This window comes from Crocodylus siamensis, chromosome 1, assembly GCF_052110815.1.
Source record: "Crocodylus siamensis isolate JL-2025a chromosome 1, ASM5211081v1, whole genome shotgun sequence".
Taxonomy (NCBI): Eukaryota; Metazoa; Chordata; order Crocodylia; family Crocodylidae; genus Crocodylus; species Crocodylus siamensis.
The window spans coordinates 287006555-287078643 of NC_143395.1; positions in this window are offsets into that span (position 1 = coordinate 287006555).

Sequence of the window (72089 nt, forward strand, 5' to 3'; positions counted from 1 at the left end):
AAAAATAATTATTCCCCTCTATTCAGGACCAGTAAGGTCACATCTGGAGTACTGTGTGCATTCCCCCCACCCCACCTTACAGAAAGCATGTGGGGAGATAAAAAAGAGTCCAGTGAAGAGCAATGAAGATGGTTAGGGGGCTAAGGCACATGACTTATGAGGAGAGGGTGATGGAACTGGACTTCTTTAGTCGGAAGAAGATAACATTGAAGGGGAATTTAATATCATCCTTCCATTATCTGAAATGTGGTTCCAAAGAGGATTGAGTAGACTATTTTCAGTGGTGGTAGGTAACAGAACAAGGAGCAATGGTCTCAAGTTGCAAAAAGAGTTGTTTAGGTTAGATATTAGGAAGAACTTTCTCACTAGGAAAGTAGTAAAGAACTAGAATGAGTTACTCAGAGAGGTGGTGGAAACTCCAACTCTAGACATTTTTAATACCCGAGTTGACAAAGGCTGGGATGATCTAGTTGGGGGTGGTCCTACTATAAGCAGGGGGTTGACTAGATGTTCTCCTGAAGTCCCTTCCAACCCTAATTTTCTATGATTCTGTGATTCTAAATCTCTATCTGTTTAAATATGCAATTTGTGCTTCTCCAACTTACATTGGTAGTAGTCTATGGATGTCATAAACATTGCTGTAGTAAGACTGAGCCACAGAGTGGAGCAGAACAGAGGGCTAGGCAGAAAGAGGAGGAAGCTAATAGATTAAAGCCTTAGAAATTCTTTGTCCAGTACTTCCTATGGAAAAGAATGCATTAGCCTGATGATTGCTGTAGCTCTGATTTAGCTTCAGATACTGCATTGTGAATGATGTTGGAGGATCCTGCTGTCTATGAACATTCCTAATATGCATCCTGGATGCTTGCTGGACTATGAGAGGTATACTCAGGAGTTTAGCCTCATATTATCAAAGACATGCACATTTTTATCTATATTTATTTACAAGGAAGTTTAAAGATCATGCATATCAGTTTACTTCTGAAAGCTAGATAACTAAGGAAGAAACTATTTATGAATATTTCTACAAATATATATAACCAGCCATTCACACTAAAAAAAAATCAACTGGGAAGATCTGTATGTTGGAATGGAAGTTGGGGTCTATCATTAGACAATTATAATTTTATGTGTCTACATTCAGGTATAAGTATTCCATTCCTTGCTTCTTCCCTTCCCCCCTCCCCCACATGCACATCTTTCCTTGCTCCACATTTGAATTAAAATAAGTGAATATATGTTGACTGCAAATGCTAGGCTATCTTCTTTGCTATAACCTCTATCATTCAAGTGTTACTGCCAAATGCTGAAATTAGTACTTTTCCAGACATACCTTTCACATCTAGTACTGCATACAGAGGCAACAGAGAACATGGGGGGGCATGTGGCCCCCCTGAGATTGACCCCCAAAAGTACTAGGGGGTCCATAGATGCATCCCATCTCAGCATCACTCAAGTTGGGGCCAGGCACGGAACAAATCCCTGCCAGCCTGACCCTCCCTGATAGAGTTTTGGAGCCCAGACCATCCGAGAGCACTCTGGCCAACCAGAGCACTGCCCTACCTCACTCCCCCACATGGCCCCTCCCTCCCCCTTCCTACCTATAAAGAGAGAAAGGTAAGCCTGGGGCTTTTGTAGGGGGTGGCCCAGGGAGGGGCAGCCTATGGAGTGGCAGGCAGGTAGTGGTGTTCTGTGACCCATTTCCCCCACCCCACCTCCACCCCAGCCCTGAAGCAGTTTTTTGGCTGCATGGGCCTGCAGCATGTTGGGGCCTGGTACAGAAATATACCAGTGGATATGGGACACAATCCCTGTTAGGAACTCTGGCCCAGAAGACAATAAATTAAGTAGATAAGAATCTAACTATAAACTTTGCAATGTAAAAATAATACTCTAATGTTACTCCAGTACCTACACTTTCAGTATTAAATAGACACGATTCATGTTTCAAGTTAAAAATTATGCATTAAAAAAATATGAATAATTGTCTTTCTATAAGAAATACTGAGTAACCTATAAGAAGCATCTGTTGTCCAGTTCAGATACAATTATCATTATTTCTATGCTTACTTATGAAAAATACAACAATATTCTTACTTGTTATTGTGTAAAGCAACTGGTCACAGTCTGACTGGCAGTATTTTAATCATGAGTCCACTAACTATTTATATTTTATTTATGCTTAGTTTGCTATGACTTCTATTTAATATCCTTCAGGTATGGCTTCTTAGCCTAGCTTTGCTTTATTTGAAACTTTGTTATAGAAGAAAAATTAAGATGTTATATGAAACATGTAATAGATCACCATGTTGGCCAACATTTATCTACTTCCAAGGACCTTAACAGCTGAAAAGCATGAACTTACACAGTTCGCAGTAAAGTAGTAGATGCAACATGCTTAAACCACTGAGTTCAATTTACATTGACAATTATTTTCTTTTGTGGAAACTTGAGCAAAAAGCTGGTTCCGTTTTCAGGTTAAAAACTTTCAAAATTCTCTCTTTAGGTATTTGCCATGTAATAGCCAACAACATTGATTAGAAAGGGGTGAAGCATTGTTTCCTCTCCTGTAAATGTGTTGGCTCTCAGGATTTGCTGTCCATTTGTAATTTGTCCTACAGTCTAACTAACAGATTTCCAAAAATATTTCAAGAAATCAGGATTCTCATATTGCTTTTAGAATATTCTTTGAAGTTTAGACAAATCTTTCACTATACTTTCTGTATGACTGACTCTACAAAATGCATTCCACAGCTAGACAGCAACTGATACAGAATTTTAATCACTTCTGTAGTTTACAATTAGCAAAGCTTTCCCTGGAGATCCAAAACTTTCCTGGTTAATGGCACAGACTGAACATCCTCTGAGCTGATTACATTCTGGTTTACAGTTACCAATTAAAGAAACCAATTATAGCTCCAAACTATGTCAACACAGATTGACCTAATTTGATCCTGGTTAATCACTTACACAAACAAATTCTATTTCCAGAACAAATTGAAAATGAGTTAAAGAATATAGAATGTGAAGTCCTGACTTTTGTTTTAGCTATAAAAACTTAGGAAAGAAAGATACTTAAAATTATCCTATTACAACGTAAAATGAGTTTTCAGCAAATAAAACATTCTTAGAGAAGCACACATTTTAAAACACTATTTTTTTGGTTATCTATCAAGAGTCATATAGTGATGGTTTTGTAAGTACCTAATTATAACTTCAGCTTTACCATTATCTTATTTACTGGGACACTTGCATGCAAAACTTTGTGTTTAAATGTTGATAATGTTTTTTGTAAGTTTGGCAACTATTTTCTCTATATTGAGGCCTCATGTTCTCATCCAACTGAGTAATTTCTTCAAAATGTTATGTAAGTATCCAAAAGCAATATATTCCCTCAATCCCTACCTACAAAGATGTTCACAAAGGTAAAGGATACGGGCTTTATATATGAAAGGTAAAAGCCACAAAAGTTGGTTTTTCATGGATACTAAAAGTTAGATATCAGTATCCAATATCAAATAAGTTCATAAATATCAGGTAAAGTAAGAAATCATAGGAAATGGTCATCTGTGAAATCATAAAACAGAAATGTTAAGTAACAAAGTAGTTGTTAATGTAGATTTAATATCCTTATTTCTAACCATATTAGGTATCAGTTCAAAAAGGAAATTAATTGAAGATACTTTCTGAAGAAAACAGCAAAGACCATAAATTATTTTCATTTTTAAAAATGACCAATAGGTAAAGTAAATATTTTTTTGAAAAATAGATAATTAAGTTGAACTTAAAAACATTTCCCCCTGTAAGGTCTGTGCTTTCTTAAAGACTGCAGAAATAACATTAACAAATATTAATACACATCAAGTTATAATAATTCTAAAATAATAAAAAAAGCCTTGGTCAGGATATATACATTCTTGCCTCTTCACTTCAGGTAAATGCATAAACTCCATGCAAATTTATTTCTTGCCAAATGATATGTGCACTGTGATCTTGCTTTGTATTGACATATTTAAAAAAGTTGGAATATTAATTAAGTGACGGGTAATTCCACAACATGAAACAAATATTCTTCAGAGAAATGAACAGCAACGTAAAATTCACCACAGACTTTGAAAGACTGACTGCAGCCTGCAAATTAGTTCTTTATTGATGGACCTATTAATTGGCAAGCTATGCTGACTCTGTGTAGCCTGGGTTTTACATTGTGGCCTGAAGCTTAAAGGCTTGATACATTTTTCAGAGCATGGATATAGAATCTGATATGAAATGTAGTTTAAACTTCAATTACGTCATTGTAATTTTTGTCTGCTTCTTGTTGACTGTGCGTGCATGTTTTTAAGTAAAATGAATGAATAACTGCAGCAACCGAAGAAAGATTTTTTAGCCTTCCTCCCAGGCCTAAGCCAAAACCCACTAAAGTTAATGGGAAGACTCCTATTGATTTTAATGGCTTTGGCTCAGGCCCCAAGTGGGATATTCATTGCAAGACTGATTGAAGCAGTCACTGCCCATCCTAATAGTGCTTTCTCACCCTGTTTCCTCAATCAGAGAGGGGAACCATTGATTGCATCCCCATGGAGTGATAAAAATATATTTCCGAATCAACTCTGAAGAGTGGGAAGCCATGATATTTGGAGCTTAATTCTTCAGCAAAACAAGGCCTAAGCCAGAGCTATCTTAAGACTTCTACAAATGAAGAATTCATACCCTTTATCCCTTTGCTGATTACAAATTAATTGCTTCTGATTTTAATTCTCCCCTTGTACTCGGCCTTGGTGAGGCCGCAGCTGGAGTACTGCGTCCAGTTTTGGGCTCCACAATTCAAAAAGGATGTGGAGAAGCTTGAGAGAGTCCAGAGGAGAGCCACACGCATGATCAGAGGTCAGGAAAACAGACCTTATGATGACAGGCTGAGAGCCATGGGGCTCTTTAGCCTGGAAAAGCGTAGGCTCAGGGGTGATCTGATGGCCACCTAGAAGTTTATCGGGGTGACCACCAGGATCTGGGGGAACGTTTGTTCACCAGAGCACCCCAAGGGATGATGAGGTCAAACGGTCACAAACTCCTGCAAGACCGTTTCAGGCTGGACATAAGGAAGAATTTCTTTACTGTCCGAGCTCCCAAGGTCTGGAACCGTCTGCCAGCGGAGGTGGTTCAAGCACCTACATTGAACACCTTCAAGAGTAAATTGGATGCTTATCTTGCTGGGATCCTATGACCCCAGCTGACTTCCTGCCCTTTGGGCAGGGGGCTGGACTCGATGATCTCCCGAGGTCCCTTCCAGCCCTAATGTCTATGAAATCTATGAAATCTATGAAAATCAATGAAAGAATCAAGGACTTAATGGTCACAATTATAGCAGATTGTTAACAGTGGTGTGCTGGAAAAGAACGTGTTTGGATATGTTCACTTCTTATCTGATCAAGTCCGCTGGAGCATAGTAACTACTGCACTTGAGCAAACTCCAACATCATGTGTATCAGCATCCCCGTGCTGAAAAATGGCAGTGAGGTGCTTTAAATTAAAGCTTGTTTAATGAGCTTTAGTTCAAAGCATCGCACTGCTGTTTTTCAGTGTGGGGAGGCTGATACATGGGACGCTCTGGGCACTTTTAATTAGCATGAATCTCAGACCTGCTTTAATTAAAGCCCTCCATCCACCTCAGAGTTATAAAAATATTTAAACAAAAGAAAATGGTAGAACAATAATCTGGTTTTACCCTGAATCTTAATTCTAATAACTCAGCTTTTATTCAGCTCACCAGGTTAGACAGTACACCCTGCTTCTGACCTTTCTGATAGGACTTCTTGCCACTTCTCCTGTCAGTCAGGAGAATCAGCCATAGGATTTTTTGGGAGTCCATCCCATGCATATAACTTCCCACTCCCCTCAAAACAACAGTTTTTCCTGATCTGATTAAGACGAGAATATTTGTACTTTCTCAGATATGAAATACAATAGATTATTTGAATCATTTGAGATATTAAATTTACTAATCTAATATCCTAAAGATATTGTCTCTCACTTAATTTCCTCACTGTAAGGAATATCCTTCCCCCAGATAGCATGAATAGGTAGGTAACATTCTTTAAAATATAAAGTTATTATTGTCTGCATGGCCTTTCTAATTAATATATCCAGGAAAAAAAACTCTCACACTAGGAGGATAGTAAAGCACTGGAAAAGGCTTCCCAGCAAGGTTGTGGAAGGTCTAGAGGTTTTTAAGCCCCAGGTAGACAAAATCTTGACTGGGATGATATAGTTGGGTAAAGTCATGTTTGAGCAGGGGATTAAACTAGATGACTTCCTGAGGAGACTTCCAGCCCTAGTTTTCTGTGATTTGTCCAGGAGTGGCCTGGACTGGGAGATCCCAGGAAGCCCCTTTACCCCAGAACCAGGGGGCAGAACAAACACTCACCTGCCATAGGTCCCCGGACAGGGCGGGCCATTTAAAGGATGGTCCAGAGTCAAACCCGGGGAGAAGAGCGGTGGGACCGACACCGGCTGCCAGCAGGAGAGCTGCACACCACCCGACACGGAACCCGGATGTTCTGGGGCAGCGGTAAGACACCCCTTGGCCGATCCACGGGGGAGCTGGGGTGCAGCGGAGAGTCAGCTGGTGAGGGGGTACAAGGGCATCTGGTTCCGGTGGAGGAAGAGCAAAGGAGAGCCGTGGAACCCACCGGAGTGCAAGAACCCCAGGCGGCGACCCAGCTAAAGGAAGACAAAGGAGGGGCACGAGGCCCTTCCCTTGGAGAGGGAGCAGTGGTGGGATCAGACTTGGAGGAGGAGACGAGTGGAATTCCTTACACAAAACCAGAAACCTATGGGATGGCGTTTCCCAACACTTCTGGTAAGATTGGATTGACATTTGACTTACAGAGTGAACAGGACGTTCACCAGAGGCACGGGCAAGGGTGTAGGGGTGGAGGAGCCCTCAAGTAACTCAGGGACCACCAGTCCCAATTTTGGACAATCTTGTATGCGCCTTACAAAATTCCACTGAGCCGTGGAAAACATCAAAGTCGTGGCAGGTGAGCTCGGCACGTGCAGACTGAGAAGGAGAGGGGAGTGGCTATGAAAAGAATGGACCTTAGAGTAACACGGCCAGACAATTAATTGACACATTCACATGATTGTATGTCAGATGACCATTCAGTGAGTAGGGTGTATAGGCTTTGAACCTCTCCCAGGCGTAAAACTATTATGCAATATGGGCTCTATTATAAATGACAAGGAATACACTTAGATCAAATATCACAACTCATCTAAACATAATGATGAGGCTGAACATAGCTTGATGTGCTTTATCTGTTGACACTGTACCTACTATCAGTAAAACACATTTAAAAAATGCAAGACACCCTACAATCACCTTATTTTATAGTAGATTTCATGACTGTATATGCCCATCTTCCTGGGAGCAGAATCACTATCCCAAGGTGATTTTGAGAAAATGGGAGTCCTAAGCACCTTTGAGGTAGAACAGAATCACTCTCCCAAAAGGAATTGCATTTTTTTTTGAGAAATCTTTAGCACCTACTAGTCTTGGTATCTACATATGTAGAATGGATTTTGAAAAGTGTTTCTCATCAGCTGAAGTCTCAATGTTCTTGCTTGAGGTAAATTATTGCTGTAGACCTTCAAATTTTATGATATATCCAGAATCAGGATTGTATCTGTTAAGTGCCAAAGTATTTCATTTTTTAGAATAAAAATTTCCAGAAAGTGTCTAAAGTTTATGTAACATTTTTTCAGCCTAATTTTCTATTGGGAACTTCTTATACTCAGATACCAGGAGGTTTCACAACAGAAAATTTCCCATGATCATAAGTAGGTCTTCCAGTTTAAGCTCTAAGAGTAAGATTTTTAATAAAGTGTGTTTCTGTATCAATTATTTTTTGACAAGGCAATATCTGTCTTAAGTACATATTACAAAAAATATCACAGAAAATGGGATTACTTGTATGTGCTTAAATGCCATTCTGAGTAGGGCCTATATCTGCACCAGGAAATAGAAAAAAACAAATGAACAAAGAAACAATTCTTGAATGGTTTGTCAATGTTTTTAATATTAGATTACTGTAACCTTTTTAGTGTACACTCAGAAAATTTTCTTGTAAAAGATGGTAAGAATTATTATTTTCTAGTAAAAAAAATATTAAAAGAGAAAGATCTTTTTTCAACAAGTTTTGTTTAAAACTTTAAATCTTGGAGTGCTGTAAATATCCTGTGACACTAATGGTCCAACATTGCCATGTATACAGTTTTTTTTCTCATTCCTCAACAGCTTTTTGTCTACTTTTGGGACGCCTTCATGTTAGGCCAGATCTTAAACTTGCATCAAACAGATGAAAGGATGAAAGTAATGATGGAGATGCCATACTACATTAAGATCAATATACTGACAATACCATTCTTTGGAAAGAAGAGCTTCTGGGGATAATAACCAGTATAAACTTCCCATTAGATTAAATGTCTTAAATAATTTTAAAAATGATCCCTGGATTGACATAAACATGAGTCATTGATACCCTAATTGAAAGCTACCTTGATTCTAGTGTTTCTGCAAGGTTTTGGAGGAACAAACAATGAAAACAAACAAAATGCAATACATTCATTCTGATAAAATGTAATTTAGAAAATCTGATCTTAATTCTAGATTATTGATTAAATACCAAATGTTGCTTTAGCATACGAATGCTGAAAATAACGTTGCACAGATATGCAATTGTGTCTTGAATATGGCCTGTGATATTCTTGTCATAATATAAAGACAATCTTAAAAGCCTAATGCAAGTTAATTGATATCAATGGAAATATTCTTCCTGAACAATCATACTGAACAAAACCTGTGGTCTCTCTTAGTGGTCTATCTAGTAGTCACAGTTAGACATTTTAGTGGATGAAGTAAGAAACTTCTTAAATTCTCATCTTTAGAAACTGTCTTTCACTTGAAAACACAAGATTTAATATCTCATTTTAAATATAGGTTAACATATATAGTGTCAGCTACAGCCCACTGTTTACTGTTCTCTTCATCACCATGATACAAGGATATGTGCGTGTTGTGTTTCTATAGCAACAATGGTAGTTTGAATTTAATAGCTTGGTGTTATGGAATGACATGTCTATATTTGCTGTCTCTAAGGCTCCCCTGCACTACAATAGGCAGTTCAACACTGAGTAAGAGCACAGTGAAAGTAAACCCATGTGGAATGTTACTTGAGCTATATAATGATTGGATTAACAATAGGTCAACTATACTACATCCCTAATTATTACTAGCTCCACCATTTGAGAATCTTAAAATTTCAACCTTTCTATAGCATCTGAGCTAGCTGATATTTTAAGAACTGCTTTAACATGCAAATTCTCACGTTCTAGATGCCCTTACCATGGTCTACATGTAATATGAGATTTCACTAGGTCACTACATATCAGTGATTTGAACATGTGAAAAGGCCTAAAGAAGCCAATAAAATTATGCTTAGAATTATAGTTCCCCAGTCTTATTTAGTTTAGTTTCCAAGAATCATCTCTAGTCAGTGAGACCTCATTTTCAGAGACAGAGGAAGTTATGAGTAACAGCTTGTCACTATCAAAGGTTTTGTATTGCTTACTGTTTACTAGAAGGAACATTGAGCTGAGACTCTGTCAGTGCATGACTCAATTGCATACAGAATGCCAAATGATTTATCAGATGATGTTCTTTAGTGACAGATGGGTTGTGTAAATTTGTGTTTCCACTGTACCTGGCAGGGTAAGGATTTATCTAGCACAACCCTTTCCTGCAGCCTTAAGCTGTGGAGACTGGCTATATTTTTATGAACTGTATTACATTTTAAGATAAAGTTCTTTTATATTTAGGAAAATTGCACTATAATACAAATTTAAGAAGCTGCAGTGTTACACCAGGTACATAATTTATATTCTTGTCTACGATATCATTGAAGTGTGGGGTTTAAAATCAACTTGATTATATCTGTGAAGCTTGCAAAACAAAAATTAAAACACAGTTCAAACTGACCATTGTGTGATACTAAAATTAAGATGTTAACTCTCAGCTGCAATAAGTGGAGCTTGTTAAGGTTTAGTACTTACTGGCTGAATAAGCTCCTTGACTAAAATATGTTCATTGCTTCAGGATAAAGTTGAAATGCAGAATGATGGACATTTGGTATTGAACAAAGAGCCTTCAGAGAGAGGGTCAGGTGAAACTTCAGGGATTTATAGCGCAATAAAATTACTGTGTAAATGAAAAATGTTTTGGTGCTAGTAACAAAATATAGTGAACAGCTGACCAGTTTTTAAAATGTTGTGTTTTTTCTTAAGGAAAAAAAAGAGAGAACAGGTGTTTGGCTTAGATATTTACTTTTGAGAATATAAAGCAAAATGATAGCTAACAGGGAATAAACTAGTTGTAAAATACAGGTTTTTACAAACTGAAATACTGAGACAGACCCTCAGCCCTTCGAAAAAGGCATATTGGCACTGAAGGTAATTAAAAATAAACACCCTAACAACATATATTTGCTAATTCAGACCACTTGAGAATTACAGAGGTAATTAAAGTCAGATTTTCTAGAAGAAGACTATGAAGGAAAGGATAACTTTAACTTTCATTTTAAATTCTTACTTTTCCAAAGAAAATAAAGAATGTTCAAGTATTGATGATTTGATACCATATTGTTGAGTACACAGTTAAAATTATACTAAAAGATTAGGTAGGGTATAGTGCATACTTATATTTTTACAGGAACACTTCAAGGTGCACATTATAGAGAAAAAAGCCTGAAAATCATTATAATCATCCTCTGCTAGTAAAGCACTCAAAATAACGGTGATGTTTCTAGTGAATGTGAAGAGCAGATACAAAAGAGAGAAAAAAAAATTATATCAGATCATCCGGTGTGTTTCATAGATTTTGGGATAGTTTCAGAGTTAAGATGGTCAAATGAAAGCTTTACAACAAAGCTATAAAGCTATTAACACAGCATTAAGTTTTGGGTAGTAAAGATATCACAAATAAGCCTTACCTTACTGGAAATATATTTGTAATTTATTTCTTGGCATTCTCTCATTCCTCTCTACAACATGACCAACTACATCATAGCCATGCAAAATTTAAACACTATGTACAGCTCAGAATAGATCTTCTAACAATTTAATAACTAACTGGTTTCCTTCCTGAAAAATAGACAACAGCAAGTATTTGCCAAGGGCTATAGATTAAACCACAATAACGTTGTTCAGGGCAAGCCATTCTTGAGTTATGGAAGGAGGATGATATCAGAAGACTGAGAACATTTTTATATGCTCATATTTACCAAATATATTGTCCAACTTGATGTAAGACATTCTAAATATTGTTTATACAGTAAAAAACAGCATAAGGATTTTCAAGTAGACCAGTTTTACTGAAATTGGATATGAAAAAGAAAGTATGAAGGTTTGTTTTTCCCTCCTTTTCTTGTTTATGATGTCACACGCCTGTGTTATATGATTCCTCTATGCAATATAATTATAATCAGCCTTTTTACAAACTTTAATTACAGAGTGATTAGTAGTTGTACACAGTGAAAGCAAGGCATAGATTTATGGCTCAGATAGTTAACTTTCATTAGTAATGAATTGGATTTAAAGTAACTGGAATGGTTTTGTTTGTTCATTTCCTTTTTGGGGGGAAGGCTGGTTGCTTGTTGTTGTTTTAGAAAACATCTTTTAAAAATAGTAAAAGGAAAACAAGTGTGCGACCAAACAGAAAACAGTCATCTAAACTAGTAATAGCACTAATTACTTTAAAAAATTAAGATAAATAGCAGAAATGTGAAGTGATGCCACTAGAGACAGTAGAGGGAATCGGACAGGATTAAAAATGATGAGGGTAACTGTAACTTTGAAAGTTCAAATGATCGGATTTCCAAACATTCTTAGGACCTCAATTCTTCTGATACATGCTGGTATGTCTGAAAATTAACTTTACTTTGTGGTTCATTATAATTGAAGAAAAATAATATTTAGGTCCTGGCCAAAACTAATACGTAATTCTCCCAATTCTTTTACTTTTCAGTTACCTTATCTGGGACTTGGGTAATGTAGTTCCCTATTCCTTTCTTATTTCTTTGTTCTGGTTGAGACAAGTGGTTATAAAGAAAAATATACTTCCTTTGTAGTGTAACAGGGGGCCTACCAGGGCAGATCTCCGTGTGGCCTGCCCACCTGTTCTTGGGTTAACCACCCGCCTTCTCACCCACCATGCCTAGGTCTTAATTAATAGATGTAATTAACTGGGAAGCTGTCCATTTTCTTCCCCACTGCTAGGGGGCACTATCTGCAGCTCCATTCCTCCCCTACACTGCAGCCCAAGCCTTGCTGATGACATCATGATGTTCTTATACATACCAGTTCCTCATGATGTTTTTAAAGAAGGAAAATTACAATGGTATGGAAATAAGAAGCTAATGCACAAATTGATTTTTTTTTTAAGTTTGCTGACCTGGTTAAAGCAGACCATAACTTTAAAGAGCCTTCTGAAACAAAGTCCTCTTGACACATGCAAAGAAAATCTAGACCAAACATGTTTTTTGAGGTATTTTCTGTAAATAGTTCAGCAACATAGTGGTCATGTCTACACATACATTTTTGTGGGCTTAAATTTACTGTGTAGTAAATTACTGTCCAGTAAGTGGGAATAGGCCAGCATCTACATGTGAAGGCATTAAAGTGTATTGACTCCGTGTGGACTGACCTGGGACTAAAGTTCTTTGAATCAGCCTCACAGCACTGAATCTTCAGATTTGAATTCAGCTGATTTCCCCAATTCAGGCCAAATCCCCAATTCGGGCCAAATCCAAATCTAATATGGCCCATTTCGCACACCCCTAGTTAGTCCCAAGTCAGTCCATACACACGGTGTTACTGCACAGTATGGTATCCACACGTGCATTACTGAGCAGTAACTAATCATGTATACTGCAGGTATCAAATTTACGCTTAAGTCAGTGTATGTCACCAGATCTGCTGCACAGTACAGTCATGCAAATGTAGACACATGCCCATACTGTGCAGTAATTTTGGTTACCGCACAGTAAATGCGCGTGTGTAGATATACCCAGTGTAATTCAATGTCTTCTGTTTCATGCTCTGGTGTTTCGTTCCACCTGTACAAAAGTGTTTCCAAATTTTGTTTTAAAAGCTAAATGAAGAAACTGATTTTTTAAACGTATTCCTCCAAAAAGAACTTCCCTTGTTTTCCTAGGTAGTATTCCAAACACAAGTTCAGGGATATTCTCTATCACTCTTCCCATCTGCATGCTCACCAACAGAAACCAAACATTTAACACTTTGTATTACTTAAGTTAAAATTTGTAATGCAAATTATACTTTATGTTAAAGACTCATACAAAAGTACTTATGTGTACTATACTGTAGATGATTTTGTTTAAACTGGTTTTAAATGAGCTAATAAAGCTCAGGAATATTCATTTTATATTGATTGTTTTCACTGATTATAGCTAAAGATTATAATTTCCCAGCTCATTACTGAGTCTTTCCTTAAGTTCTGGGAGCAAAGGTTTTCTTTAGGATAATAAAATATACTTGGGGGGAGACATGGTAAATATACAGGAATTTAAGGAAGAATGGTAACTTATCATTTAGTAAATTATCATGAAGTAAATTATCCTTTTATATTTACAATTTATTTCCAATATTCCCTTAAAGATCTAATTCTGTACTCCCATCTCACCACTCAGACTGATGTATAAAGTTCTAATATGGCCATTGTGAATAAGGGTTCAAACCAAATGGGTTAATAAGTATACAACTATTTTTATTGTCAATGAATTTTGTAATGTCAGTTTTCACTATAATAGGTAATATGTTATCACTTATCATTCTGCTTGTGAGGGTGTAAACTGTAAGCAGACTCTATATGAAATTAAATCATTAGAAAGGAAGAAAGGAAGCAAGCAAAGCAAGGCAAATTTGAATTAACAAAAAGTAAGTCACAACTGAATAAAATGCTTTCTTCAAAGGCTACCTGCTAAAGCAAAACAAAATTTAGCACACTCTCTTTTCTAACTTTCAATATAATTACAGAAAGGTAAATAAATATACTGGTACCTGTATTTTTTTCATGGATGAGGCACTAATTCTGTGCTACTTATCCAGAAAAGCCTCCTATTTATTATTTTAGCCCTGGGAACAGTCCAGTTAAATGACTCTCATGTGGCCAAACATCAACAGAAAAAGTGACGGTATTAGATTGAGAAATAAGAAGTTCCTGGTTCACAGTTTTCCAGACAAATTGCCTTCCTAGAAGAGTCCTACTACAATAGCATGAACTAAAACTTTTTAAAGGTGATTTACCTTAATTTTACATATGTTATTTTAAGGCAACAAACAGGGATTTTTTTTAAAAAGACAATATTTGTCAGAACCACTTATCAGCCCAACCCTGTATCTTACTCAAGATGAGTAGCAGTAAGAATAATTATTTGTACTTCAATAAGACTATTTGCATACATTAGTGGTAATCAACTTGAGAAGAGATTGCAGATATTGAGCTCAACATTTCACCACAGGCATGCAGAGGTGTAGCTTAGGTAAAGAAGTTGCACAGCTGAAAGCAGTTGTGAGTTATGTTTGCACCCTCCTGTTTCTGGGCTAATAGGGGACTGTAGCACAAACCTAAGGGAAGCTGCTCTCAGTTAAGGTAGCCTCTCTAGTACTGCCTATGGGGAACCCTCCAACTTGAAGTGGTAATAATCTCCATAGCATCCTACATGCAGCTCCAATATCAAGATGCCTCTTACACTGAGACCACAAATGAAGTCTAAATTCTTTGCTCATCAGATTTATCATCAGCATATGCTTACAGGAATCTAAGGTTACTATTTCAGTATCCTATAATTAAAGTAGGTGAAAAAGAACAAAAACATGCCATATGAAGTTTATGGAAGCCTGTTAATAAGACTTCAGTGGGAGCCATGGCACAGATCCTACTTGGATCAGAGCAGTTTTGCATATCACACTGGTAGCAAAAATCATCTTGCTAGCCATTAAAATGTTACCCTAAGTATCTGTCAGAGGAAAGTTTTGATTAAATGCTGCCAACACAGAAGATTGAGACTGACATGCATATTGGACTCTGTGAGTGTAAAGTTCCAAGGCTCACCCAGTCCTTGCCCCCTGGGTGACCTGCGGACCTGTCAATCATTGTTGACCTACTTTCCCCACAGACCCATGCTCAGATTGTGTCAGAAGTGACTGAGAGCATGCTCAGTCAGAACCTGACATGAGGTAATCTTACTAGAAATTGATCTGCGGAAAGCGTTCTGATTGGCCACTAAATTCAGATAAAAGTTCAGTGAGCCCCTCCCTCGGGGGGAGATCACGTTAGCTGGAGACAGAGGCTGGTGCTCCAGGGACTATCGCCCAGTCAGGCCCTTAGGACTATTGATCTCCTCCCTCGATTTGGCACTCTGTGTCTTTAACTGATAGTGATTGCGGCTTTGATTATTTGGCTTTCTATTGACTTCTCGCCATCCTTGACTACGATTTGGATTCTCCTTATACTGACGATTCTCCGGTTACTGGACTGTTTCCGCTTTGGCTTTGACTTCACCTCCGGATCACCCTCGGTAGCTCAATGTGACTCTACTTACCTGGCTTTCAACCTCGACTTTCATCATCGACCATCCGTTTGTCCATTGGACTGGTGTCACAACCCTGGTTATTGACCTATGTGTTACAGTTCTGTTTGTCTGTTTACCCCGTTTATGAGCTGTTGACCAGCCCTGGGACTTATCCAACAGGCTTGCCCTGTCGGGGAACCTTGTGGGCCAACAGACCCCTTCATTGTTCTCTGTTGTTAATACTGTAACTGAAGACATAGCTGCCTATGCCTAAAGCATAAGTTAAATAAATTCATCTTTGTTCAAATCCACTACGGGTCCATATCTCCTGACTCCATGCCAATAATCCCACCTGTCCGGATCTGATTGCCACCCCGGCCCACCGTGACCTTCGGGCCTGATTCATTCTGTTCCGTTTACCCCGAAAGTATCCTTGGCTATTTTAAGTGCAAGAAGTAGAGCTGTGCAAAGCTTTGGTTCCTGATTGGTTTTAGCAGAGAGTTGGCCTGATTCAGTGGCCAAATCGCTGAATCTGAATCAACCAGGAAAACTTTAATCTCTCCAAATCAAGTTGGAACCCTCCAAATCAATTCAGAAAGATTCAGAAAGATTTGATGATTAGGATATAGACACAGCTTTAAATGTTTTTTCTACATACCTCAAGGTAGAAAGCAGCTCAAGAATGCTGTGATACTGGGGTGGATGGAATGTCCTACAGGAGCATTGGGGGGCGCTCTACAGCCTGCTCAGCAGCAGACTTGGAAAGTGGACCAAAAGCACTTCCAATCCACTTCTGGGTCCACCGAGGAGTGCACCCCCCCCCAGCCCCTGCACCCCCATTGGCTCAGTGACTGGCACTTCCTGGATCTGGGGGTCACTCGGGATTCCTCCCATGGCCAATTGCCAAGCCAAGGGGGAATGGGGGGGGGGGCAGCACACTCCCTGGCAGACCTAGAGGAGGACCAGAAGTACTTCCAGTCCATTTCTGGATTCATTGCCAAACACACAACCTTCCCCCCCGCCCCACCTGTGCTCCTGTGGGATGCTCCATCTGCTCCAGCATCACAGCATTCACGAGCCACACCTGGTACCTTGAGGTATGTGGAAAAAACTTTTAAAGCTTTGTCTATGGCCTAATTGCTGATTCTGTGAATCAGCATTACAGCACTGAAACTTCAGATTTGAATTCAGCTGATTTCCCCAATTCAGGCCAAATCCCCAATTCAGGACAAATCCAAATCTAATATGGCCCATTTCACACACCCCTAGTAAGAAGCGTTGTACCACCTTTTTCCTGTTCAACTTTTAAAGACAAGGGTAGGCTCATGTTCATCTTGTGGTCAATGATGACCCCCAAGTCTCTTTCTTCTGTAGTGCTAACCAACGTAGCACTGCCGAGCCTATAAGGGTGCTGCAGGTTTTTCCTCCCAAGGTGGAGAACCTTGCATTTTTTGGTGTTAAACACCATGAGGTTCTCGTCTGCCCATTTGCTGAGCTTGTCCAGGTCAGCCTGGATCACCCGCCTATCTTCTGGCGTGGATGCTTTGCCCCAAAGTTTGGTGTCATCGGCGAACTTGGCCAGTCCACTCCTGACTTCAATGTCCACATCGTTAATGAAGATGTTGAACAGTATGGGTCCCAGGACAGAGCCTTGAGGGACCCCACTGGTCACAGGGCACCACGATGAGTGACTGCCATCAATCACAACCCTCTGGGTCCGACCACAGAGCCAATTTCCCAGCCAGCGGATCGTGGTGGAGCCAAGGCCACAACTGGCCAGTTTGGCCAAGAGGTGATCGTGGGATACCAGATCAAAAGCTTTTTTGAAGTCAAGATATATGACAGCAATCTCTTCTCCCTTGTCCAGGTGATAGGTCACCTGGTCATAGAAGGAAATGAGATTGGTCAAACAAGACCTACCCGCAACAAACCCGTGCTGGCTATCCCTTGGAATGTTAGCCTGGGCCAGTCCCTCAAGGATGGCCTCCTTAATAAACTTTTCCAAGATCTTCCCCAGGATAGAAGTCAGGCTAATGGGCCTGTAGTTAGCCGGATCCACTCTCCTCCCTTTCTTGAAGTTCGGCACCACATTGGCCTTCTTCCAGTCTTCGGGCACTACACCAGAGCGCCAGGAGTTTTCAAAGATCCGTGCCAGAGGCTGGGCTATGACGCTAGCCAGCTCCTTGAGTACCCTGGGGTGCAGGTTGTCAGGGCCAGCTGACTTGAAGGTATCCAGGTTCTCAAGGTGTTCATTCACGAGGTCAGCATTGATGGAGGGTAGGGGATTCCCCTCACCCAGATTTCCCTGTCCCCTAGCAGGCATGGGCATTCCGTGTGACTGATGAAAGACTGACGCAAAGTACCTATTTAATAGGTTGGCTTTTTCCTGGGCGTCAGTTGTCAGTTGCCCCATCTGGTTTACCAGGGGTCCAACGTTGCCCTTGCTTTTCCTCCAGCTCCCCACATAGCTGAAAAAGGACTTTTTGTTGTCCTTGATGCCTGAAGCTAGTTGGAGTTCAGTTGCAGCCTTGGCTTTCCTGGTTTGCTCCCTGCAGGACCAGACCAGCGCAGAGTAATCCTCCTTGGAGGTAAATCCCGTCCTTCATCCTTTGTAGGCTTTCCCTTTTAGCCACAGTAGGTCCGCTAGGTCTCTGGAGAGCCAGGGGGGCTGCTGTGCCTTCTTGCTGCCTTTCCTCCATGTTAGAATAGATTTAGCTTGTGCATTGAGGATCGCTTCCTTGAGAAGCAACCACTCTTCTTGAACTCCCATCTCCCTGGGGTCATGGTCCCTGAGGGCCTGACCGACTAGCCTCTTGAACTTGTCAAAGTCAGCTTTTCTGAAATCAAGGACTTCTGTGTTGCTGACTGACTTGCCAGCTTTACGGCGGATGGTGAAGGTGATCAGCTCATGGTTGCTGTCACCCAACTTCCCATCAATCACTAGGTCACCGATTAGGTCGTCCCCTGTAGCCAGTACCAGGTCTAGCAGTGCTTTGCCTCTCGTTGGCCCATAGACTTCTTGAGTCAGGTACAGGTCATCCATGCACGAGAGAAAGCTTTGCGCCCGCTCAGATTTAGCTGAGTGATCTTCCCACGAGATGTCCGGGTAATTGAAGTCACCCATGACAACCAAGGTCCTGGAGCAAGCGGCCTCAGTCAGTTCCCGGGCAAACTCCTGGTCAAGCTTGGGACTTTGAGTGGGAGGTCTGTAGTAGACTCCCACCGTTGTGTCCCCTGTGCCGAATTCCCCACAAATTTTTACCCAGAGGGTCTCTAGCTGTCCATGCCGGTCGCCAACATCAGCTTGCAGGGACATGTAGCTTTCCTTGACTTAGAGAGCTACACCCCCGCCCCTTTTGTCAACACGATCCCTCCTGTATAGGGTATAGCCCTCTATACCCATGATCCAGTCATGGGTGGAGTCCCACCAGGTCTCCATTATCCCAATGACATCATATTTCTTTGCACTGAGCAGGAGGACGAGCTCGTCCTGCTTGTTGCCCAGGCTCCTGGCATTAGTGTACAGGCAGGCAAGTGTGCCCTTGGGGGCTCTTGCCTTGCCCACAGATTGTGCCAGGGCTGGGGTAGGGGTGGGCTCCCTTAAGTGCCCCCTTAACTACCTTGGTCTGCTGGCTTTGCAAGGGCCGTTCGGCGGGCCAGCAGGGGCAGTAGTCCCCCCATCCCCCAGCGAGCTTAGTTTAAAGCCCGGTGGAGCAGGTCAGCCAGCCTGGCTGAGAAGAGCCTCCTCCCCAGGGGAGGGAGGTGGAGGCCATCTCTTCCCAGCAGCTCGCTGCCTCTCTCTCCAAAGAGCGGGCTGTGGTCATGGAAGCCAAAGCCTTCCCAATAACACCAGCACCGCAGTCCTTGGTTCACCGCGTGGATCCTCCTCTCCCTCCTCAGCCCATAGCCCGAGACTGGGAGGATCGAGAAAAACACCACCTGAGCTCCCAGACCCCTAAGCCCCACTCCCAACTCCCTGTAGCACCTCATGACCTGGCTGGGGGTGCTCCGAGCCGTGTCATTGGTGCCCACATGAATAAGGAGCATGGGGTAGTGGTCTGTGGGCCGGAGGAGCTGCGGGATCCTCTCCACAATGTCTCGGATGCCGGCCCTCGGGAAGCAGCAGACTTCCTGGGCTAAGGGGTCAGGGCGGCAGATTGCCCCCTCAGTGCCCCGCAGGATGGAGTCTCCCACAACAAACACCTTACACTTTGTCTTGGGGAGAGCGGGGCCAGTAGCTGCGGTCGAGCCTGGGTTGCCTGCGGGAGCTGGCAACTGCACGGGGTCTGCTGGGGCTGCAAGAGGTGAGAACCTGTTGCTAAGCTCCGGCGGGGCAGGGACCTTGGTGCAGCGGGCCTTGGGGCCCTTGACCACCTTGGTCCATGCCCCTGACTGGGCAGAGCGGGAGGTCCCAGAGTCCTCCTTAGTCGCGGAGGGAGACGGAGCTCTCCCCTGCGGCTCCCGGGGGAGAAGGGCCTGGCAGTAGGAGTCTATCTCCTGCTCACAGTCCCTGTTGGCATGCAGTCTCTGGACTGTGGCCTGGAGCTCCTCCAGCTGGCGCGCCAGAGACCCCAGTAGTGAGCAGACCCCGCAAGGGGAGGTGGCCATGCTCCCGGGCCCCAGAGCCTGAAAAAGGGACAGGCAGCCCCCGCAGCCAAGAGCCAGGGGCTCCATCTGCGTGGAGCCCGGAACCATGGGCTCCGTCTGGGTGGCCGTCTCTGAGGTGCCCAGTGGAGGGGCCGCAGAGCCCAAGGGGACCCTCTGGGTGCGGTGCGTGCCCATCCGTGTCATGCCTCTGGTAGGCTGGCTATGGCTGGGGGGGCTTGCAGGCAGGGTCTTGTGCCCTCCCACGCCCTCTCCTGCGTGAACTCTGTGCTAACTCAAGTGCCTGTTTACACAGCCTGTTCGCGCAGCTCCGGTCACTGGGCTCCCTGTGGGGCTGGGCCAAGTAGGGTCCTGGGCGGGGGCTTGACCCGGCCTGGCACCAGGCAGCGGCCTCCTCCCAGCAAGCGAGGAGTTAACCCCTTCCCACCACGAGCCTGCTTACCTCTGGCTGTGCTGGGAGTCAGCAGGGGGCTCGGCTGCTGCTGAGGGGGTGTCTGGGGGGCTTCGGGGGAGTGGGGGGCACAGCAGGCTTCACCCGCGCATCTCTCACCACTCCAGAGCCTACCTGAGTGTGTTGTTTTGTTTTTTTTCCCCCTGGCTGGTGGGCCCTTTTAAACTACGTGCATACGCAGTGGGCCTGCCATCAGGGAACGCTGGCTTCTCAGGCCAGGGGGGCCCTGCCCGGGATTTGGGGGGCCCTGCCCTACAGGAGGGGGACTGGTGAGTTCATTTTCTTTCTGTCTTTCTCTCTTCTTCTTGTTCTAATCCAAGTAGATGCAAAGGAAGCTTTGCAAAGGAAGCTTTTTCTTTTTACTCTAGTCCAGACAAAAGCAGCAGAAAAGTGCAGTTCATTAAATATTGATGATATTGGTATTTGAGAGCTTATAAATTAATTTGCAGCTAGTGTCAAAATGAAAAAGTGTACATTACAGTAAGAACTGTCTCCTTCATTATAGGTTTCCACCTACGTGGTTTATTCTTCCATTAACTTTGTTGACATTAAAGATGTACAGAAAAGATTAGAGGATAAATGCAGGCTGGAGAAACATAATTAAATTCTTAAAACTCATTCCTAACTTAGTAATAAACTTAATGAACACCTATTATCTAAATTGTATACATGTAAGATTTTAAAATATCTATTATGTGAATATTACGAGAGCTCCTAGCATGGAGAGCAGGATTAGACAGTGGCACACTGAGGAAGGTACCTGAGTGCCCATCTTCAGTGTGTTTCCTCAATGCTTCCTGTTGGCTGGATATAGGTACTTGCATATTGAGTTGGTGAGTTTAGATGGCTGTCTTCTTAGCTTTCAGGATGTTCTGGTGACCATTTTGAGGCACTTTACTATCCCTTATCCTGTACAGGAAGTTGAGCATTCAACTCATAATTCCAAATACCACTCCATAATATCAGTAGCTAAAATCTAACCTAGCTCCTTTCTGGGGAGGGAATTTGCTGTTCACATTTCTTCAAAATGCAGCCTAGGTATTTTTGAAAATGTTAATCCAGTGGTTTTATACACACACACACACACACACACACACACACACTATTTTGGGGAAATAAAAAAAAATTACTAATACCAACTTAAAAGGCAATTACTATTAAGAGAGAGCAAACAGTTTCTTAGTTTCATAGTTTCTAGGGTTGGAAGGGACCTGAGTAAATCATCTAGTCGGACCCCCTGCCATGGCAGGAAAGAGTACTGGGGTCAAACGGCCCCAGCAAGGTGTTCATCTAACCTCCTTTTAAAAACCCGCAGGGTAGGAGCCTGCACCATTTCTCTTGGAAGTTGGTTCTAGATCCTAGCCGCCTAGACGATGAAGTAGCGCCTCCTGATATCTAGCCTACACCTACCCTCTGCCAGCTTGTGACCATTATTCCTGGTCACTCCTGGCGGTGCTCGGGGGAACAGAGACTCGCCCAATGCCTGCTGATCCCCGCCGACAAGTTTCTAAAAGGCCACTAGATTCCCCCTCAGCCTTCTCTTGTGGAGGCTGAACAGGTTCAGGTCCTGTAGCCTCTCCTCATAGGGCCTGCCTTGCTGTCCCCTGATCATGTGAGTGGCCCACCTCTGGACCCTCATGCTGTCGACATCCCTCTTGAAGTGTGGCACCCAGAACTGGATGGAACTGAGGCCTGACCAGTGGCGCATAGAGGGGGAAGATCACCTCTTTGGACCTGCTCGAGATGCGTCTGTGGATTCATGACAAGGTACGGTTGGCCTTCCTGACTGCCTCCCCACACTGCCGGCCCATGTTCATCTTGGAGTCATTGATGACTCCAAGATCCTTTTCCACCTCTGTGCTGACAAGAGGGGAGTTTCCCAACCTGTAGGTATGGTGCCGGTTGTTCCTCCCCAGGTGCATCACCTTGCACTTGTCTGTGTTGAATCCTGTCCTATTCTCATCCACCCACCCCTGTAACCTGTCTAGGTCTGATTGTAGCCTGTTCCTTCCTTCTAGTGTTCCCGCATTCCCCCACATCTTAGTGTCATCAGCAAATTTGAACAGGGTGGTTTTTACCCCCTCGTCCAAGTCAGTGATGAAGATGTTGAACAGTGCGGGCCCGAGGATCAAGCCCTGTGGATCCCCACTGCCCACATCCTTCCAGGTTGAGAAGGACCCATCCACTACCACCCTCTGGGTGCGGCCCTCCAGCCAGTTGGTGACCCATTTGACTGTGTGGGTGTTGACACCACAGCCCCCCAGTTTCTTAATGAGAACGGGGTGAGAGACAGTGTTGAAAGCCTTCCAGAAGTCCAGGAAGACTATGTCCACTACTACCCCTGCATCTAATGCTCTGCTGATTTGATCATAAAAGGCCACCAGGTTGATCTGACAGGACCTGCCACTGATGAACCCGTGTTGGTTGCCCCTAAACATGCAGTCCCCTGCAGACCCCTCATGGATGTGTGCCAGAATAATTTTCTCAAACAGCCTGCCTAGGATCGAGGTAAGACTAACTGGCCTATAGTTTCCCAGGTCCTCCTTCTTCCCTTTTTTGAAGATGGGAACCATGTTGGCCCTCTTCCTTCATTCCTGTTTTGAAGAAGGGAACCACGTTGGCCCTCTTCCAGACCCACACCACAGCACCACGAGTGCTCGTAAAGCCGTGCCAGGGATCCTGCAATGACCTCGGCCAATTCCTTTAGAACTCTAGGGTGGAGATCATCCGGACCGGCTGACTTGAATATGTCCAGTCCCTCCAGAAGCTCCCTAACTAGTTCCTCGCTAACCCTTGGCCCAAGTGTGCCTCCCCCGGGGCCTGAGGGGGGCCCAGCAGGGAGGTGGCTATTCTGGTCCCTACTTAGGAAGATGGAGGCAAAGAAATCGTTAAACATGTTAGCTTTGTCACCTGGTGTGATGACCAAATTTCCCAACGTGTCCTGCAGGGGCCCCACATTACCCGGAACCTTCTTTTTACCCCCTATGTATTTAAGGAAGGACTTCTTATTGTCCTTAATCTGGGAAGCTTGTCCTAATTCCATCTCTGCCTTGGCCTTCCTGACTGCTCCCTTATATCCCCAAGTGAGTGCAGTATAGTAATCCCTGGTGATGACCCCTTCTTTCCATTGGGTGTACGCCTCCCTTTTAGCAAGGAGACATTCCGGGATGCTTTTGGTGAGCCATGGAGGCTTGTGTGCCCTGCTGCTCCCTTTTATCCTCATTGGGATTACCTTCCTTTGGGCTTGCAGGATCGTCTCCTTAAGGAGTATCCACTCTCCTTGGACACCTGGCTCCCCTCCCCTCTGGGACCTCAGTGTTTCCCCAACTATCCTCCTTACCTCGTTGAAGTTTTCCCTCCTGAAATCTAAGGCTGCTGCCTTACTGCAGGCCTTTGCCACCTTGCACTGGATGGTAAATTCCAGGAGGTGATGATCACTGTCGCCTGCTGTTCATTGTTTGCAGGCAGCACAGCAGATATCCAACCAGTAAAGAGTTAACTGTTGCCAGGATTGTGATTCCAAAATTGAGATGATGCCATAATATACTTTTACCATGATGTAACAAACACAGATATTACAGAATTACATTCCTATACATGTGTTTAACCCTATAATACTAGCATAAGTCATTTACCTTATTTGTGGTTCAGTTTTATAACAAAACTTGTGACAAATTCTAGGGCACAGACTCCAAGATTAAAGGAAATATAAAGGTGATTCCTTTCTCTCACATTTCCACATTGGATCTCTGTATTTGAATATGTTTAACTTTGAAGAAGTTTACATTTAGTTGTAAACGCAAAATTCACAAGTCTGTCACTCTCCCATGGAAGCTACTTATGTTTATTTTGGTCTGGATCTTAAAATCATTGTTGCTGTTCATCTGTCAAATTCAAAGATGATCATGACAACATTGGTTGGGTTGGTTTCTGTGAGCACATGAGTGGCTGATCAGGCCAATTTTTGTTTTGAACTGTCTGTGGTGCACTGAGGAAGAGATGCCACTTTAGGTTGCTTGATCAACAGCTGACTTGCTGCCATTGCAAGATTTGCACTGTTTGCACTTCTGCTCTGCCTCTGCAGTTCTAATCCACTCATAGTCTATTCCTCCAGTCTATATGAGGCTTCACCAGGTGGAACAATCATGAGCAGATCTTCCCAAGACTTTGGGTGAATGGTGAAGTGTTTTGAGGATGACTTGAGGAAGTCTTTGAATGTTTCTTCTGACCTCCCTGAGTGTGCTTTCCCTCCTTTAGTTTGCTGTAGAAGATCTTTGGCAATTGCTCACCTGATATCCTGGTGACATGGCTTGCCCATCTCATCTGTTATTTCATCAACAGAGTGTGGATGCTTGGAATGCCTGCCTGTGTGAGAACCTCAGTGTCAAGGTCCCAAAGACCTTAAGAACACCAAACATAACTTGGTGGCCTGAATACCCTCAACTCCAACTGGTGTCTGCAGGACACACTCATGGTGTGTGGTACTTCAAAGGATTTGGTTTTTGGAAAAGAAAAGATGTTTTACACATAGGACATACAGTGTATTAAAAACAAGGAGGATCTTTATCAAGGGACAATGCAATACACCACATTTCTTAAAAGTATAAAAACATTAAAATATCACACACACACACACATACAAACATCTTTGCAAATGTTAAGATGTTACCAGTTTTTGGCTGCTCAAGTCAGCTTGTGGCCAGCTAAGGTGAGCAAGAAGAAGGAGCCAGGCTTCTGTTAGACACTTACCAGTCCTTCTTTATTGTTGTGCAGAACAGACTCAACTTCTTGCTGTTAAATCTCCCTTTTGGAGGGGAGGGGGCATCAAGCCTTTGTCCAGCTTGTAGAAATTTTCCATTCTGACCAGGCTGATCTGTTGTAGTCTCAGGTGCTGATTTACAAGCTTGCTTACCACATTCCTTCATTATTTCTGGAGCAGGCCATGTCCAACATAGATAGGCCTCTGTCATTGAAAGTCTTCAATCTTGTTCCTCTTGACATGTTGTTCCTGTTTTTAGGGTCAGACTTTTCTGCATCTGCAATCTTCAGCAGTGGGGTCAGGAAGTCATAAGGACAAGAGTTCTTTGGTTGTTGGGAATAAGCTTCTCTTCACATACATATCACATTCAAACAAGATAGTGTTCTATGCTAAGTTACATAGAAACAAAATAATATGGAGATACACAAAAGATATAAAAAGATGAATATAAGTGGTTTTAAGAATATAAAATTAACTTTAAATTGACCTGTCAGTTTAAATGTTTGACTTCAACTAGAGAAAAAATATGGCCAATTATGAAGTGGCTGAGAAGCAGAGTTAAATGTTCAGCTAATCTAATTAAATATAATTCTTTTACTTCAGAGGAGTTTTTCCACCTGAGAATCCAGGTGTCAGAGAAGAGTTTATAATAGGAACACTAGCAAGGTAGTAAAGTAACACTAGGAGGAGTTACATGTACAAAAATAAAATAAGCACTAGTCAAGATTCTTCCAGTACTATTCTTCCAGTTCCACTAAGTACTTTGAGAGCTGAGGGTCTTTTAAATCAGTTTTTATTCTGCATCTTTTCATAAATGGCTACTTAACTCCAATTTTCACTGAGTCAAAATACCTTGCAACAGATCTAAAATATCAGCTGAGCCTCTGTAGCTGGAGCAGAGACTGGCCCTAGCAGAGACACTGGCCAGCATGGACAGCTAAGGCAAAGTGGACAGGAATGGGGTTAATTCTTCCTTCCTTCCCCTCTTCTCCCACTGCAGTCAGGGTCAGTATATCTGCTGGGGAGCAGAAGGGAGGGGGCTGCAATGGTGGCCCCCAGAGCTGACAGACCCCAGCTGTCGGGAAGGGATGAACCCTTCTTCCTGCCTCCTTCACAGGGTGGGGAGGGGGGCTCTTTTTCATGCTGAGGGGACTCTTTCCCCCTCCTCCTTCTTCCAGGGTGTGGTGGGTGACTGTGTGGTGTGCTAGATGGGGACTCTTCCTCCTCCTCCCCTTCCCACCCTGACACTGTGGGGCTGGGAGGGGGTGGGGGCTCCATGCAAGGTTACCTGTCCAGTGCAGGGCTTCCTCATTGCAAGTGTAGAGCTGCAGGTGCATGGGGAATAAAGACTAAGACAAGCCCCTAAATTCTTCTCACTCACTGGAGCTGTGGGCCCCACACTTGGGTGAAACTGAGTATGGTACCACCAGTCAAAGTAGGACTCAGAGTCTGACTCCTCACAAGGCAACAATTGTCACAGGCTCTGGGGCAGGGGTTTTAACTGATGCATCCACTGAGGCCTTTCTCTTTGCAGTGCATCTCAAGTCAGCTGGGCCTTACTAGCTCTCCCACAGGCAATAGAAGATTGTGGTGAATGACATGACTCCAGCCCTGCCCAGTCTTGGAAGCGATCTTATATACTGGGAGATTTCCAAGCTGGCGTACTACAGTATAGGATTACAGTAATTCAAAACATTAAATTTGGTTTGACCAGTTGAGTACACCCCTGGGCTATGTGCCCAGGGTCTCCGCATCTATAACAAAACCTGGGGGATTTAGGGCAGTTGCTTGCCTGGAGCCTAGTCTGAGTATGAAAGCCCACCCTTTGTTGCACAACAGTGGGAACTCCTACCACAGCTGCAGACATTAAACAAGCTGGGGTGTCATTCCTTGAAACCTGAGGGGTCTCTCCCTGAGATGTCAGAGCTAACACTCTGCTAACAGGATCACTCTTGGGGGCGGCATCCTCTAGGACCCACATAGTCTCTCACAGGTGGAGGATCTCTTCCTCTTCCCTTATTTGTCATATCAACTGATTGAAACCTTGTGGATCATTCTTCTGACTAGCCAGATTTGGGTCCCTAATGAGGGCAAGACTGTACCAAGCCCTAATCTGAATTTGCCAAAGCCTTCCATAGTTAGCTTTGATTTGGCTAAGGCTCACTTGGGCTATCACCTGCTGAAGCACCTGCTGTATCTGCAGGACATAGGATGACACAGTTTCCCTTTTCCATTGTAAGGTGCTAGCTAACTCAAAATGGGCACCTCCACTTCTTGTGGGTCCCCCAAACATATTTTGCAGAGCTTGTAGTCATTGTTCAGTGGTGATGGCATGGTTCTGAAGGTTGGCTGCTTTTACTACCCCAAAAACAGGTTATCTCTTCACCTCAAGCAGATGGCACTCCTTTTCTTCTTTGGGAATCTGCCAAATCAATAGGGTCTCCTGTACAAGGGAGTGCCATGAGTCAAAACCCTCCTCCCCTCTGGGGACCCAGAGGTTCCCTGAAAAACACCACAGTCTCTTGTATGTAGCCCTATCATTCAAGGAGTTGGCCACCTCCATGATCACCTGCTGCAGCACTGAGACTCACTCTGGGGCAGCACCAGGAGGAGGAACGATTGCTTCCAGCCCTCCTGGCTCAGAAGACCCTTGTTTGCTACTCCTGGTGACACCAGAGGGCTAGAAGGCTCAGACATGGCTCTCCCTGTCTCTGTTTCTGTAGGAGTTAACAGCAATCCCAGAATGCTAAAAGCACCCACTAACAGAATCCTGGAGGAGCCTTAAGAATGTAACTTGGCTGGTATGTGGAGTGTACCCCCTTTCCAAGTGAAGGGTTGTCAGCAGGTGTGGGAATGCTGCAGGAGTGTGACTTTTTAGCTGCAGGCCAGCTCACCTCCTTTCCCTACAGAACCAAAACTGAGACCAGAACACCTAGGGATACTTAACTATTTACTAGTTTAATGATACAACACAACATAAAACTTACAACCATAAACAGCTGTAGTGACCTGTCAGCTCTACAGCCCTGTGTACTGATCCATGCACCAATAGCCTACCTCCTGCCTGGTGCAGGGATGGAGACCTGGACTGCCTCATGCAGCTTCCAGGGTCCTGTCCACTCCTGAAAACCTCCATGCACCTATATGTGCACAGTTATTCCTTCTTCATCCGTGGTTGGAGACCAATGCTGCCTTGTGCAGCCATGAGGGTCCCATCCACTCCTGGACCCTCCATGCACTGACCTGTGCACTGATGCTGTGGTTCCCTCCATGGAAGGGCTGGGATGCAGCCACTTGCTCCTTTCCTCATTGACAGAGGCATCTTCTGGGCTCTTTTGGGGCAACTGCTCCACTCTACTGGTCAGCTCAACCAGCCCCTTCTGCAGCTCTCTGCATTGGCCCTCATTGAAGCTGCCCTTGTGCTTGACACATGGGCTTTTATTCCCTCTGGAGGCTTCTCCCTAGATTGGGAATGGACCAGTCCCGAAGCCCAAGGGGTTAGTTCCCTTTCAGGCCCTCTTTCGCCTCTGCCGCTGGGTGAGGGCAGGGATGCTTTTTTTTACCTTCACCTGTTTGGTGGGGAAGGGAAAAATGCCTGTACCAATGGGAACCTAAGCCCTTTGGGCTCAAGATAACAATTTGGGCTGTTGGTGAGCCCACCGGCCAGCCTGCCACACACATTTTTAGAACAGTACTAGCCAGTTGCAAGTCTTTTACTAGAATTAGTATTATATTTTGCTCTACTTTACAACTGAGTAAATTTTTTCTTTGCATGGGAATCTCTGTCCAGGCCAGTTGTTAATATTGTTCCCAGCCTTAAGAATCAAATTCAAGTTATGTTTCTGCAAGGAGGATCACTCAACAGCAGGTAATAAACACAGTGCATATTTTTCATTGTTACTTTTTTGTGCACACTGGCAATTGAGACATTTATTCCCACTATTAAAAGCAAAGATTAAATTAAGGGTGTAGCCACAAAGTTTTGTTCCTGCAATGAATCTTGTGAAATGTTGTGGTCTTTCTACAAGACTTGGATGAGCTTCCATGAAGACAGCTCACTATAATAATATCATAACTATTTGCATTGTTCTCCTTGACACCTACTGTTATTATAAAATAGAGCTGGGCCAAGGAGAACAGAATACAAAACAGTGACCCCAATTGCCAGGCATTCTGAAAAGCTAGAAGTTAGAGAAACCACCACATTATTGAAATTCTCTGAAGATTTTAAAGGAATCTGAGATATGCTGTAAGCACTCCTAGGTCCACTAGTTCTAAGTTTCGGTTAATATAATTGAATATCTAAACAACAGTTGAATATTAATGTCACTTGCATATATTGTTCAATTTAAACAAAATAAGTTTATTATAAACATCACTAGCATTTTAGTTTGTTCTTATGTTCTTATTCACTGAGCCGTGGTCTGTTCTAGCAAGGCAAATAGGACAATAATACAATGTGACACAAAAATAACCACCAAGGACATAATGTAATACTTCTAGGAAATGGCAAAAGTAATTATTCATCAGAGCTTAAACAAACTATATTTATCTTGGCCCTCCTCCGCTTCCAGCAGCAACAATAGATGGTGATCACACCTTCAGAGAAACAAAAATACACTTTTTATGTTCATCACCACCCAGATGGAATTAACATTTTGAGGGTATTGAATACCATGATTATCTATACCATCAATATAAATAATGAATAGTATTCATTAGTTAAATATTAATACACGAATAGTCAATTTATACCATAATTAGCAATCATGTTAGTACCTAAGCCATTTGTAGACTTGTAGCTTTTCATTGTTTTGTGTCCTTTATGAAACAGGAAATACATTTTTTATTTATTTCTGAATCTGGATGTCCTTGAAATTGTCATTTTTATTTCCTTTCATTTTCTTTAGGTCTTTAGGTTTTGTTTTTTATTAGATTTGCACTTATAATTCAGTAAGGATTATTATAAATTTTCTGAAAAATTGCATCTTTAACTTATTTCATAATCATGTCACGGATTGTCTTTCTATCATACACTTTAGTAGAAGCTAGATACAATTAATTCTACTTTGCTATATTATATAGGCTTTTACATTAACTTCATTACAAGGGCATTTGAGTGCCTTCCAGTAGTCCATTAGGTGATGTATCTCTGTCCATTGAGTCTTCATTCTGGTTATTGTCTTTAGAAACAATGCAGATAAGAATAGCACTAATTAAAAGTAGGAGAAGATGAAGCAGCAGCAGCTATTGATAGATAATAAAAGTGAAATATTTTGAATGTCATACTATCTGGGCACGACACACATTCATTAATGCACCATAGTTTAGTACTTGTATAATCAAGTGCTAAATTATTGCGCAGTAACCAGCATTACTGCACAGTAGCACTGGCACAGACCTTTTTAGTGACACTACTGTGCAGTAGCTTAATAATATTGTGTAGTAGAGTATTACCACTGTTTGTGATGTGATGCAATACTGTGCAGTATTATCAGGCTACTGCACAGTTAGCATCTCATTTAGACACACCCTCTGTGTTTGTACTTTAAACTGCTCAGTACAGAGCTGAGTCCTTTTGATATGTTTGTTAGACTTCACACTATATGGATTCTGTACTACCCTTTGTAAACTAAGAGTTAATGCTGTGGCTGTGAAAAAAGCATGGGCCTTACAGTTACAGCCTACGCCAGTGCTTATCAGCCTTTTACACTGAAGGCATCTCTCAGATAAAGACACCTTTTTGCTTTCACTCTTTTTTGGACTACATAACAATAGTAGAGCAGTTTTTCTGTTGCAGAGAACTCAGAAAGACCACAATAGTTAGGAATCTTTTTTTATACTGTGGATTCCTGTTTGGAATATCTGGGTTTATCTTGTAAATCATGTGTGTGTGTTTACACCTAACAGTACTGATATTGTGCAACACCCTTAAAAGTATCTCACAGGATCCCAGGGTGCATTATGTATTTATAGTTTTATGGGGGTGGGGGGAGGGAGAGGAGGAGTGTGCTTTAGGCTTTATATTACATTACATTATATTATTCAGTGGTCTGTTTATTTATTTCCTTCCCAAGTTTCATTTGCCCAGGCACAGCCAGATTGGTAGCAACTTGTGAAATGGAAACTTATGAAAATGCAAATGTGCTTAAATTTTAAAGATTCAGACACACTGGTTAGCTTTAGTTTTGTTAAACAGAGTTCTCAGAAGTAGAGGCTTAGGGAGAGATGCACTGACTGGCAAAGCTAGTCAGTCAAGAAGGCCCGAGAAAGAGCAGAGATTGTCTCTGAGGCTTCAGCAGTACAACGCTCATAAAATACTAATCAAAGCCTGGAGGCAAAGAACAAAATGTGGCCCTGCTTGCCATAAGAAAGCACAGTATGGATCTTTTCCTTTAAGACCTGGAGATCTCAGTAAGAGCAAGAAATGCACTACTAAATACCTCTGGGAATACTGCAACTTCCTCAGGGATTTCATAGTTTCTAAAGATTAGCTGTCAGCAGGATAAGCCAAAAAATGTCTTAGGGGAAATAAACATGGTTTTTTTTCTACTTGGGATTGTAATACTTGATTATATAATTGTCATGGCCCTGGTTTAAGAGCACTATTTGCAGAACTCAAGGACCAACCCTGAACTGGGAAATGTTGCATAAGTAGTTATCTTATTGTGTTAATACATATGGCACCATGTTGTATTGCCTCTATCACTTAAGAATGTTTAAAATAAAAAGTGCACTTGATATTATGTGCTAGACTGTGTTGTTGTGAGCTATGATACAAAGTCTCTGCAGTGATATTTTTCAGTTGGATTCAGTTAAATCTTAGTCCACCAATACTGAACACTGGGAGATTCTGGTACCAAAAAAACTGCCACTAAAAAATACAGCATGGTGCATGCAGCAGCAATGTGCGCCACCAGAAACTGAGCCCAGGACTCCAGGTGCTGGCCCCAGCCTCCCCTTCCCCACACTGGGCAATATGACCTGTGCCAGAGTGTGCATGCATGGGCATGCTCTGGGAAAAGTAGCAGTGGCACAGATATGCCACTCATGGTAAATGTGTGCCCCCGCACATGTGTACTCATGGGGATGTGACCTTAATGTCCAGGTTCATATCGGAGTATATTTTTTCATGAACACTTAATATCAAAAAATGGCAAGAAAAATGTAAATTATGGAGATGTTAACCTACTCCACTAGCATAGTGATATTTTAGGATGGTTTTACATTAAAGACAATAGTTATAAAAGCTCAGTTTGTGTATGTATATACACTCATGGGTAAAATACTCATGGGTAAATATTTGTGCATATATTTATTAGGCCTGTGCAAATAGGGAAGTGTTCGATTCAGATTCAGATTCGGCCAATTCAGAGGACAGTGATTCAATCTGGTGGCCCAACAGCCTTCCCTGGGGTTTTTGGGACCTCTTGGGGCTCCAACAGCAGCAATACAAGCATGCAGAAACTGGTTGGCCGCCGAAGTGGCTCTAGCTAGTCAGGCTCCAGTTTTGGGTGGTGCACACTGCTGCCACATGCACTGTCTCCCTTTTTTCTGCCAGGAGATTTTTTTGACCCGGGGTTAAAAAAGCACGCTGCACTGCAAATTAGCATCATGGCAAAAGCCTGTATGTGCAGTGTGTGCAGTGCCAAAGATGGGTCTGCAGAGCTACAAGCTTCATGTGGGCACTCATCCGGATGTGCCCATGAAGTGTTTAGAAACCTACCTCTTACTTAGATGTCTAATGCAAGTTAGAAATCATTGGTAAATTAGGGGCATAAAGAACTAGGTGTTTAAAGTCCTTTGTCCATCTCTGCATGAAGCTTACTTGCTTCATGACTTAACTTCAGTGATTTGCACATACCCAGACTTTTACTACATTTCTATTTACCATGTGCTTTTTGGATTCTCAACTAAATTATTCATTCAACATTTCTTTTTTAATAGTCCATTGTTAATTTCTTTGCATAGTATGCCCTCAAATGGTACATGTGTTTCTTTTTAAAAAAATAAAAATTCTGGAAGAAAAATTATTGAACATGTTTTTCTTCTTGTACAATTGACTAATCAATCATATGATTGAACTGAGGGGGTTAAGAGCCTTGTTCTGTCTCTTGCCTTAGGAGTACAGCATAGAAGGCTGAGCATGGAAGGCCAGAGGGTTTTATGTTATTTCACCTTGGTTTACAAGACGGTCATATTACAGTTCATAATAATGAAGTGCAACATAATATAGACATTCCCCTATCTTGTCCTTTATGTTCCCATTGTTAGTGGGGTACTAGATTTTATGGACTTCTTTGTCCTTTGTATAATTGATATTGTGGCACCCAGAGAGCGTGGTGATGAAACCCCACTAAAGAGGACAATGAAGGTCACAACATAAGTCAGGAATCTGACATAAATTGCATCAAATACCTAAAAAAGATGCTGTGTTTCTTTCTGATTTGTCTGTGGAAATTTACAAAGCATAACATTTTCAGAACAATTTTGGTTTCCTTTTGTGATGTTTTAAAATTAGCCCATAAATGGACTGACTAAGAAGTCAGAACACAATGGAGTAGAAGGACAGTGCTCATGAGACAAGTAAACCCATAGAAAAAATACTTTGAATTAGTTTAACAGGACTGAGTCAATGAGAACTGTGAACCTTTTACTAATAGCTATTGTAAATTGTTTGCTTCATGATCACCATTACTTTGGAATATTAGGAAGAAAAACAAGTGCTGAAACAGGAGACATTTTTATTAATTCACTGTCATCAGGCCATAAAGTCAGATGGCCATAAATCCTGATTATTTTTTCTTTGACTAAGATGACTTGGGTACATGAAAGGAAAAGACTAGTTCAGTGGTCTGAGAAACAACATTACTTGGCAGATCTAAAGCCTATTGGAATAAATGGCGGTCTCTTCACTGACTACAATGAGGTTTGGACCACAACCTGAGTGATTTCCACTGATCATTTTGAGACAATATTAACATTCTGGAAAACAATTTAGATAATTTATATTTGTATAAAAGTAACACGTAATTACATGAACTAGCAATTGAAAATAAATATTAGGCTGTTCCCCAAGGTTGCTAACTTTACCTAAACTTAATGTTAGAAATACTCAGATTCACTGTAGTCAAAGGCCTTAATCCCAGCAGACTGAATCCAGCCTTCATCTTTTTGTGGAAAATAAACTTGAGTTCAGTAAAATTTACTTTGGTTGTATAACATTCAGATGACAGGCTTCAAAATGAGGTCCTCTGGGATTTATGTTGATTTTAAAGACTCTATGCCATTTTGAAGTAGAATAAAGTACCTTTGGCTAAATGTTCTTAATTGCTTTTGTATACCTAGTAGTAGCTGTACTTCATGAGTGAAATAATTTGAGTGTATATACATTTATCAATTGAAATAGGTCATTTCTTCACACAGTATACACTGTGTGTGTGTGTGTGTAAGGAAATGATCATTTGAATATTTATTTAATGGAATTGCATAAGTCAGAGAAGGTGGGGGAGTGACCTATTAGTTTCTACCTGCTGGAAGTCAAAGGCCTTTGAAGCCAATGAAAACTGTAAAGCTTCTTGAAAAAATAAGAAGCTTGTTATAATTGTAAAATGCAAAAGATTAAGCCAACCTATAGAGGCAGTGCCACCAGCTTTCTCAATATGCAAGACAGATTTTATCTAATTAATATTTTCTCTTTTAAGATATAAGACTATTTATAGGACTCATAATTAAGAATATTTGTATCTCCAGATTTCCAGGAAAATATACTGGTTTAGGACCAGATCTAAAATCCATTCAAGTCAATGATATTTTTAAATTGACTTTAATAAGTTTTAGAGTGGGTCCAATGTTTGTGAAGTCATTACTTTTTAATAGTCTTTTTAATAGTGATTAATTAGAGTACACACTAATGTGTGCAATTCTGAACTAAACTTGTACAGCGTAATTCTGTTGCTGATGGTCAACTGCATCTCACCACCTGTAGCTCAAGTGTGTGCCTGGCAGCTCTGAGACCCAGATGCTCCATGTATATTGTTTGTGTTTTTTTAAGTCTATATTTTTCAAAAATAACATTATGAAATGTGACTAATTTTCTTGCAGGCTCTAAAGATAGCAGCTGTGGCAGATGTGGAAAGCCTGAAGGTTGCTTTTGTATCTTAGTGCTAATTAACTGTTTCATACATTTTTTGTGTTATTCTCACTTATATTTGTGAATGAAGGCCATATAGCAACATAACATATTTTCTCACATGCATTCCCCCAAATAATACATGAACCTTGTTTTTTGGAAGGTAGAATAAACAAAAGGGATTTTTTTCTAGAATTATAGCTGCATAGAGTAAACCATAATCTTCAGCTGATTCACTCTCCCTTTCCTGCTTAACTAAAGCTGAAACTGTATTTGCTGGTGAAGACTCTTCTCCATGGGTGGATCTGTGATTCTGAAAAGATCTGAACCGTCTCTAGGGCTCTGCAATAGTAGAAAAGAGATTAGAAGCATCTAGCAGAGTGAAAAATTGCCAAAGAAAGGTTAGTTTGATTAGTGGAACAGCAAGACTGTTAAAAAGGAGAAGTGACTGTTAATGCCTATAGAGTGAAGAAAGATGAGGCAATTTTTCTGCTGAATAGAAATATCATTGCTGCTGTATTGTCGAGCAGGAATCAAAGCATGGTACTTCTATTGCCAGAAGAAAATCTGCTTCCCAGCTTAAGACACACCCCCTAATATGGGAGGGGAAGATTTTGGAGGGAAAGGTTCATGCAGTACGTGGGTAAATTGTAGCACCTCATAGTAAACATTTCTACTGCTGTCCACTGTGGATATTTCTTATGCTTCTGGGCTTGGTGGTTACCTCATGGGGCTTGTAGAGATTTTTTTTTCATATGTCAGGGGTTTTTTAAAGCCTTTTTCAGAGGTTTTGAGTGATAGCTGCAGCCAATGCTAGGGGTTTTGACTGGAGGGCTCCAGTACACCAGCTGGGACTTAAAGCTAGAGGTTCCTAGCTAAAAAGTCTTGCCCCTCCTCTGGTTAGACTGACTACTATATTTGGGGTCAGGAAGGAATTTTACCCTATGGTCAGATTAGTATGGACTCTAGGGGGGTTGTCTTCCTCTGTAGCACGTTGTTTGGCCCACTTCCTTGGATCTCTTGTGCATATTTTTAATAAACTTTTCAGCAGCAGTACATTGGTCACCATCGTCCTTCTGCTTTACTTGTGGCAAGTTACGGTATTACGCTTTGTGTTGTGTCAGGGTTGATTGTAGTTTTACTAATACATTAGACAATGGACTTGCATGGGATGGGTTGGATAGAACCGGTGGGTAAGGAACTGAGGTATACATATAGTGTATATGTATGCATATTGATGTAAACCATCTCATTTCCATCTTGTGGCATAGTCATTGCCAGTAGTATAACAGTATGCTTACAAAAAAGACAAAAGTTACTGTGGCGGAATGCCAGGCTATCGCTTCCGGCACCGCTTGGGGAGCCGCGGGCTTTGCGGAGCTGTGCGAGCACGTGGCTTGTGGGGCGGGATTGGAGGTAGCTTTATAGCTGCCCTCGAGGTTCGCCGAGCTGGCACAAGTAGATGACTTAAAGTAAGTTGCTAGTTTTCTCTGTAATCAGTCTATAGGATGTCCGTTGGTTCACGAGGTTCCAGAGCCAGCCCCTGCGTTTCAACACTGGAACCAGTCCAATGCTAGGTGTGGCTGCCGACTCCTTAAGTCCCAGAACTGGTCAACGGCTCATTGAGATGGGATGTTAGTAGTAGAAGTTATTACAGAGCAGATATAAGGTAAAACAAAAGGTTTTATTCACTCACCTGGCCTCACCCTCTTACGAATAAGAGGGGAGGCCGGCTGGAATGAAGTTGCAGTAAATACAAGTACAGGGAGCGTAGGTATGCTGTCTAAGCTATGATGAGAGGCAGTCGAGAAGTGGAGTCTCCGATGGTTCTTCAGTTATAGTATGCCGGATACAAAGGGGGTCTGTTGGTTCATGGGGTTCCAGAGCAAGCCCTTGCATTCCAGCACTGGAACTAGTCCAATGCTAGGTGCGGCTGCCTGCTCCTTAAGTCCCAGAGCTGGTCAACAGCTCATAAACGGGATGTAGAGTACAAAACTGTAACACGGTGAGTTGTTGTCGATTGTTGGGTTTTCGAGGCCTTTGTGTTCGCTAGGATACACCCAGGCGGGGAGGCTGAGAACCGGTCTGCAGGGTGATCAGGCCTACAGAGTTTTCCAGTTGTCGTCTCTACTGTTTCCTGCTTCTCTGCCTCTTTGTAATGTTGGTTGGACTGCCTCTATGACACTAACTATGATATAAGCTAAGCATACAGGGATAGGATAATTTCTTTTACATAGTAGTTACTAGGCAGATTTTCTACATAAGTTTCGTTTCTGCAGAACTGACACTTTTTAGATAAGAAGTAAAATTTACAGAGTACAGGTGCGTGGCCTACTGCCAGCAGAGAGCAGTAGCAGGCACTTGTTTTGATTAATGGTTAAGACTTCAAGGTTACATAAATGTGAGAATGCTGCATGGTAGTTATACAGCAAAGAGAAGAAGAAAAAAATATAAAACAGTTACATGCCCTCGTGCTGTGGGGCAGTAGAACATTTATGTAGTGGTTTCATTTATGAATGGGTTAATAGTGAACAACTCTTTTTCTTCATTGGGTTTGCTGGGACATTCAATGTTATTTTTTTCATTAAGTTCATAAACGACCGGCAAGCGACTATATACAAAGGTAGAAAGTGTAGTTATGTGGTTTTTGATTACGTTAAAAAGACAAGAAAAAATACATACTACTACTATTATAAAAATGAAATTGCCTAGAATAGGTACAAGTATGGGGAAAAGCCATTTAGAGATGTCAAAGCCAAACCAGTCAAATAAGCTATCTAACCAGCTCTCTTTCTTTGTGGTCATGTCTCAAAGTTGGGTGGAGAGCGTTTCAAGATTATCTAAAACTTGGGTTAAATTACCTCCATCTTGGGGAGTGAATTCAAGGCAACAATGTGAGCCGGTTTTAAACATAGCGCATAAGCCTCCATGCTCAAGTAAAAGATAATCTAAGCCTAAGTGATTATAATATACTGCTGCTTGAATTTTTTGAATGACTCATCAATATTTCGGAATCCTTTGGTAACTAGGTTGGTGAGGTTAGCAACAGTTTCAGTTAAAAGGACAATTTTGAACGTATTCATTTTTGATCCATATGTCCAGGGAAAATAGATGCCTACTTTGTCCCAAGAATCCATTAGAGTCCAGGCATAATTGACTTGTTCACGTGTGAGGGAGGCTTGCTTCATATGAAAGAGACTAGACTTTTTATGAATAGTGGTGGTGGTTTTTTTCCGACCTACTTGGAGTCCTTTTAGGCTCCACAAGGAGGTTACAGGGGTTAGGGTTTCACTAGCAGTGAGAACGGGGTATATACTGGTAGCATTGGTTTTGAGGTTAAACCAAACTCAACCGGGGGGTAAAAGTCCCTTTAGTACTGGGTAATTACAAGAGGGTGAATCTTTTTCGCTATTTGCTTTACTGAAATTGTTAGCATTTCTAAAGTTGTTCCAAAGACAGGGGACGGCTAGGTCTGTATAAAGAACTCCTGGCTGCGGGGCGGGAAACAGACAAGGTTTAGGTTTAAAGCGTTTACGTTCGCTGTCACGATGTTGGGCATACTTGAGGTAACTTGGTGTCATTAGCCAAATTGGGGTTGAGCTGTTAGTCTTACGACAATTGGGATGGTTCTTCCCTTTGGGATTTAGTGAGTTATAGGTAGGACATTGGGGCCATAATGCATGAAAATTACTACATAACATACGTATATTGTGTTGCATTCTCGGCTCTACTAGGGAAACGTTTAGGGCAGTGGTCCAGTTAGCTTGAAGACGACGAAGGCAATTTCCAATTTGGGAGAGGGAAGTATTAGTTAGAGTAACACTGAGTATCTCGAGAACTGTTATTATGGGGGTGGAACAGTTAATGGTGTTGGTAAGGCAATGTGGTCCAATGCAGATATATGGCCATTTAAGTGTGGGGGCAAAGACAGAAGCACTAATAGTAAAAGGTAACCCTGAAACATCTGCTGAAGGAAGATTATAACGAGAAAGATTGAGATAGTGAGATATATTAAAACTAGACGATGGTCGTCCAAGATGGGTGATAATGCCAGTGTCCATCATTGCCGTGAGTTTTGGAAAGCAGAGCCGGTAGTCTATTGTTGAGTTTTCGGTTTCTTCAAAGTAGTGACACTCTGTGGTAGAAAGGGCTAGTAGTGTTAAAAATTAGTTTTGTTGAGATATACTCGGGACGAAATATAGGACACAACAAATGACAAGGGTTACAGTGGGATTTAGGTAAATCATAGTGGATATTAGTTTAGAATTGTGGTTGTTATAGGTGTTCTTTAGGTGGCAGATGGGTTAGTGTAGCAGTTGCGATGGTTATACATGGGGACAGTGTTGGTAGAATGATGAATAGGCTCGCCAATGTATTGCGTTGCTAGAGAATATGGCCACTTTTTCGGATGGGTTGTTCTTGCCAAGTCAAGACATGTATACGAGGTGGGTGGTGTGGTTTTTCCGAACGGCTGTCCCATGTAATATACCTGTACAGGAAATGAGATAGTTAAAGAAAAATATAAAAGCTATGTACAATAAAATAGCTGGTCTTTTGTCTCAGAGCGATGACTCAGCCAATTGTGATGGGCTAATAATGTCTTGTTGGGTACGTTGGTTTTAACATGGTAGGTGTTCGGGTATGTTCCTGCAGACTGTATTGTTCCTTGGTATAGTAGTTGTTTCTTTTCAATAGGTCCTGGTATGGCTACCCAGATGAGTTCTTCTGGCTGGAATCGGGGCTTCCACGGTTCTGGTGTTTCTTGCTTTCTGTCAGTCCATAACGACTTGTCTTCATTTAGTTGGATTAAAATTTGTGGCAGACGGCTTGTTCAATTTAGATATGTGCTGTTTCCTGTTAGACGGAGCTTTTCCTTGAGGATGCCTATGGAGCATTCAACGACACCATTTGACTGTGGGTGATATGGGATGTGGGTATGCCAGATGATATTGTAATTATTGCAAAAGGTTGCTAGGGCTTTTGACGTGAAGGGTGGTCCTCCGTTGGATTGGATCTCATTTGGTACTTGCCAGAGGCTCATGGCCTGGAGTAGTACAGAGCAGATGGTTTTGGCAGTAGTCTTTGTAAGAGGAATGCATTATAATTGTCTGGTGCCTAGATCGACTAGGACTAACGCCTTGGCCTGACGTTTGACTTCAGGGAGTGGTCCCATGAGGTCGACTTGCCACGTCTTTCCTGGGGGAAAGTACTTTGAGTCAAATGCTTGTTTGGCTGATGCGGTTGGCGTAGCCTTGACTTTGTTACATATATAACAGGTTTGACTCCGTGCTTTCCAATCTTGAAGTGTGGTGGTAAACGGTGGTGTCTTGGCGGTTATTTGTTTCCATTTGAGATGGGCTTTGTTAGGGCTGGGGTGGCTCCAGAACTCATATAGCCATTGTACTAAGTGTTGGTTATTGACATCTGTCTTAGTGAGGATGGCTGCTGCAACTTGTTGTGTTCAGTTTGCTGTTTTCTTGATGGCTTCTGCATGCTTCTCTGGGTCTTGTAGCACGGCGTCGATATGGGCATGGACTGGGTCGGTATCTGGTCGATGAGAGCGGGTGTGTTGTAGTAGAGGTACGGTTTTAAATTGAAGCAATATAGTGAAGATTGTATTCCAAAGGGGTTGGTTTTCTGTGGCTTGTGCCTGTCCAGTTAATATTTTGTAGATGTATTGAGAGTCAATAGCTATTACAGGGACAGGTTCACGGACATTATGGGCGTCTAAGCAGTGTTGGAGGGCTCTTTTGAATGCAAGGAGTTCTTCGAGTTGTGCATTTGGAGGTGGGGCTGCAGGCCAATGTATTGGCACGGGTTACAGAAAAATCCATGTGCTCTGCCATGGGCTGTACTTCCATCTGATGCTATCCAGGCGGGTAGAATAGTGCCATACATTAGTAAAGGGTTTTGATGATGAAGGGAAGGCATTGAATTTGCTGGCACCTCTTTCGTCTTCCAATGGTGGAAGTGAAAATGAAAGACTTGTACTAATTCTTGCCGGGGGTACATAGGCCGTGAAAGGTTGGCTCCGGTCGGTCAGGAGTAAGAAGTGGAAGTAGTGTGACGCCTGATCCGATGAGAGTTCCGGTAGTTGTAGAAATGTTGGGATAGACAGTTGTGGTGAGCTGGGATGCCAGTAAAAGAGTTCCCGTGACTCCATACTGAAATTGGGATGGTTGCATAGCCTTGTAGTTTGAGAATATTAGTTTGTTGGTGTTGGTAGTGCCAGTTGCCCAGAGTATTTCACTTGTATGTCCAAGGGTAACACTTATGGACTCATTGGGGCTGATACTGTGGAGGACTGTAGTTGAGGTGGCCTTTAAGAGTTCTTGTAACTTATCATAGTTGTGGATGGGGTCCCATATGCTTCGGGTGTTAGCTTTAGTGCGTAGTTGCTGATGTAGACATGCAATGACTTCTAGATGACTTGTTGGGACATGAGCTCTATGCCAGTTTAGTTGGCCCAGAAGTTGTTGAATTTCTTTTCTCGTTGGGGTAGTAGCTTTGACCCAGGGGATGGTTGGAGTTGTGTGCATTGTCGCTTTGTGAGTTTCATGATCGAATACTTCACCAAGGAAGGAAATGTGTGGCTTTGCTGTGAGTTGAGATTTTTGCATGTTTACAGTCCATCCGTTGGCTTGTAAATGATGTATTAGTTTTTCTGTAGTTCGGGTTACTGCTTCTGGAGTCCTGCCCATGATAGCGATGTCATCTACATAACTCCAGATTTGGACATCACCAGGTGTAGTGAAGGCCTCAAGGGTGCTGTTGATGGTTGCTGTGGCTACCGCTGGTGAATTGCAGTATCCTTGGGGGCAGACGTTCCATTTGAACATTTGTCCATTTACACACATGTTGAGTATTCCGACATCATCAATGATGGAAATGGAAAAGAACATGTTTTTGAGATCTAGGGTACTCCCAAACCAGGGAGTCACTGGGTAGGCTATCATCTCACTTAGAGTCTGTGGTAGTGTCTTGGGGCTAGGCTGCGACAGAGGTTCTACTTGCTTGTTGGCGCGGCGATAGTCAACTATGAGTCGGGCTTCATTAGGGTCTCTGGGTTTCGCGATACCCCATGCGGGTGACAAAAACTTAGCATGTGAAATTTTAGAAATGCGGCCTGCTGCTTGTAATTCATCGAGAAGTTTCTGAAGCGAGTCCTGGAGATGCGGTTTTGTAGGGATAGGTGTATAACGCCACGACAGGTGATTGACGATCTTCGGCGTGTGAGTTGCGATGCTTGGTGCTTTGCAGGGGCTAACTGGAAATGCTTGTAAGAGTGTAAGTTTGAGGTTGAATTTGAAAATTTAGGGAAGACCAAGTAGATTAGCATCTCCCATGGCAGCGGTGAACAATTTTCCTTTTGAATGATGTACACAACGGGCTGTGGAGACGTTGGCGGTGGAGTTTAGGCCTTGTATGTGAATTTTGCCATTGAGTAGAATATGAGGTGTAGACGGTTGGATGACAGAAATTTGTGCACCTGTATCTAGTAAGAACTTGATTTCTTTTGCTTTAGTGGGCGAAGATGGGTCTCTGATAGATAAGATGACATAGGGACACGGATCTCGGAACTGCTGAAGGTTGCCACCGAAGCCTACCGCCTCGGCAGCTGCTATTCATTTTTTGGCTTCGGTTGGCGGTTGGGGTCCCATCCAAACTTGATGGCAAGGTTTAACTGTTCTTCTTCTGAGAGCTTTCAGAGGGTGGCCTTGTCGAGTCCAGATCGTCCTAATAAAAATCCGAATCTTGCTCATTCTAGAGGCGTTTGGGTGGGTGGCTCTTGAATTGGTAGTTGCTGCTGTGTGTTAGGTGGTGCCCATTGTTTCTGGGTTATGAGGACTTGCGAATTTATATGGTCAGGGGGTACCTCGACTGGAAACATTTGATAGGCGGTTTCTTGATCTGATGGTGATCCAAATTGTCGTTGCAGGTTTAATGCAGTGCTGCTAGGCTTTCCGGCCAAGGCAATCATGACGAGACATGCTGCTTGTCCAAATGTTGTTCCATATACTTGATATGATTCTTATACTCCTTCAAGGGTGATGGGTACCTTACCAGGGTCTACCAAGTGTTTATGTGGCCATTTTTTGTCTGGATCTTCAAGTTCGACTCTGTCGATGGGGTCTTCCCAGGGGTTCCATTGTAAGAAGGAACAACCAACCATTGCGTAGACTAACTGTAGTGCTTGTGGCTTTCTGAGATTGGTTGGATCCCCTTCGTGCGCTCTGTATACGCAATGCAAAATTCACCCCCACTGATAAAGATGCAGGGGGGAATAGGGGTAATTCCTTTTCATCATTAAGTAGACTTGTATCGACACAGATTCCTCCACTCCACGTGGATTGTCGCATGAGGTAGTGTGCCTCCGCTCTGTCTAAGGTCTATGCTCCGTGGTCCAGGACGAGTCTGCCAAGCCAAATAACGGGTGTTTCCTTCGAGTGTCTTTTGGTGTCCACATAAAGATCCCTTAACTCACTTCAATTTTGCGTTCGAAAGACTATGGTGGTCTTTTCAGTCTTTTCGACTGTCTTTTGGTTGTCTTCTCCTTCCCCTTCTTCCTCTTCCATAGTGACTTTGCGGGTAGTGACGGGTAAGACAGTTGACGGCGGAGTTACTGGCAGCAATGAAGGCTGACCCCCAAGAGACTTGGGGGTCATCATTGACCACAAGATGAACATGAGCCTGCAATGCGATGCTGCAGCTAGTAAAGCGACCAAAATGCTGGCTTACATCCATAGATGCTTCTCGAGCAAATCCCAGGATGTCATTCTCCCCTTGTACTCGGCCTTGGTGAGGCCACAGCTGGAGTACTGCATCCAGTTTTGGGCTCCACAATTCAAAAAGGATGTGGAGAAGCTTGAGAGAGTCCAGAGGAGAGCCACGCGCATGATCAGAGGTCTGGAAAACAGATCTTACGATGACAGGCTGCGAGCCATGGGACTCTTTAGCCTGGAAAAGCGCAGGCTCAGGGGTGATCTGATGGCCACCTAGAAGTTTATCGGGGTGACCACCAGGATCTGGGGGAACGTTTGTTCACCAGAGCGCCCCAAGGGATGACTAGGCCGAACGGTCACAAACTCCTGCAAGACCATTTCAAGCTGGACATAAGGAAGAATTTCTTTACCGTCTGAGCCCCCAAGGTCTGGAACAGTCTGCCAGCGGAGGTGGTTCAAGCACCTACATTGAACACCTTCAAGAGTAAATTGGATGCTTATCTTGCTGGGATCCTATGACCCCAGCTGACTTCCTGCCCTTTGGGCAGGGGGCTGGACTCGATGATCTCCCGAGGTCTCTTCCAGCCCTAATGTCTATGAAATCTATGAAATCTATTAAATAAATTGCTGACGGCGGTGCGGTGGCTGATGGCAGTGCGGTGACTGATGGCAGTGCGGTGGCGACAGCTGGGGGGTTGGGCTTCATGGTGGTGACGATAGCTGGAGGGCTGGGCTCCGAATCAGGGGGTGGTTCTTTTTCTTTGCATTCAGTGAGTGTATATTCTGGAGCAGTTGGGAGGAGGCATGGACGTGACTCCACCTCCTTCAAGTACTCGGGGCTCCCTACCGAGTTGGTTAGTATGCCCGATGCCTTCGCGGCTGCTGGTTCTGTGGCATTATGGCATGCTGTGTGGAGCTGCTACTCCAAGTCTCCCACAGCTCCTACGGCATTTATGAAGTGTCGCAACAAAACTTCTACTGCTTTCCCAGGTGCAATTTCAGTTTTACTAAAGAGTCTTTTCTTAGTTCCCCTCTCGGCTTCTAATTCACGGCAGCAGCGGGCTAGACTATCGTAGGCCTTTCCAGTTTCGGGTATTTGTTGGAGATTCATTTGGCCAGAGGGGTGTCTTCCTATGACATTATGAAGGAGCCCTAAGATAGAGGCTTGTTTGTCACTGGCTGGCAATGCGTCTCCTTTAGAAGGAAGAATGCCAGCGAGGGCTCCATTTCCCCCTGCATTTACTGGGGAAAACATAACTTTGGGGGCAGCCATTACACACCCCAGGGCAGCAGCAGCTAGCGAGCATGTCCAGATTTTACTTTCTGGCTCGTTCACCCAAATGCGACCGGAAATGTGAGTTTTGGGGTCGCTATCGCCTGCCGCATGGTAGGCAAGATGATTCCAAAGATCATCAGAGATCTGTGGGGGTGAATGGTGTCCCAGTCGCCAGGTACACATGCAGACTAGCATGGCCTGGTCATCTACTTGGGATCCTGTTCGTGACGCCATGTGGCAGAATGCCGGGCTAGTGATTCCGGCACCGCTTGGGGAGCCATGGGCTTTGTGGAGCTGTGCGAGCACGTGGCTTGTGGGGTGGGATTGGAGGTAGCTGTATAGCCATCCTCGAGGTTCACCGAGCTGGCACAAGTAGATGACTTAAAGTAAGTTGTTAGTTTTCTTTGTAATCAGTCGACAGGATGTCCGTTGGTTCACGAGGTTCCAGAGCCAGCCCTTGAGTTTCAACACTGGAACCAGTCCAATGCTAGGTGCAGCTGCCAACTCCTTAAGTCCCAGAACTGGTCAACGGCTCATTGAGATGGGATGTTAGTAGTAGAAGTTATTACAGAGCAGATATAAGGTAAAACAAAAGGTTTTATTCACTCACCTGGCCTAACCCTCTTACGAATAAGAGGGAAGGCCGGCTGGAATGAAGTTGCAGTAAATACAAGTACAGGGAGTGTAGGTATGCTGTCTAAGCTACAATGAGAGGCAGTCGAGAAGTGGAGTCTCCGATGGTTCTTCAGTTATAGTATGCCAGATACAAAGGGGGTCTGTTGGTTCACGGGGTTCCAGAGCAAGCCCTTGCATTCCAACACTGGAACTAGTCCAATGCTAGGTGCGGCTGCCTGCTCCTTAAGTCCCAGAGCTGGTCAACAGCTTATAAATGGGATGTAGAGTACAAAACTGTAACACGGTGAGTTGTTGTCGATTGTTGGGTTTTCGAGGCCTTTGTGTTCGCTGGGATACACCCAGGCGGGGAGGCTGAGAACCGGTCTGCAGGGTGATCAGGCCTACAGAGTTTTCCAGTTGTCGTCTCTACTGTTTCCTGCTTCTCTGCCTCTTTGTAATGTTGGTTGGACTGCCTCTATGACACTAACTATGATATAAGCTAAGCATACAGGGATAGGATAATTTCTTTTACATAGTAGTTACTAGGCAGATTTTCTACATAAATTTCGTTTCTGCAGAACTGACACTTTTTAGGTTAGAAGTAAAATTTACAGAGTACAGGTGCGTGGCCTACTGCCAGCAGAGAGCAGTACCAGGCATTTGTTTTGATTAACGGTTAAGACTTCAAGGTTACATAAATGTGAGAATGCCGCACAGCAGTTATACAGAAAAGAGAAGAAAAAAAATATAAAACTGTTACAGTTATATAGTAAACGAATGAAAGAACCTGGACTAGGACTTAGGTATTCTTTCTTCAGTATTCCCATCCGGTCCTTTATGCCAAAGCCTATACACTACTACTCCTGCTGCTACTACTACTCATAACATGAATAGCAGCAAACATTGTTAACTTTCAAAGGACAGCATTCTAGTGCAAATGAATGAATGAGGTGTATATAATTTTATTTAACTGATATTGTCAACACTAGGATTCAGCTAACCTGTATTAAAACAAGACAACTTCCTTTAATAAAGCTAAGGTCTAGATGTCTATATACTTTGCTTCTATGCATCTGTATTTGTTTGCACTTATCCACAAAATGCTTATTCTCTCTCATCCAATTCTTTTTCTCACTGAGAGAGAAAAGAGAAAGTAGTAAACATAATAAAGTCTTTGACTTTATAATTTGTATTTTATTTTTGTCCTGAGAAGAGTAATTGAAAGGTTTGCTTCATTAATTATAGCAATATAATAACTACTTGGTATGTTTTGTTCTGTTTGCAAACACAAAGAACTAAATCCCATTTTATTTTATTTACCTCAGTGGAACTTACAGAGTGGCATAAGTGCTATTTTAACACTTACACACAGTGTAGATTCTATTTTCCTGCTGTCCTAGGGGAAAGCATAGCTTCCTTGCTCTCCCTTGCTCTCCATTCATTGCTTTTCCTTGCTCTTCCCCCATGGCTGTCCCTGCTTTTCTTCATATTGTATTTAATACTCATTAGATAAAAACCATGGAGGAGTTGAGTATAATGCTTTTCCTCCTTCTTCTGGCTCCATCCATATCTTCCCTTCCTGGCTGCCTTGTGAATCACCAGATTCAAGAGGATGGTGAGCATGTATTTTTGTTACTCAAATTGCCAATTGCTCAAATCATGAGCAAGACTATAAAGGGGAATAAGGCAAGGTGCTGCATTTATTGATCACATGAGCTAGACATAGAGTTTTGGGCACACCATTTATACAAACACATACAAATCATCATAGACATCATAACACACAGGCATACACATACATAAAACAACCGTTTCATCCATACATACACCAGATATAGTTACCAGCAATAGTTGCTGAATATCAGCCCAGGGTGGCCAGTCCAGACTTATTGAGTAGATGATGATGATTTGAAGGTAGCATATTTGAAGATAACAGCTGGAGTGGGGTGAACTGATGCATGTGTGATCCGATGAAACAGCAGTAGAGAAAGAGACTCACCCAACTTGGCATTTTCAAAGTGTTCTTTTATAGGGATTGGCATCCTCTGTTTCACTGCTTTGAGGTTTTTCCATACCCAGCTTCTGTTTTTGTGGTTGTTCTTCTTTTGTCTTTAGCTTATCTTAGCTTTGGTTGTGCTCTTGAGCTTCAAAGGGATTCTTTAGCTGTTTGTTAGTTAGCTACTGGCTGGTAATTTACATTTGGTGCCTTGTTGCTTACATAAAAAGTTACATCTTCTTCTCCCATCTCCATGCCATTCTCTCACCATTCACCCTTTCCCACACACATACATAAAGGCTATGCAGAGTTTATTCACTTACTTCAAGCAGAAGGATACAAAATGGAGTTTTCAAGTTGCTTACAGGACAAGACTAACATGATTATATTTCACTATGATTACACTGTATGTTAACATCATCTACATTAGTTCAGTTCATGCTACATTCTTGCAAAGGCTTTGTGGTTAAAGCATTTTGCTAGGAAGTGACAATGTAGGTGAAGAGGTCCTAAAGTCAGGTCTTCTGCTTCAAAACCGCTCATATATTTGGCTAAAACAACCTCCCGACTCTGTTATTTTTCTATGATTAAAGTATCAGGGCTGTTTTGGCATTACGCACAGGCCTGGGCAATTTTATTCTACCCCAGAACCTATGTTGCCAATGTGCAGCCTACTGAACACAGATGTAGTAGAGAAGCTGAGTACCCATGACAGCAGTGATGCACAAAAGCAAAAGCAGCTTCTAGCTGCCATTGTGCCACCTGCACAGATGTGTGGCTCTGGTGGTATGGTAACTGTTGTTTTTCTGTCCCCTCCAAGTCAGTGCCCAGGCTGCTTTGGGCAACCTACCTTAGTTTTGCTACTGAACATACTCAAATGGGAAGAGCAGGTTGACCATAGCTAGCCCAGGTACAAATGAAATTCAAACCATGCATATGGTTTGAACCATATGTAAAAATTGTAGTATGGTGCTATACAAGTGTCACTTAGGCACATAAAAATGAAATAGGATTTAACCCAAAGTCTGTCACTGAGGCATGTAATATTAAAGCCATGTAGGTACCTGCATTTCATAAACAAGTATCTCAACCAATCTGCCTTGGTTAATAGAAAGCCAACAGAGTCATTTGAAAAACATACTCATCTAACCTTAGCCAGTGTTCTTTAACTGAAGAATACCACCTAGTTAATATGCTCAAGTAAAAATGTCACTAATGAGAAGCCACACAAGAATAAATTTGCATTGACATGAGTATAGTTTACCAAATATGACTACAACTCAAAGGCCACGAAGAGTTGTTGGTATGTTAGCAAACTGACAGTTTTTCCCATGAGGCCAAATGTTCTTGACTTGACTAACCAGAGTCAAAAAACTGATGTTTACAAATCATGATCATACCCTCTGGCTTTTCTCCAGATATTCCTGGTCCTGCTGAATGTGGATTTAAACTTCCTTTTCTGTATTGCAACATGTCAAAATATATTATCCGTATGGTTACTTCTGTTATCACCAGTAACTGGAAAACCTCAGAAGGATTTGAGGTTAAATGAATATGCATGCATAAAGGTTCAGATACCTCTTGAAAATGTGACATCATCCAATCATTTTTTCCTTGGAAATTTCACCAAAACATCTCCACTCACCTTCTAGGCATTTACTCCCTGCCAGAACCAGAAAGTTAGTCAATCTTTATAAGGAATGTAACTCCATATATTTAGTTAGATATTTTACCAGCTCCATCATACACATTATGAAACTTTAATAATTGTTTACAAAATTACTTGTTTTAATCTTGGTGCTTATCAAGAAGTCTGAAAGGTTATTTTTGTCTAGGCCAAAAGAGGCATAGGAAGCAAGCAGGGTGGTCAGGAAATGTGGCAGCAGCAATTTCCAGCTTCTGCTGTACTGCTGGTATGACTGTGTAGTTGTGGCAGCAGCCACACATTTTTCAATCCATCCACCTCCAAGCCAGTGCCCAGGCTTGTGACTCAGATGCCATCCCCCACTCAGTTATGCTACTGTCAGTCAATACACAACTCTGCAGTTCTCTTACAATGCTTAGTGGGTCAGTCCTTCACTACAATTTACTAGTTTGATTCCTCACTGAAGATTTAAGTGGACAGTGCAATGGAAGCATGTTTTCAGACCTTGATTCCTCCAGTGATAGGGGTTCCTCTCTGTGATGAGAGCAATTATACCCAGAAGGAAGAAAACTGTATTTGTCGCTATTCCAGCTGACAGCTCACATGCTATCGTTGAGAAGGAAACAGCAGCAAGGTAGCAATTCATTTCCCCCAGAAGGCACGGCTCTCGCTATGCCAAGGTAGTGATTCAAATTTACTCTTTTTAATGCTAATTTAATATTATCTTACTTCTGTTACTGCCATACAAAACAGTTCAGCATTAAATCCTGTCACACATATGGGTCTTTTTTGGTGTTGTGAGAGATTCCAGCAGTCATGATGTCCCTGGAGAGAAAGTTTAAGAGATGAGGGATCACTCTGAGGCTAATAAAGAGAAAGAAACTGGGGGTTGTTTTTTCATTTTTACATTTAATATTTATAATGCACATGATAAATAAAATATGTAATATACAACTGAATGTAAGAATATAAAGATAATGGCCCCAATTCTCTGCTTTTGTAAATTAGTTCAGTGGCCTGAACGAAGGCAGCTGGAAATGTACATGAGCAGGGAATTTGAAGAATTACAACTTTTTTTTTATATAGCTATGAATAAAGGGAGGTTCAGATAGAAAAAAAATACAGACACAGGAAAAATTAGTGGAAACAGTATGCCTATATGAAAAGTGAGCAGACACTTCATCCAACTTAAATGAAGATAAAATTAGAAAGTATAAAACCCTGATTCAGGTCAGGTAACATGCCAGATTTATAAGAACCATACTTGTGCTGTCTAAACTCCTTGGGTCTAATGATAATAAAATGAACTGTCCTGTACATCTGTATGCGTACCTTCCAGAAGCAAAATAATGAGGAAGCACAGTGCATAACTGCAGTAATAGATGTTCTAGTTTGGACACTTGGTCACAGGGGTTTAGAATTGGGAAACAGTCACTTAGTTAAGGAGTCAGTCAGTCAAGTCAGAGCCTGATAGAGTCTGCAGAGTTGCATATTCATGATTAAAACTTGTTCTGCTCATTCATATATGCCTGCATTTATTGAACCTAGTAATCATGACACTAACCACCAGTCCAAAAGGGGATTATCCAGGCCTTATCCTGAAGCTGAACTTCTGCATCATGCATTTAATCGTCAGTGGATAAAATAGAGGGAGAACAGAGGGGAAGTTTCTTCCCCATTGCAAGCAAGTGTCCGGACTAGAACCATAGGACTCCTCCCATCTAGAGCCTTAGTCATTTCAATGAAATGCATACTCTCTGGCTTTTCTTCCTGTCCCTATGTATCTTTCTGTGCAGATATATCTCTTCAGCATTGATTTTCATATTATCAATATTGCTTCAACATGGACATTATTAGTCATTATCCGTCTGTTATAGAAATTCAAGTGTAGAGTGTATCATGTACCTGGCTCCTCTCCTGAATTTAGCCATGAAAAAAATGTTGCAAGATAAACTTTTTGATAGCTTACTGAAAAATTAATTCTCGTTTACTATTGCCTGCAAAGCTATTTGAACATGTCAATAATTGATAGAGTCTATTCGAGTGCTGTCACTTATATCATACAACATTGAAGGAAATATCCTTTTTACCATTATTTCTCTAGTTCCACAAACAAATCACAGGTCATAGGAAAGTTCTAAAAATAAAAATAAATGACTTTTTTCTGGTGCTCAAATTATATCCAATTATTGCTAAACCAGCGCTTATTGTACTGCATTATATCTGTAGCCATTATCCATGTTTATGTATTGCTTTTATTGGTTCACTTTTCACAACTCTAAAATGTTATTACTAGTTGAAACTAAAGAAGCTTAAAGATTACATTAATTGAAAGGGGGAAAACCGTCTACTTGAGCTTGTTTCCTTTGGTTTAAAATAGGTCACCGGGGTCAAGTACAGGCATTAAGTACACTTTTACAGGTACGAGTGATCGAAAATTGGTGTATGCCCATAACGGAATAGAAGTTCAGCATACAAAACCTGTCTAGACCCGTAATAGAGCAGACATTTGGCACACATGTTTTTAAAATGGCAGAACCCAATCTAAAATTTCCCTCCCCACCCTTGCCTCCCATAAATGTATGTTCTCGTCTCTACTGAGCCAAACTATGCCACTTAAAGAAAACCACATAACTTAAATTGATTCCTTCTTGGGCTTCTTGAATGTCTGTACTTAACCCTGATGTTTTTAAGTTCTGCTTTCTATAAGCTACTACAGTATGTCCTCTTTGGTCAGACAAATTGAAATAACTGTATGTTGCTATAGAAACAGCAGGACAGGTCAGTGGAATTGTTAGGAAAAAAAGAAAAGTTGCAAAATCTTTGATGCTTGAATCACAAAAGGAGATGAAATGTGGATGAATCTCTTAAGTTTTTCAGAGAGAGAAAATATTTAAGAATTAGTCAGCAAGCTCTTCATCAGCAATTCATACTGTGGCAAACACATCTCTTCAGCCTCCCATAAAAAGCTTTCAGCCACAAGCCACAAGTTATTAGTCAAACACAAAGGTCCAGGCTGAAAAGAAACAGATTCTTTTTAAGGTATTGCCTTCAAGTGGCAAGGCCAGTTAATCTACAAGGGAAGAGAAAGCTTACAATTGTGTAAGTCTTGATTGCAAATATTTAAAGATGGGGCCAAACGAGACCTAATAGGAACAACAAGACTGATTAAATTGAACAATATATATATTTATATAAATAAAAATTGATATAGTCATAAGAAGCAGGGGAAAGAAAGTAAAATTAGTGGATTGATCAAATATTTAATATCACTGCTGCTAATTAGCAGACTGGGGAGGAATGACAGAAAATACTTCCATATTGAATATGTCCTAAGGACACTGAAGAAGATATTGTTATACCCAGTTTGGCCACATGAGATACACATCTAAAACACTCATGTACCTAATTTTAACATTTTTTCCTCAGATTTCTATTCCATCTAGGAACTTAAACACAGATATCCCAGATGTTGCTAAAAATAGTTATATGATATTTATCCATTTGCAGATCTCCACAGTCAACCATTTCTAGCTGGCTAGAGATATTCTACTCGGTTTTTCTAGCTATCTCAAGGCCTGCATGGCTTGAAAATTATAGTCATTCTGAGAGCATGTAGGCATATTAGTTAGGTGATTGCCCTTGGGGCCAATAAAAGTATGAGGAAGGCTCCATGGCCACATGTAGGGAAAGGGTAAGTTTCACTGAGCCAGGCACCTCAGGTTGCCAATGCATCATGGGACAGAATCACTGGAATAGAGGGACATCTAAGAGAATTTAGGGGAAAAGAGAAAAAAGCTAGGGACAAATTGGCATGGCAAGCAAGGAGTGGAAATAGGGTGACCATAACTTGTCAGAAGTAGGAATCTGGAAGAGAATCCCAACAGTGGCTGTCAGTAGAAAGACATTGGGTTAGGAAGGATGTGACAGTCCTCAGGGAAGAGAGGGAGTGGGGAGGTTGTAGTATGAATTTTTGCATACCAGTTATTATGTTTAAATGATAATAGTATTGAATTGATCAACCTCTATGATTGTATGAACAACTAAAACTCCATTTTGTGCTTGCTCCCTGCTTGACATCAGTAGATGAACTTCGTATGCCTTGTGTATGTGAGTGTCTGTGTGAGAGGGTGAATGGTGAAAGAATGGTAACTATTTGCATGAAAACAGAAGAAGTTTTAAATGATTGTGTAAGCAACAAGTTGCCAATGTATGAGTTACCAGACAGTAACTAATTAAGCTAATTAATGGATGGCTGAAGAACTAATCTGTAATCAGATGCAGAGAAGCTAGTAAGAAAAAAGAATTTTGCATATCCTGCCATTTGAATTACACAATGCTTCAAGGGAGAGATATCGACCACACAGTACTTCAAGGCAGAGATCAAGACTGAAATACCAACTTTACTGGAATGACCTCAAGTTGAGATAACTAGAAGAAACAACCTCTAATTAAAAACTGAGCATGGTAAAAACCCCAATGCTGAACAAAGACTTGAAATCTTTATAAAAAGTGAGACACAGACAAGCCAAGTTGGGGAATCCACTCTCGGGAACCTCATGGAGCACAGGCATGCTTGCCTCTATACCCCTGCTCATATCATCAGTAAGCCTGGACCCAGCCATCCAGTGCTAATATTTAGTAACATCCACTGGTAATTATAACATCTTACTGGAGTGGTCTTGTCTGTATGTCTGTTTATGTCTGTGTGTATCTATGCTTGTGTATGTCTGTTTGTATGACTGATATGTCCAAGCTTATGCATGTCCTTCATGTAATCAATAAACACGGCATTTTGCCTTATCTCCCTTGTTAAGGTCTCACTCTTAATTTGAGCTATTGGCAATTTAAAGTAACAAGGGTGGGTCTGGGTGAGGGTATGGAGGCATATATCCCTAAGGCTGTGCATTCCTATGGAATGCTTCACAATCCTCTCAAAGATGTACCACATACTAGGCCATATGCAATGTGTGTGAGAAACCAAGGCAGGACTACGCTGCAGGTGTGTCCAGAGAAGTGTGCATGTGCACTTTGCAGCACCTCAAAGGCTTTTATGGTGCTGCAAAATGCATGCAAAGTATATGAAGGAGTTCTCCATCCACAATGTGGATGCAAAATTAGAAAGTCCCAGTACCTAACACAAGAAAAAAAGGAAAGTGGTGCATGTGGCTGCAGCTGGCTCTTAAAAACACATAGGTTCCTAGGTAGTCTTGCTCTTCTACCTAGGGTCATACCAATCATCAAGATTGTGATCAGGAAGGAAGTTTTGGCACAGACTTTGTGTGTATGTGCTGTGTGGCATGGTCTTTTCTCTAGGATCTTCTGACCATTTATAAATCAACTACTTCCTTGTCCTGTCATTCCCTCATCTACCCGCCTCTTCTCTATGGCAACCTACAGGATGTGCTTCTTTCAGACATTGTGCCTTGTAGTTGGGTCTGATTTCAAGTGGGAATTTGGGATTCCTTGAGTATATGTTTGTCTGGAAATCCAGGGATTGGGATTCTAAGTTATCAAGAAATAACTTTTCTAAAATGAGGTCTTTGTTCTCAGCTTCTGTGATAAAATTAAAACTATATTTTATTTTGATTATGGAAAAATGTGGATTTTAGGTAACTTCTTTTAATCCAAAAATTATTATTCTTTTTATCTTGTTTTAGTTTGTAATTCATTGCATTATTGTGTGGTCAGATAACTTAACAACCAGTTAATCGTGTCTTAAGTGTAACGTGGACCAAGCACCTAATAGTGATGAGAGATGTTTCTAAAACATAATCTAAAACTTTTGGAATTTAACATGCAGTATTGTTAACCCATATAGGGTTTTGGAGGCAATAGAAAATATTTGTGGGGTACTTTCCCCATAATCCTTTGTAGGAAAAGAAAGTTCTTTGTTATAGCTTTGTACCATGGCTGACCCAAAGGGATCTTGACCCATAACCAACTTTTTACCACACTATAAAAAAATAAAGGAGAATGAACTGAGATTTGCTTTGTCAAAAATCGTTAATTACAATACCTTCCACTGACATAACTGATTTCTTGCTTTGGCTTTGTCAGATACAAGGAATGCATATGCTATGAGACACACAACTTGCTTGTATCTCAATCAGAGAACCTCCCACTAAGTAATTCTATTTTAGAAAGCAAAGGGACACCAGTGTTATGGCCGCTGATTAGCAGGGATTCTGGTTTTCTCTGAAAAAAATAATTCCCAATTTTTGGGTTAAAAAAGTAAACCAAAATCTATATTTTTCATGATCAAAGTGATACACAACTATATGTATCACTCTATATAATACAGTATGTATGTATTTATGAGTGTGTGTGTGTGTATACACACACACACATAAATAAATAAAACAGAAACAGGATTTTTTTATTTAAATGGAAGAAAACATAATTCTCTGAGAAAATAGGTGCTGAATCTGCTTTTTCATGAACATTGCAAGATTGCAAGCTTCCATTTGAAATCAGGAGTTCAACAAATGGGATGAGTTGCTACTTGAAGATACTGGGACAAAAATCATTATGCATTTAAAAAGACTGCTTCTCAATGTCATATATACTAATCGGCAGGGATCCTGGTTTTCTCTGACAAAAACATCCAAATTTTGGGGTTAAAAAAGTAATCCAAAATCCACATTTTTCCGTGATTAAAATGAAACACCAGTAATACGTATATATATATATATATATATATATATATATATATATATATATATATGTATCACCAGTAATACATAGACATATAAACACAGACATATATCATTATATTGCTGGTGTTTCATTTTAATCATGGAAAAATGTGGATTTTGGGTTATGATGTTCTCTCATGTTATAGTGCATCACTATGGTGACATAGTGCCTAAAAATAACCATGTATGACATACATGGTGCAGTACGGGTTGTTATTGTGCCATCTTTTAGTGCTTCTAAAGGGGAGTACTAATGGCAGCACAGTAACAATGGCACCATAATGGCCCACGTAGATGGGCCCTCTGTGTAGAATACATCATACTGCATCTTAAATTCGTGATGTAAATGTCAAAAAGGATCACTCTAATAATCGGATGTGACTTTCTGTGCAACACAGGCCATAATAGTGATTTTTCTTTTCAACTGACATCGTAACTTCTGAGGCCCCTAAACAGCAGCTGGGAGTCACAGAAATGTTGGGGCATCTGTGGCCATTCAGCCTTGGGCAGAACAGGTTCATAGAGTGAAGGGATAACATTAAAAATAGAGGCTTTTAATTTTGGGGATTATATCACTATGGCAGAGTTGTGGAGTAGCAGAAGAATTTATTGACAAGGGATAGAGCTGGGGAATAAGCAACAACAAATAAAGGAATTGTGGAAGAGAACCAGATGGGGGAGGAGAAAAGAAGCATAGAGGAAAGAAGGTATTTTTTTCTTATTTTCACGAAGTTGAGGCAGAGAATATATGATACCAGTAAGGCAACACCTGGCCTAAGCAAATAAAGAAAATTGTCGTCAGCCAAAAATTGAAATTAGCTCTGGGAGGAAAAAATAAAGACTCAAACATTCTGTGAGATGTATGTTCTACACTAAGGCCCCTGCCACACATTACACTTAAGATGTGATTAACCAGTTAATTGCATCTTAACCAGTTAATCACATCTTAAATTATAACATGGCCACATGTTAAAACAATGAATGGCATCATAAAACAAGGAAGAAGCTACTAAGTCATTATACAAAAAATGTGTTAGTAAATTTGTGGCTGGTTCCTGTGACACCATTGACTGAATGTGTGTCCCAGTGGGCCCGGGTTACTGGGAGCCCTGTCAGCTGCGGGCATCTCCCAGCCAAGGATGCTTGCTACCTGCTGGTGCAGGGGCAGCTCAGGATTGTGATTCCAGGCTCTGCCTGTACCAGCATGATGGGATCTGTTGCTCAATCCTACAGTCATGCCTCCTGCTATGCACATGTGGTATGGCCAGAAGGGCAATGTGTGGATTGTGCATCAGATCGTATCATATATTTACATGCAGAACTGGCAGGGGTGTAAAGGAAAACCATGGAGAGAAGTTGGTGTTCTGAGGAGAATATGAGAGACCTATTCTCATCAGAAGATCCAATGTAAAAATTCCCTTGAAGGAATTCCCTTTGAAGGAGTGCAAACATAGGTACGTTCTGATTAAGCCAGGACCTATTGTTTTGCTTTTAATTTTATTAGGTCCCTCAAAGGCAATATAGATTGGTACTCTCCAGTAACTAGAGGGTAATGGGTCAGTGAATTTAACTGAATTTTTCCTACTCTACAGTGTTATCTTTTTCTGCTCACATTGCAAAGGTGAGTCAACAGATTCCAAACTCTGAATGTAGCTTCATTTTTTAACTTTCTTTTTTTCTATTTGGTAACCCACTAAATTATCCCAAGTTTCTTTTGATTATACTTTTACTGCATGATACCAAAGACATTTCTTTTTCCCCTACATGACTTCAATATTTCAAATGTTTGAGTAATACTTCTGATTAGCAGATCTCTCTTTGGAAGCATCTCCCTTTCATTGTGTTTACACAATACGGAAAAACTAGTAAATGTGTTCAGGATTAACTAATCATTAATATACAGTTCAAGGGCAAGGGCAAAGTTTTGAGTCCAAGAAAAAATGGCTAAGTTTCCAGTGTATGAAGATTCCATTCTGCAAACACATGGTATGACTTTTAATAACACTAAATTTAAAAATCCATCTTGTGTTGAATATTCAATGATGAATCATCTCATTTATGTTATCTGTCATAAATAATTCAGAAAATATGTGTAAGGATTTGACTAGAACATTTATTATGCATTAACAGTGACATGTCTTAACACAGAATACCATTATGGTTGAGAATCTTGTATTCTTGATCGTTTTACACATGTAGTCCTATGTATGCCAGTTAAACTATTTATAGACAAAAGGTCTGCTCAAGATGAGGAAGGGAATCAGAATCTTGCAGTGTCACACTCAGATCAAAAGTTTAGTGAAATGAGTGAAAAGAAACTCATCAATTTCAGTAGGCTTTAGAAAGGTTAGATGGTTGTGTATGTTTATCTAATTTTATTTTATTTTATTTTTGCTGAAATAATATACTATAACAATAAGAATAATTGTTAAAACAGATTTAATCATTACATTTTATAGCCATGCACAGGATTTAACTGTGCAATTCATGTTGATCTTGAAGGCATCACTTACTCAGTAGATTCAGGATAAACCACTTTGCACTATTAAAAATATTTAGGGATTATATAATTTATCAGTGTATAAATAAAGATTTTCCCACAACCTCAAATGTTAGGGCCCTTAACCTAGAAATAAATAAATAATAATAATAAAAAACCCTCCCCAACATTGAATACTCTTATCAGGTAGAATACAGATTTTGACTAATATTTTCTCAACAAGAAACTTCTTTTTGTGCATGCATACTCTTAAACACCAATTTTACACTTTCTAACATAATAACGACCTGGCATAATGTTTAAAGGACCAAACATTTCATATTACTGGATTAAAATGTTAGTTTTAGGACTACAAAAAAAAAAGAAGCTTTTTCATTCCCTATAGGTGCAGGAATAAACTCTGGTGCATTTCACCATGAAGTTTATTGCTTCTAGGCACTGTGTTTACACATGTGCCCAGGAGTGCAGAAAGTTGAGCTGGGGCAGAGCAGCCCAAGCAGGCAGGGGGCCCATTACATTTCATAGCCCCGCTGTAGCTGCAGAAATTTTGGGGGCAGGAGGGTTTGGGGTGGGCACATGCCCCCCTGCCATGTCATTTGTGCTACCCTGCCCCCCCCAACACATTGCCTGCCCCCCACCCCAATAGACTTACCTGGAGGGAGCTGTGGGAGATGCTTTCCACTGCTACCTGGTTGCCACATACATGTATGTGCATGCACACATGCACATGGCACCACCTGCATCCTGCTCCCTCAGCTGCAAAGGGAAAACCACAATTACTTGTGTTTTTCTCCTTTAAAGGGGAAAATCCACATTTTTCCCCATTAAAGAAGAAAAATCCTTTTTTCTGCAGCAAACAGAAAACCTGGATCCCTGCTAATTAGGCAACTGTGCAGCAAATGTCTCACATAGATGATCCTCCTTGTTGCAATTTAAATCCATTACTACTCATCCTAGGTATAGAAAAAGAAGTAATAGATTTAACTGCAACAAGGGATATATCTTTAAGTTAGACTTTAGGAAGAACTTCCTAACTACAAGGATAGTTACTTATTAGAATACATTAAAGAAGGATGCAGTTGAGTCTCTATTATTGAGGTTTTGGGGGGGGGGTTGTTTTTAAAGAACATCATAATCAAGCATGTGAGGTACATTCTAGGTAGAACTACTTGTGTTTTGGCGTAGGGGGTGGAGAAGAAACCACCCAATCTTATTGCTTATGATTCTCTTGTACTGTGACATCATTTCAAATTTCAAAGGATGCATTCCTATTTTAGGTCCATAGTTATATGTCTTTTTAAGAGTACTTCAAAGTACCAGATATGGTACCTGATAGCACAAATAGCTCATTAAAAAGGAAATTACATAATACACTATATTGCTAATACATGGATATAGTTCTCTTAAATGAAGGCATCTGGTTCCACTTCAGTTAAAATTAAACATTTAGAATTAATTTGTTAAAGCTAGGTAGCATTTTAAGTATCTCATCATCAAGAATTTGATTACTATTTCTTTATAACACTGGTATTAAAAGACTCACTTGAGATTCCTGTGGAGACCGCACGTATTACTTCCAGCACTTCACTGCAATATCTTCATTTAATGGACACTTTTTTTAAAAAAGTGTTATTAAAAAACTTCTAAGAGGCATTATTTCTCATTTTATTGTATTATTTAATATTCCTGCTCACTAATACTAGTACTTTGCCTGCTAATCTTCAGCTTCCCCTTGAACAGGTTAGAAAATTATTATCTATGGATCAGAATCCTGATCTTTTATAAATCAGCACAGCTCCTTGGAATCAAAGGAGCTAATGGTAGAAATTCCTTTTTCACTCAAATGGAAGTTTTATAGCAGGGTACAAGACATGTTTTGCCTTCCCTGTTTATGTGTAAATATGTGTGCATAGACTATATATTAGCTGGACATGTAGTTGTACACCTGAGTGCAAGCCCAGGAAAAGTTGGGGGTTGATGGCAAGGAGAATAAAAGCCTTCATGGGCGTGTCCAGGTGAGTGTGCATGTGTCTCTTGCTGCATCTCAAACCCCTTTGAGATGGGTCAAGAGGCACGTGTGGGAACAAAAAAAATATGCAGGGGTCAAAAAAACCCATGCCGGAGAACAGCGGAACAAATCATGGTCTCAAACCATGCCTAGTAGAAGCACAGGAGTCAGGCCTGCAGAAGAGATGCTCTGGTTTTCACCAGAGTGTCTCGTTGGTGCTCCTGCTGTCCCCAGTGCTGTTCAAGGTAAGACAGGGAATGTCTGTGAGGCATGTCAGGGGGATATCAGGGGGGTGTTGGGAGTGGACAGGGATTTCGGAGCTATGGGGAGTGGTGGGGGGGATGTCCCTGAGGCTATGGGGGGTGAGTGGCTGGAGAAGTCATGGTGAAGTTGGTGGCATGCAGAGAGACCTGGCCCAAACTGGTGTGGCTCTCTAGTCCAGGTTTGTACTGGAGCAGGTCGCATAGCTCTGGGAGGCGCACACAGGAGCTGCACCTCCTGGACCTGTGTTACCCACTCTGGTACATAGCTGGACTAGCGAGCTGCACAGGGCTGGGCCAAGTCCCACCACATACCACCACCCCACAGCCACAGCAGGGCAGGCAGTGCTGCCGCTGGAGGCAGGGGCCATGTGTTGAGCCCAGATGGGTCCCGCCAGCCCTGGGGCCACATGTGCTGCCCGGCCATGCTAGTCCCATGGCACATGGTGCCTGCATGACCTGGGACCAGCCCAGCCAAGCAGCACAAACAGCCTCAGGTCCAGCAGGACCTGACTGGGCTTGGCACGTGGTCCCTCAGAGCTGGGAGCTGGGAGCTGGGAGCTGACAGCAGCAGGCTCAGAGCTCCCCACTCCCACTGCTGCAGAAGGTAAGTTATGGGCCCTGTGTGTGCAGGGGGGCTGTGGCCCTGCAAGGTGCCTGGGACCCTGTTCAGGGGGGTCTGTGGCCCTGCGGGGGGGGGGGGATGAGGCCCTGCAGGGGAGAGCTGGGGCCATAGCCCTTATGTGGGAGCCAAATCCCCTGTTGGGTGGCCGTAGCCCTTGTTTGGGGGCTGAATCCCCTGTGGAAGGGCAGCAAAATATAAATTCATGTATTCATGAAACATGTATTTAGAATTCACTTTATTCTTATGATAAGAGACGTGCTTTAACTCTGTAGATATATCAATAAAACATTGTCCAACTGACTGCTCTCTCTCTCTCTCTCTCTCTTTCTCTTTATAGTGGTCTTTTGTTTTATTTGTAGATGAACATAGATTTGGGGGTATTTTACAGAGTGAATTTGGGATTTTTTTTTATCAGGGATTGTTCTGTTTTCCAATAGGGAACACCCAATTCATGCTAGGGAGGCCAGTGGCAGAACTCTGCCTGCTCAGAGCTGGCACCTTGGACCAGCTGGCTGTGGCTGACTTCCTGGCCCCATTTGTCCACGAGGACATGCTTTGACAGTTCAAAGCAGGCCACCCGACCCAGAATGATAGCTGCCCAGATGCCTGGGCAGGGGTCACATGTGGCAGTAGTGCTGCACAGAGGCCAACCCTGCGACCACAGTCCACTGGTAGCTAGCCCAGAGGGGAAGATGCCTCTACTGGCTGTGCAGTCCCAATCTGGGTCTGGCAGGTGCACAACAGGTCACAGCCAGGCGGCAGCCCCCCTGCCCAACTGATGCAATGGGTAGAGGTGCAGGTAACTCTCCAGGCTGTTTCAGCAGTCCAGCTGGAACAAGGGGTAATATCCCTAGGTAACATTTGGCTGGGCCCCAGAAGCTCCTGTCTATTTGTATCCTTCAAGTACCATGGGCTTTAAGCCCCACCTGGCTAACTAATAGCCCTTACTGTGTATGACAACGGGTAAAAGATACAACAGAATTCTTGGGACAAAAAAGGCAAAAAACAGGATAGGAGTGTTTCATCATTTCATAGGTTGTAGGGCCAGAAGGGACCTGGGCAGATCATCAAGTCTGACCCCATGCCATGGCAGAAAAAAGTACTGGGGTCAAACAACTCCAGCAAGATGTTCATCTAGCCTTGTCTTAAAGACCCCCAAGGTAGGATCTAGCACCACTTCTCTTGGAAGTTGGTCTGATCTGTCCTCAAAGGCATCCAAGGAGCTGGTGGACGCCCCCCACTGGTGCTCTGCCTGGAGACGTGCATGGACAAGTGAGAGAAAAGTGGCACTACAGTCTCCAGGCACCTTCCCAGCCTGAGCCTGAACCTTTCTGGTCAAATACAGGACCCACTTGGCCAGGGCCAGGAGGAAGTCCTGGGACTTGGTGAAGCGACCAAAAACAAAAAGGTGGGGGGTGAAATTCAACCAGAACCTCAAGAGGAGTCTGGAGGTGGAGGGGCTGAATCTTGGCACACTCGAGGTTCATGTGTTCCAGGGTCTTCTTTTGCCCATAGAAGGGGCAGGAGCCTGGACTGCCCATGAAGTTTGCCACATACATGCCCATGGTGTTGGCTCCATAGAGGAGCTGCCAGCTGAGGTTTCATAGTTTCATAGTTTCTAGGGTTGGAAGGGACCTGAATAGATCATCCAATCTGACCCCCTGCCATGGCAGGAAAGAGTACTGGGGTCAAACGACCCCAGCAAGGTGTTCATCTAATCTCCTCTTAAAGACCCCCAGGGTAGGAGCCAGCACAACTTCACTTGGAAGTTGGTTCCAGATCCTAGCCGCCCTGACTGTGAAGTAGTGCCTCCTATATATAGCCTAAATCTACACTCTACCAGCTTGTGACCATTATTCCTGGTCACTTCTGGCGGTGCTCGGGGGAACAGGGATTCCCCCAGTGCCTGCTGATCCACCTGACTAGTTTGTAACAGGCCATTAGATCCCCCCTCAGCCTTCTCTTCTGGAGGCTGAAGAGGTTCAGGTCCCATAGCCTCTCTTCATAGGGCCTGCCCTGCTGCCCCCTGATCATGCGAGTGGCCCTCCTCTGGACCCTATCCACGTTCTCCACATCCCTCTTGAAGTGCAGCACCCAGAACTGGACGCAGTACTACAACTGTGGCCTGACCAGTGCCGCATAGAGGGGGAGAATCACCTCCTGGGACCTGCTCGAGATGCATCTGTGGATGCATGACAAGGTGCGGTTGGTCTTCCTGACTGCCTCCCGACACTGCCAGCCCATGTTCATCTTGGAGTCAATGATGATTCCAAGATCCTTTTCCACCTCTGTACTGGCAAGAAGGGACTTCCCCAGCCTGTAGGTATGGTTCTGGCTGTTCCTCCCCAGGTGTATCACTTTGTACTTGTCGGTGTTGAATCCCATCCTATTCTTATCCGCCCACCCCTGTAACCTGTTTAGGTCTGATTGTAGCCTATTCCTCCCTTCTAGCATGCCCACATCCCCCCACATCTTAGTGTCATCAGCAAATTTGAACAGGGTGCTTTTTACTCCCTCATCGAAGTCACTGATGAAGATGATGAACAGTGCAGGCCCAAGGACCGAGCCCTGCAGAACCCCACTGCCCACATCCCTCCAGGTTGAAAATGACCCATCTACCACCACTCTCTAGGTGCGGCACTCCAGCAAGCGACCCATTTGACTGTGTGGGTGTCTACACCACAGTCCTCCAGTTTCTTAATGAGAACAGGGTGAGACAGTGTCGAAGGCCTTCCGAAAGTCCAGGAAGACTATGTTGACTGCTGCCCCTGCATCTAATGATTTGGTGATCTGATCATAGAAGGCCACTAGGTTGGTCTGACAGGACCTGCCACTGATGAACCTGTGTTGGTTGCCTCTAAGCATGAAATCCCCTGCTGGCCCCTCGTGGGTGTGTGCCAGAATAATTTTCTCAAACAGCTTGCCTAGGATTGAGGTAAGACTAACTGATCTATACTTTCCCAGGTCCTCCTTCTTACCCTTTTTGAAGATGGGAACCACATTCGCCCTCTTCCAGTCCTCTGGCACCATACCAGAGCACCACAAGTGCTGGTAAAGCCGTGCCAGGGTCCTGCAATGACCTCAGCCAATTCCTTTAGTACTCTAGGGTGGAGAACATCTACCCAGCTGACTTGAATATGTCCAGTCCCTCCAGAAGTTCTCTAACTAGTTCCTCACTAACCCTTGGCCTAGGTGCACCTCCCCTGGGGCCTGAGGGGGGCCCAGCAGGGGGGTGACTGTTCCGGTTCCTGCTTAGGAAGATGGAGGCAAAGAAATCATTAAACATGTTGGCTTTGTTGTCTGTTGTGATGACCAAATTTCCTAACGTATCCTGCAGGTCCCCACATTACCTGGAAACTTCGTTTTACCCCCCATGTATTTAAAGAAGGACTTCTTGTTTTCCTTAATCTGGGAAGCTAGTCCTAGTGCCACCTCTGCCTTGGCCTTCCTGACTGCATCCCCAAGCAACTGCAGCATAATCATCCCTAGTGATGGCCCCTCCTTTCCATTGGGTGTACACCTCCCGTTTAGCTAGGAGACATTCCCAGATGCTTTTGGTGAGCCATGGAGGCTTGTGTGCCCTCCTGCTCCCTTTGATCCTCATTGGGATTACCTCCCTTTGGGCTTGGAGGATCATCTCCTTAAGGAGCGACCACTTTCCTTGGACACCTGGCTCCCCTCCCCTCTGGGACCTCAGTGCTTCCCTGACTATTGTCCTTAGCTCATTGAAGTTTGCCCTCCTGAAATCTAGAGCTGCTGCCTTGCTGCAGGCCTTTGCCACCTTGTGCTGGATGGTGAATTCCAGGAGGCGATGATCACTTTCACCCAGGTGGTCGAGCACCCGCAGCCCCCTCACTAGGTTGTCACTCATGGCCAGCACCAGGTCCAACATGGCATCTCTCCTGGTGGGGCTGTGCACCTACTGAGTTAAATGGAGGTCCTGCATTCTGGCTAAGAACCTACATGAGCAGTCAGTTCTGGCTGACTGCTCTTCTCAGCAGATGTCCGGGAAGTTCAGGTCCCCCATGACTACCACATCCATAGACTTGTGGGATGAGGATGAAGTACAGACTCAGCCACTGGACTGCCCCAGCCATGCCCTTGCTGAGTAGGTTCTACTACTTTTTGTCTGGGTGGGACGCGAGGGCAGCATGATGGACAGTGAGATGCACGAGCATGTAGATGTGATGGCAATGGATGGTGGAAAAGTGGACCAGTCTGGTGTCCTCCAGGTGGCTCAGGTGGTAGAGCGGAGAGTGCCATGAAGCCAGGTGAGGCACTGGTCCCACAACAAATTCCGGTGGGCTGGAGAACACGGGTAGGGCAGGGACTGCCACCATGCAGGACCTGGTCAACAAAGGCAAGGCCGTCAGGAGGTAGGGAAGATTTCACCTCCTGGACCAGACAGCAGGTTGCACATGGAGTAGGTAGACCCATGCACCTGGCTGGCACAGAGGGGTCCACTCCTGCCTATTGTAGTCCAGGAGGTCTCCAAAATGGGTGACACCAGCAAGGATCAGCCTCTGTCGCAACTGGGGCACCTCTGGCATCAGCACTTCCAGGTGGGGGTTTGACAAGCAGGTTGGCTCCCTGGGCAACTGTTATGGGGGACCTGGAGTCAGAGACTAGCCTCCAGGCCTGGAGAAGGTCCTGGTAGAAATCTGGCAGCCCTCACAGGTCCTGCAGGGAGAAGCTGTGCAGGCTGAGGAGACTCCAGTGACATTGGAGCCCCCAGAAGTGGTAGAGGAAAGCACACCTCAGGTGGCCCCTTGCCATATGGCTGCTGACACCCTATAGCAGTCACTGTAGAACCTGAAGGAGGAATGCCAGGTCTTGGCAAACCAGGCCCTGGCCGCCTTCCTGCAAGAGATGGCTCAGGACCTCTGCAGTGGTCCAGTCCTGTCCCAGACAGAAAAACTCCAGCACCCATCTCTGAAGTCCCAACAGGACCTCAGGGGGCACAAGCAGGGTGTGTAAGTGGTGCCAGAGCATGGACAGGACCAGGTGATTCAGCACCAACACTCTCCCATGCAGGGAGAGACATTGTAGGAGCCCTGCCCATGCCCAGAGCTGCTCCATGACCCTTGCCTCCAGCTAGTGCCAGTTCTCTGGTGGGGAGGGATGTGTGGGGATCAGGTAGACCCCCAAGTTCAGCAGTGAGCCCATGCCCCAGCAGATCCTGTGAAGCATGGGTGGCCACACACTGCCAGGCCAAAGATCTTGACCCAGTTGACCTGGGCAGAGGAGGCCACCGAGTACAATGCATGCCAGCTTCCACTTGGGTCAGGTCACTTGAGTCCTGAACTATGAGGAGTAGTATGACTATGACTGACTATGAGTCAATCATCATACATTGACAGGACCAGCTGCACGGAGCATCAACCCCACCACACATTTCCACAGGAGAATGAGGAAGGGCTCCAGGGCCAAGGTATACAGCTGGCCTGACAGTAAGCAACCTTGATGCCCCCTTCTCCTGAATGGGATGGGCTACATCAGGGTCCAGTTGAGCTTGATCAAAAATTCTGCACCTGGAGAGCTCGCATGAAGTGGGGCCCAAAGCCAAAGGCCCACAGCGTGCCTATGATCCACTCTGTCATATGCCTTCTCCTGGTCCAGGGATAGGAGGGCAAAAGACAGGCCCTCCTGGTATGCTAGCTCCAGGAGGTCCTGAACTAGGTACAGGTTGTTGAAGACGGAACTTCCAGGTACTGTGTATGTCTGGTCAGAAAGAATCACATACATCAGCACGGACTATAGGTGCAGTGAGATGGCCGTCACTACCACCTTGTAGTCTGTGTAGAGGATGGACATGGGATGCCAATTCCTTAGCTTTCAGGAATCTCCCTTCTTTGGCAAAAGGGTCAGCATGGCCCTCTGGCATGACAGGGGGAGTTTCCCACTTCTCTTGGATTTGGCCCAGACTGCAGCAGGCCTATTGAAAGGCCTGAGTGAAAGGAGCTTCCAGCCAGTCCTGGTCACCCATGAAGACCTGTGGGAGCCCTTCCCACAGGGTCTGACAGGCCTCGGCATAGGTCAGATTCAGGGAGAAGAGCTCTTCATAGAAGGACCGTGCACACTGGTGAATCTCATCTGGATCCATAAATGGGGTGCTTTTTGGCCCCCCACCTCCTCTCCAGAGCATAGAAGAAATGGGAGCCATGTTCTGTCTCCCAAAGGAGCTTGACTGGGAGCAAGCAGACAAACACATGGCAGGCGCAGTGGTTGTCCAGAGCACAAAGCTCTTCCTGCCTCTCCTGACACTCTCTGCAGAGGGATGGGTTGGGGAGGTCAGTGGCCAGGTGCCTCTCCAGCTCTATCACTTTTCACTTGAGCTGCTCCCAGACCATCTCCCTCTGCTGGGTGTGCCCCCAAGTGCAGCCATGGCAAGAAAGCCGGATGCACACCTTCCCCACATCCTACCATCTCCGAGCTGAGGGGAAAGCTGCCCATTGCTCCCATGAGGCCAGCCAGAACTTCCAGAAAGCCTCCCTGAAGCCCACATCCTCCAGAAGGATGGCATTGAAATGCCAGCAGGCAACCCTGGATGCCAGGCCCCAGCATGGCCTGGGCTCAGACAATGTGTTGATCACTGAAAGGGTTCAGCAGGATGCCACAGGAGTGGGCCCAGGCAAAGTGTGGCAAAGAGATATAAACCCAGTCTGACTGTGAGTGGCGTGTCTGCTCCTCCCTTAACCTCACATAAGTGAAGGCAGGGTGTTCAGTGGGGTGACAGACATACCAGACATCCACCAGAGAGTAGTCCATCAGTATCTCCCTGAGGATGCCCATGGTGGCCTGGGTCTGCTTCTTGCCTGATTGGTCTCATACATGTAGCGTGACGATAAAGTCTCCACCAAGGACCAGGCACTCATGAGGGTTAAGGGTGATGATGTACGTGGCTGCCTGGTGGAAGAATCCACCAACTCTGTGTCCTTCGCAGGGGCATACATGTTCTGAAGGTTCAGGACCAGACCCTGCACCTCGACCCAGAGGTGCAGCAGGTGGCCCAGCACCAGCTCAATGTCCTGGAGAACCTCCAGCTACAGGCCTGGGGAGAACAGGGTGGCCACCACAGATGAGGTGGCTGAGAGATGACTAAAAAAGACCCTGCCTCCCCACTCCAGCCGCCAATTTTGTTCATCAGCTGGAGTCATCAGGGTCTCCTGCAAGAATACTATGGGGTATCCCACCTCCTGAAGGAAGGAGAGCACCTGGCACCTCTGGAGACACTTCCTGTAGCCATGGACTTTGAGGGTCACGATTTTAAATGATCTCATGGCTGGGGGGTGAAGTAGATGGTTCAGCAGGGGCCTGGCACATCTCAACTCCCAGTGTGGGGCCCACCGGTTCACATAGTGCCCTCCCATATGCACAAAGGGCATTATGAAACTGTGGCCCCACCTATAGATCTGGGAATTCCAACTTTTAGGCCCATTGCCTACCCCCACTAGCAACCTTGCAGTGGTGAGGATGGTATAAAAATCACCCCAGCAATCCAAAGATAGTCAGACCTTGCTGGTGGACCAGCAGATGTAGTCACAGTCAAGAAATGCAAGTAGCCCTGTGGACTGCTGAGATTAAGAGGTCTGCAGGCTCCATGGAGCCTGCTGGTTCTTGAGGGTCCTCCTCCTGGTTCTGGAGCTCAGAGGGCTCCTTCAGCACTATCTGAATCCATAGTCTGCTAAGTCCCTGGACTCTGGTTGGGATTGGGAGAGGTCTGCAGCCCCTGGGACGGGGTGGGAGTGGGGCTCCTTCAGAGAATGGTGAAGTAGAGCTGGAGGTCTGGGGAGCCTGTGCAGGGTCCCCAACAAGATTGACCCATTGTTTAGGGGACTCCACCACACACCCCCTCTAGTGTGGGACTATGGGGAAGGCTGCAAGTGAGATTTTCCTGGGAGGAGAGGGAAGAGACCGATCAGGCACTTGGGTAGCTCTGGTGTCTGCCTCAAGATCCTGGGAAAGGGGACTTCCTTCCTGAGAACTCACCGGGGTGAGCCCCGGGGCCTCTATATCCCCTAGATCAGAGGGAGGAGGCTCTGCCACCAGGCCTTCCTTTGGGTAGGCCTCAGCCTCAGGGCCCATGGCTTCAGGGGATCAGCCTTGGTCAGCAGAATGAAGGGCTTCCCCCACAGGCTCCTGTTCAGGACTGTTCAGCAGCCCGGAAACCTCCTCCGTGGGGATCACCGATTTGATTTTTCCCAGGGGTGGGGTGTCAGGCATAGCTGGGGTGGGCCCTGAAGGCTGGGCTGCTCCTTCCCCCCATGTGGTGGTCTTGGGAGGGGGAGAGCAGTCTCCATGTCAGAGGGCTCCAGCTGGGCCTGGACCTTCCTCTTGCCTTTACGCCTGGAGGGGACCTGCACCCACTCGGTGGACAGGCTCCAGCAAGAGAAGGTGAGAGTTGGGAGGGTGGGGTAGGCATGATGGACATATGACTAGGGGAAGGGGGATCAATAGAGGACAGAGGGGCTCCCTCGCTCCCCTGGTTGCTGGTGCCATCTCTGGGACTCCACTAGACTTGGTTGGGGGGGGTCCCTTGAGCTCATGGGTGGGCTTGTAGTTGTGGCAGGGGTGCCAGGAGGACTGAGGGTGGTGGGGCACTGGTGGTAGGGGCACCCCCTTTTCCAGTGGGACCTACAGATGCCTTCCCCACCTGGCCCATGGAGCACTCATGATGCAAGCACCCCTGGGCATGGCATAGGAAGCACCGCAGGTCCCCCAGTGTATAGAAAAATCTCACCAGGGCCCCCTGATAAGGAATAACCAGGCACCCCTCAGCCTCCAGCTGTACTCCTTCCTCCAGCTGGATCATGACCTGGTGATGGAAAGAACGCATGGTGTGAAGGGCAGGGTCTCAGCACCCCAGTGAGAGGGCCACCACCAGGGAGATAACCCTCCCTAGGGTTTGGAGGTCAGGGAGCAGGGCCCAATTGGAAATATAGGGACAGATGGAGCTGAGGACTACCCTGGTCCCCAGCTATTCTAGAGGCTTGAGGGGGATGTACTCACTGTCCACCATGAGCCCCCTCTCCACTGCCTTTTGTTCAGTGGCCCCCGAGGCAAGGAAAAAGACCCCTTTGCCATGAAAGCAGAAGGCCACCATCATCTTGGGGTGACCCCCACTACCCGAGCTAGGGCCTGCATCCAGGTCTCAAAGGGCAGTTTCTCTTGCTTGGGCAGTTGGCACTTCACCCCATGCCTTCAGGTGAGTGCCAGAAAGGGGGGAGTGTTGCCCAGCAATGGAGGGTCCAGTCCCCCTGGCTTTGGGTCTCCCTACAGCTGCCTGTGCATATCTGTGGTTCCCCACCCCCCAGGAGGCCATATTAGTGGGGTCTGATCTAGGGACAGGGACAGACTTAGTGGGTGTGCTTGCTGGTGTAGTTCACCTGGTCCCCTCAGGCATTGACAGTCTAGATTTCAGGGCAGATCCCTTGCCCCTCCCAGCCCCAGCTGTAGAGGGGGCTGAAGAGGATCCCTTCCTACTGTCCTTGACCTTGGTACCTGATGATGGGAGACGGGGCTTGAGAACCCTGCTGTAGGGGGGAGGCTGGCCAGGGTCAACCCCCTGGACCTGTTGGCTCCCTACTGGAGTTCTACCTGCTCCTGCAGTAGCGGTTGCAGGCTTCTCCACCCCTGGAAGAGGTTGGTTGGATTGTGCCTCCAGGGTGGAGGCTGAAGGGGCATGCATTCCCTTGGGGGCTTGGCTAGGATTCACCTCCATAGTGAGGGCTGCAAAAAGCTCTATGGGGGTATCTACCCCCCAGAAGGTTCCTGCCCTGCCATTGTTTCACATGAGGGCAGGGAAGACAATAAAGAAAAACAAAATATCTCGCAGGGTTGGTGAATTTAGCAGGGGCAGGCTGGGTTTGTGGGGCAGAAGGGGGATAGGGAGGAAGGGGAAAAGGGGGCTGAGGCTCACTGAGCCACAGACTCACAGGAAAAAAACTGGGAGACCTATGGTTTGAGAATGTGGGTGGGAGGGGGGAAAAACACATACATAAGGGCTGGGGAAAGTTGAGCTGGCTTACTCAGCCATATAACAAATACCAGGTCAGGGGGAGTGGAGCACAGGACTTACCACACAAGGGCAAAAATACACACAGGGAAGGCTTCTGAGGCAGGTGTAAAACATGGCTGGAGCAGTGGAGGGGC